At 50.1% G+C, this 71,215-nt stretch overlaps 1 protein-coding gene across 1 annotated transcript; it reads left to right on the forward strand.

The window, feature by feature from the left end:
* Positions 1-16,762: 16,762 nt before the first annotated feature.
* On the forward strand, positions 16,763-41,383 carry RAMP3 (receptor activity modifying protein 3). The gene is made up of 3 exons (XM_004438347.3): positions 16,763-16,919; positions 33,640-33,772; positions 39,088-41,383. Exons 1-3 carry the CDS (start codon positions 16,859-16,861, stop codon positions 39,341-39,343), a joined length of 450 nt encoding a protein of 149 aa, XP_004438404.2. The 5' UTR covers positions 16,763-16,858; the 3' UTR covers positions 39,344-41,383.
* The last annotated feature ends 29,832 nt before the right edge of the window (positions 41,384-71,215 follow it).

Below are 71,215 nucleotides of genomic sequence, written 5' to 3' on the forward strand. Positions count from 1 at the left end.
CCCAGCAGCTTGCGGGTGGGCCTCCCGCTGGAGTCCATGACATGGTTAGTAGGATCTGTGTCCTTCTGAGCTGCTGTTCTCCCAGCTGCTCCCACCTCCCAGCTGCTCCCACCCCCCTGCAGCTCACGACTCAGCACTCTGGGTGGGGTGAGAGAGAAATGCACCCTTTTGGCAGCATCCTGCATAGCTGGGGAACCTGGGTGCTCACTTACATGCTCTTGCTTCCCCCTACGGGAGAAGTCGCAGGTCAAGTGGGTCTGTCTTGCACTGAGCTTGCCGTCTTGGGGAGGTGACACCAGTAAAGTCAAACTGTTCCTCTTACCCTCTCCAGTGCATCCAACTTTTGACTTTTTTGCTCCAGTGGTGTCTGGAACTTCTCCGCTGGACTCCTGGACTTCACAAAGTCTCTCTCATCTGTGGTGATTGTCTAAGACAGTATTCTCCAGGGACCTCTGGACCACAATTGAGAGGGGCTGGAGCTGGTTTACCGGCCACTGCAGGGTCTGCAGCAGGGACCAAGGTCTGTCTGCCTAGGCCCCACCACATAGGTGGGCGTGATTCCTCCAGACTCTCTTGGTGTTTGGTGATGGTGCTGTAAAAAAGCCAAACAGGGCTGTAGGCAAGTCTTCAGCCTGCAGAGCTGTTTTGGGGTCTGCAGCTGGGACCACACTCAGTGGGTCAGAAGTCTGGGTGTGAGCCTGCCTTCTTAAAACGACTGTTCTCGCCCTTGAATTGCACTGGAGTTTCACAATCTCCCACGTGGATCCCACAGCTCCCACGGAGGCACTGTTGTCTGTGGATGGATGTCAGCTTGTTGTTGTCAAGGTGGGGATATGAGTGAGGGACGTCTTGTTTGGCCACATTTCCAACGTCACCTGCCTGTATTCTTTAATGTGGGATTAATATTCCTGCCTCCTGTTTCTAATGTTCAAGTAAACTTTCAAAAAGGGGCATGTTCCTCAACATGGCTTTCAGCTGGACACATCTTATCAGAGATTGGGATGGCTCCTCACTGCCTGTCATGTTGGATTCATGCTTTAGGTTGCACTAGCAGACCCTTCATAAGCCCACATCAGTGATGGGGGAGTTTATCACTGCAAGGCAGGGACAGCAGGATGCAGCAGCCCTTCACACAACAGCTCAACTTGTTTTCAGAATCTCCTTCCTACATACATTTTTGGGGTTTGAGGTTTGAAGGTGACTTAATTCTGTAGAAAACGTGCATATCTATAGGACTTCCCATGTGACTGATTACTGGTTACTGTGAAGACCGGTGTTATGACTGGAGCTGAATCTCCCACTAGTGGGACGGCTCTACTCTGAAGGATTGCTCACCTCGCATCTCTCCCTCCCTACAGTGCTCAGCAAATGCTGATCCCCAGCCGAGCTTCTGGGTTCATTCACTGTGACCAAGCTCTCTATCTTCCTGAAGCCCCCTTTCCTGTAGTTTCTCTTCCTCATCTGCATCTCATACCACCAAGTTTGTGCTTTATTATGCCTGGCCTCTCATTGCCTTCTGCTTGCTCACGTGTGTAAACCACGCTCATCAGAAGCATGGTGGCTGTGGCATGCTATACAAATGTTGGGCACAATGGTTACCAAGAGTCTTTGTAAAAACTTTGAGCAAAAAGGAAGAAGGCCAGTAGGGCTGAGTGCACTAGAAGATCAAGGTTGTCCTCTAAGTGGCGCCACAAGTGGTAATACCATACAGATACTTTAGAATTGCCACAGCAGTAGGTTTAGACCCCAATCTCACGGCCCAGAAATGTTATTTTGTGAGCAGAAAGCAGTGACTTCATTTCTCAGGGAAGGAGGTGCACCAGCCAAGAGGTGTAATAAATGCAGCAGACCAACGTCCCATGAGAGTAACGGTCATGGGAACAGATACAACACCAGAAGGGTCAGCATGGTTCCCCCTAGACGGAGCCCTGTGAGAAACCAAATGGCAATCAGAACTGTGCTTGGAGTGGGAAAGGAGAGTTAATCCAAGGTGTAATGGCCTCAGGCCGGCACGTTTGGATCTGGGCACGGGACAGGAACCCACTTACCCAAGGGGCTATGGGCTCCAAGCCCCCTCTCTCAGCAGACTCGCACAGATGTTGCCAACGCTCCTGGGAGCACATCGTCGTCTTCTTCCTCTCCCTCCTCCTCCTTCTTTTTATGCTCCTCCTCTTCCCCCTCCTCCTCTTCCTCCTCCTTCTTCCTTCTCCTCCTCCTTCTTCCTTCTTCTCCTTCCTCCTCCTCCTGCTCCTCTTCTTCTGGCTCCCTGGTTGATCACTTTCCCCTTGATAAACCCGTTCTTTTCCTTCCTTTCTTCAGATGATGCGCCTTCATCAGGTTGTGCTCTGGACTCTGCCCACCTGTCATCTGTGTGGGTGTGAGCCACGGCTCTGGCTTCATGCATGGTGAGGAACTGGGGCTGGGTGGGGCCCCTTGGCATTTGCCCTGTTTCACCATCTGCATCTCTCTGGAGCTGCCCAGCTCAACACTGTTGTCACCAGTGCACGTGGCAGTGCAGCACCTGCAAGGTGATAGCGGGGCTGAGGAACCGGCTTTTCATTGTATTGCGTTCAAGTGATTTAAATTAAAAAGTGGATAATTCAGTTATTGGAAGACTTTTAAGTATGTTTGTAGTGACCTGGATATGTGACTTTGCTTTTCAGTTGTAAATTTTGTAAAATTGATTGTGAGATCAAGGATTTCCATCTGAACTGAGGTGTGCCATAAGTGTAAAATACACACCAAATTTTGAAGACTCAGTACAAAAGAAAATGGAAGATATCTCATTAATAATTTTTAATATTGATTACATGTTGAAATAATACTTCAAGTGCAATGGGTTAAATAAGATGTCTTGTTAAAAACAAAATTTCACCTATTCATCTTACGTTTTTTTAGTTGGCCACAAGATTTACCATGACCTGTGTTGCCCACACTATAGGTCTACTGAACAGCCCTGCTCTGGACAGTGACCCCGCTTGGAGTGGGTGCCGAGGAGACAGAGACAAGCACAGGAGGCTGGCAGGAGCGCTGGCCATGCGCGTGTGTGTGGGGACACTGGGGACACTGGGGACACTGGGCTCTGGCCCTAGCACTGAAACACATTCCTATGGGACTAAAGGGGAAGCGGAGAACCTGGTGCAGCAAAGCACTGTTCAGCAAGTACCAAAGAGTTGCTTTTTGAAGGTAACTGAAACAGAAACACCCTGAAAAGAGGCAGTGACGTGATTGGAAAACAAGCAATAAAACAAAACATCGAGTACTGATTCTACCTGAGTGTTCCCCAAAGCCCCCTCGACCAGTCTCGCCCGAAAGACAGGGTCTCAAGGTGGCCACCATCACAGCTGGACAGCCTCTCCACCCTCCTGACTCCCCCTCCTGCTCTGAGGACACGTCCATGTCCTGGAAGGCCCACGCACCTGGAACCATAGGTGAGAAGGCATGCCCTCAGACCTCCCAGGCTGGCTTGTCACCTGTCCTCCATTTCCCCGACTGTGACTGCTCTCCCATCTGTATCTCACCTGACTGCTACACAGATGACTCCTGAGCCATCTGAGGAGCCGCTGTGGTCATGGGGAACACATGATCGGGGGAGTGTGGGAAAGGCTGTGTGTGGTAGGAAAAGGGCCTGGGCAGAGTCCACTCATCTGGACTCAACGCCTGTGTGGCCACGTGGGCTGTGTGGCCGGCGGTAGCAGGAGCGTGCGAACGCAGGGCCTCACTGAGCGCAGCTTCCACAGGAAGCCCGCCAACCGAACCACGTGTGCGGCTGCCTCCGTGCCTGCAGCCATCTTACGCTGGGAACGTACACGACGCTTATTAATTAACGTTACTGCACTTTATTCTAGGAATGTGTACAATACACAGGACTGTGCAAAGACCTCACTGCGATGACAGTAACGCCTTGTTGTTTACTACGGGGAAACTCTAACGGGGGTACTGATGAAAGCCAGCCCCACACAGAGAAATGCTGTTCAGCCATCAGAGATCATATCTTTGTTGTGGGAGAAATAGTACCACATAAAAAAAAAAAAAGAAAATGCACACCTTTGAGAAGTGGGACTGACTGAAAAGGAGAGCAGAAAAGAAGGCGCTCTTCCTCCTTCACCGCGTTGCAGAGGGTGTTCACCCCGTACAATGACTCCGTCTTCTTTGTTGCAATCACCAAGCATTATTTTAACTTCAAAAAGGGTTTTACATTTACCAAGTGGTAGAATAATCATAACAAATTAAGGAAAATATTTCAACATCTTCCCGATTATATTATTTCACATCAATTTAATTTTTTTAATTAAAAAATTCAAAAGCAGTTTGTGCAGCAAAAAGAGAAACGGTGTGTCACACAGAGGTCGGGCAGCATGCAGCCGGACCAGAGGGAGGACTGGCATTTGGGCTCCGTCTCCATGCAGGCGGGTGTTCTCCGCTGCTCACGCCACCTGGCAGTTTCATTAATTTCAGCAAAGACAGTTCTCTTCCAGGCACTCAATGTTCCAGTTCCCGAGCTGGGGAGTTGGGGGTCGGGGCCACCAGACGTGAGAGCAGAGAGCCTGGACCTAGGGAGGGCCCGAGCCAGGAATGGAGGAGTCGAGGAAGAGCTGGATCTTGGTGACTGAAGTCAGGGGCAGAGTCGGGTGGAGACAGAAGGAGCAGCGGCCAGGGGAGCAGACCTGGAGGAGGAGGGCCCCAGGGGCTAAGTGCGGAGGAGGTTGTGGATTCTAAGAAGAAGAAGTCGGTAGCGCTAAGTGCACAGAGCGGGCAGGAAGATGCCCGGACAGAGGAGCAGGGAATGCTGGGCTCTCCCCTCCAGGCTCAGCACAGGGAGGGCAGGCCTGGGCTGCCTTCAAATCTGCTCCTGCCAAGGTTCTGGTGACCTCTGTGGACACCCCCAGCCCTCATCCTCCTGTCCCCCATGGCGTGTGGCACCTGGGGACGCGATGTGCACCTGGGGGTGGCAGAAACTGAAGCCCCATTTCCCCTTGGTCCTAGCTAACCGAGAGAAGGAGCTAACGGCACCCACACTGTGGCATTGGGGCAGAGGAGGAAGACTCCCCGGGAGAGCGCTCCGAAGGGGAAATGACTGATGTTGTTTGACCGGCCAGGATCCCATTTGGACAGAGTGACAGCTCCTTTTTCTTGTGGGGGTTTTGACTTGGGGTTTCGTTGTGTGACTCCCTTGCAGCCAGAGGGCTTATAGCCTCTCTTTGGTTTGAAAGTTTTTTCACTGAAAGTCTGAGCTGCACAAGCTTTTGGGATTTGGTAATCACAGAGTGCGAGCCCCAACTCTGGCCAGCACCACTATCTTACTGCCTTCCCATCACCGAGGCTTCCACGCAGTTTGGGGGGACTCAGGCTCTTTGTGGGAAAAGCATGCTGCCGAGTGTTCTTCGGGAAGGACCCTGAAGGATGGCTGTTGTTGGGGGCTCAGGTGTGAGTGAGATGTAAATAGTGAAGATACGCATGTGAGGACGTGCGGACCCAGCACTACCGCACTGAGTGCTCGCGGGCGGCCCTCCTCTCTCTCAGCCTGTTTCTTTACCTGCTCCAGGTGGGAAGACCTGGGCCTAACGGATGGGTTACAAGGTTCAGAACACAGTGGGGAGTCCAGGCAACAGTTCCAACTCTGTTTCTATTTTTGAATGTCGATGTGCTCTTTTGAGATATATTCTAATCCAATTCCATCGTTCACTAGATGAAGCTATAGTGTGCACCTTTTTTTATTTTTTTATTTATTTATTTATTTATTTATTTATTTATTTTACATTTTTTGTTTATTGCAGTAACATTGGTTTATAACATTGTAAAAATTTCAGGTGTACATCATTGTACTTCTATTTCTGCATAGATTACATCATGTTCACCACCAAAATACTAATTACAACCCATCACCACACACATGTACCCAATTATCCCTTTCACCCTCCTCCCTCCCCCCTTCCCCTCTGGTAACCACCAATCCAATCTCTGTCCCTATGTGTTTGTTTATTGTTGTTATTATCTACTACTTAATGAAGGAAATCATACGGTATTTGACCTTCTCCCTCTGACTTATTTCACTTTGCATCATGCCCTCAATGTCCATCCATGTTGTCACAAATGGCTGGATTTCATCGTTTCTTATGGCTGAGTAGTATTCCATTGTGTATATATACCACAGCTTTTTTATCCATTCGTCCCTTGATGGGCACTTAGGTTGCTTCCAAGTCTTGGCTATCGTGAATAAGGCTGCAATGAACACAGGGGTGCATGTACCTTTGCAAATTGGTGTTTTCAAGTTCTTTGGATGCACCTTTAATCAGAACGTTTGAGATTCAGGAGGAAAACGTGAGTGTTTGAAGCGATCAGATGTTGAGACCAGTGATACCAGAGATACCAGAGGGTATCTCTGCTGTTCTAATAAGCGAATCAATGGTTTCAGAATGTCTCTTTTACAGTGGGAATGGCTGGCCCTGAAAGAGGTGATTGTAGGGGTGGAGCAGTCGGGGAAGGCCGGGACAGGCGGTGAGCGCGGCGTCCTTTCTGCTGGTTCCCGGGGCTGGGGCAGCACAGAGTCTCAGGGGCTGCCAGAGCTGCAGCCTCTGAGGACAGACAGCCACAGGAGGCACCAGGATGTTCTGATATGGGGACGAGGGAGACCAAGGGAGGGAGTGGTCCAGGGCACTCCTGCAGGGTGGGTTTGGGCCAAGGATGTGGCCACTGATGCCTTGGGTCCAGGAACGCACACACTCCTTCCTCAAGCCTGAGAAAGAAGGTTTGGGGAGACTGTCCCCTCCCCGCCCCCCAGGAAACATCAGGGGAACAAGAGGGCCATGGAAAAAGGGGAGCTTGTGGCTTGCTTTTGCCTTGTCCCAGATGTGTCACTTCCGGCTTCTCATGGATTGCCGCCCTTGTGATTCAGCAGCACTGTCCCCTGGAACTTCTGCAGTGAAGTGTGCCATCCAGTGTGTGGCCACATGTGGCTAGTGCAACTGAGGAACTGAATTTGTAATTTTATTTAACTGGATTAATTTAATTTAAAAAGCCACATACAGGTAGGGGTCTGAGAGCCACATTTCCCAGACTACGTCGCCAGCTGGCTTCCTGTTAGACTCTGCAGCAGGGGTCCTCAGCGGGAGACTCGAGGTGGAAGGAGAGGAAAAGACACGCGCTTCTGTCTTGTCCTGCTCCCGGTAGCATCGCTCCTGCAGGGGCAGCTGGCTCCCACATCCATCTTCTGGGACCTTGGAGCTGGCTTTGTGGGTTGGTGCTCAGAGGTCCCAGCAGCGGCGTCACCTCTCCAGCGGACTCCTCTTCAGAGGCCTGAGTGCTTGCTTGGCCGGGGGGCTCCTCTGCAGACCTCCAAAGTGCCAACGCCATGGGATGCGGCCCTCCTCAGAACCCCTCAGGCTCCCGGTTCTGACGGCCGCCCCCCTTCCGCAGAAGCAGACTTCCTCCTGAATCTGTGCCACAGTTTTCAATGGAGCCAGAGTGAAGGAGCTCTGCGGCCTGTCTGGGCTGTGGTGCAAGCTGAGCGTCTACCTCGGCCTGACCCTGCAGGTCCAACGGTGCTCGATGTGCCTGCAGCCACAGGGATGCTGTATAGGGCCTCTCGCAAGCATCGGTGGGAGAATCACAGCCCAGACCTCTCAAGTTTTGGAATAAACTCTTGTTCTCTTCTGCAGTAACTATTCTTCCTGTGGGAAGCATTGCCTAGCCTGCTACTGGGACCTGGTAGAGACTGCCTGATCAAGGCACGAGAAATGACCAAGTGACCCAAGTTTCTCATCATGAAGTGCATTTTATCTGACTCACCAACTCAGTGAGATTGTGTGCATGCAGTAGTGGTCTGTCATCAAATTAATATGTGTATGTGTATATACACATGTACATTCACACATATATGCACATGTACATACACACATTCAGACAATACACATATATACACACATACATGTAGAAATAGCCACATATGGACATACACGCACACACACACATTCAGGCTCCAGCACACCTGAAAGGCACAGGCACGTGGCACGTGCAGATGGCCCAGACTCTGCTTCCTGCCCCTGCTGCGTTGCCTCCGCTCCCTCACTGCACGCTTGTGGCCTCATGGCGGGCTCCTGATTGTCAGCTGACTGACGACCTGGTATACAAGTGGCACCGTCTGGAGCTTGACAGCTGCACACCACCCCCACCCTCAAGTTCCCATGCAGAGGGTGCGGGCATTCTTGCGACCAGCAGAACTTCAAGCAGTGCATTTGGTTGTCCGTTTTGCCTGTCCCAAGAGATGGCCGGAAGTGCAGGTCTGCATGACCCGTGGGCGGTGGCTGACAGCTGGGCTGGGAAGTCAGGAACGTGGGAAGAACCGGACTCATCACAGGACTGTGACAGAAGGGCTGGGAAGGGGGTGTTCAAGGACAGTTGTATCTGTGCGATTACGCTCCAAGGGGTGTCCCCTCCAGAACCAGGTGGACACACGATTCCTTCTGTGACATCAGGCACATCAGTATCACCAGAATTGAAAAGTCTTACTATCTGACCCATGATAGTGCTGTTTACCTCCACGTCTCTCTGAGCACTGGCAAGGTGACCACATTTTGGGTTTACTGCCCATTTCAATGCCTCATCTGTGACTTGCTGCTTCATAGTCTCGAGTCCACTTTTCTGTCAGGTTGATACTGATCGTGGGCATTTCTCTTACCGTTGGATTTCAAACCTGTGTGTCACCAATACTTTCTCTCATCAGGTGGCTTTTCTTTCCTCTCTATGGTATTTTTTTGGCCTGTGAAAGATGTAAAATTTTATGTGGTCAAAATGTCTGCTACTTTATGGCTTCTTGCTGTAACCTGGACTAACCTACCCCAGAATCATAAACACACTCTTCTATATTTATGGTAATACACTCATGGATTTTCTACATTCAGTTCTTTTGGCCCGTCTGAAATTCATACGTGACTGATGTGAGGTCAGGAGAAACTTCATTATTTTCCCCCAAAGGTAACAAACTGCCCAACCCCACTCTTTCCCCTCTGATGTGAAAGGCTGCCTGTTTATGGCCCTGTTCCTCTGCTCCATCCCCTCTGCCTTCCTCCTCTCACGCTCTGGTATCTCTGCTGTGTGGGGTGTGAAGGAAGAGGTGGAGGCTGTCTCATGGAGGCATCTCTGTAGCGCTGCACAGGCTCCCTTCCCTCCGTCTTCTAGGTCAAGTCCTGAAGTTCAGAGTTTCAGCGACTTGCTCACCTCACGGACCCTCAGCCCGAGGAGTCAAGCTGAGACTGCCGGCCCCAAAGACGATGCTTTCTCAGCAACATGAGTGAGGGGAGAGGTCACGGACAGGGGTCTGGGCGCTTCAGAAGTGGCGATCCAGGAACAAGTCAGCCACGTGGCCCTCAGTGTTGGAGCGTCCAGGCCTCTGTCTGGGTCATTTCTTTTCACTCCACTTTTCCTGGGAATCCCCCGTTTTCCTTTGGCTTCAAATACCTTCTGGCTGCCAAAGACCTGCAGGCCTGTTTCTCCACCCATCCTGCCTCTGGGGCTCCAGGCCCAGCTTGGACCTGCTGGGGACATCCCCCTCGGAGGGCTCACGCGCCCCCAGTGCAACCCGCTTCAAGCAGAACCCTTCCTGCAGGCCACACCTTTCCTCTCCCCGCTCAGTGAATGCCACCAGCACCCACCCAGGTGTTTGGTGGGCAGCCATCCTGGACTCCTCTCTCTCATGCTCCGTCCAGTCCTTTCTCGAGTCCTGTTGGCATCTGCCCACTGTGCCCTCCTGCAGCCAGAGGGACCCTCAGAAAGTGCCCGCCCTCATCAGCTCTGCAGAGCAGGCCTACTTCCCATGGCACAAAACCGACATTCCCTGCGCCGGCCCTCGGGGCTTCATCCTCTTGGGCCTGGCCCACACCCCTCTCGGGCTTGCTGCATTCTGCCATGGTCTTCCTCGCTACTCTTTCTATCGTGTGACCTCTCTCCCCCTCGCCTGCACCCCCCTTTCCCACCTCACTCCTTCCTGAAGCTCACCCCCCTTTCCTGCGCCTCCCCACAAACTACTTATGAGGATTCCACACCTATTCCTGGTGTCAGGGTCTGCTCCAGGGACTGGGCTGTACGAGTTGGGTTGGTTCTAGGGTATGTTAGTTTTCTTGGGCTGCCATAACATTTCACCACAAATGCAGCAGCTTAAAAACCACAGACTTATCGTTGTACAGTCCCACTCGGCTGGAAGGCCCACTCGGCTCCTGGGGCTAAAATCAGGTGTTTGTTTCCTTGCTCGTTTGGGTTTTTGGCAGAACCCACTTCCTTGAGGTTGTAGGACGGAGGTCCCCCTTTCCTCGCTGGCTGTCAGCTTCTGAGGCCCCCTACCTTCCCTGGCTCGAGGCCTCGTCCTCCATCTTCAAAGTTGGCCATGGCAGTTGAGTCTCTCTCGTGCCTTCTCGGGTCTCCTCCTCCTTCTGTCTCATCTCTCTGACCCAGTGGGAAGTGTTCTCTGATTTGAGGGACTCATGTGATAGTTGGTCCCCCACCAGACAATCCTGGATGATCTCCCCATCTCAAGGTCTGGACCTTAGTCACATCCGCAAAGTCCCTTCTGCCATGTAAGGTGACATATTCCTAGGTTCTGGGGATCAGGGCGACGACATCTTTGGGGGCCACTACCTGCTAACCACACTGGTTTTCCTCTTTCTCTCTCTCATCCCAGGTTCGTCTTCTCAGGGATTCATCACATAAAAACCAACCAGCAGGGAGCGTGTGGTGCTGCAGGCTCCCGGGCAAGTGTCTCCGTAGCCCTCCTCCCTAAGGTGGCCATCCTGGAGCAGAGCTGGGCACGTGGGGGCTCTGTGGTCTCCAAAGAACTGGTTCTTTCTTTGCAGGGTCGTGAGGGAGGGGGTTTCCTGCCTCTCCCCTCTGTCCCCACTGGTCTGTCTGCTGAGTGCCACATCCTCTTTCAGGTGATGGAAAGTGTGTCCCCCAAAAACATCCCTTCCGCTCGCACTGTGCCCCCCAGGTTCTAAAACGCCTGTGTTCCTCCAGCTCCGGGAGAGACAGGGCAGCCGCTTTCATTGTCCCACTTCCCTTTGAGCTCATGAGGATGGAAGGAGCAAAGAGCTGTGCCCCAAACTGGCCCCCGAGACCAGCTCCCACTCTTCGCACACGTCACCTGCAGGAGCAGGGCAGAGGTGGGAGCTGGGTCAGCTGGCTTAGGGTCAGTTGCGTGGAAGGAGGGAAGGTCAAGCTCCGGGAAATGACTGCGTTCACTGTGTCCACCTGGGGCGCACAGAGTTCTGCCTGAACACACACATGCATGCTCACACTCCACACACCACACTCACAGGTATACTCACAGCACATGCATATCACACAAGTTCACACACTGCACGGACACACACACGCTGCACACGCTCACTCGCATAGACATCCACAAGACCATTCCACACATGCACACACACAGATGCAGGCACATAACACACACACACACACGAGTGCACACACAAACTCTCACAACACACGTATTACATAAAATCCACCAGATGCCACATACAGCACTAAAGGAAAACGAGAAAACAGAGACAAGCAGAAAGGAACACAAATTAAAAATCACCCAAATCCCTCCAGATCCAGAAATGATCATGGATAACATTTTGGTGTATTTTCCCCAAAACATTTTCTAATAGATTTTACAAAAATGAAAGCAAATGAAAGTAAACTTGCTTTGATCACTTAAAAAGAAAGTGGATGATGATGAATAGATAAACAAAATGTGGTCTATATACGCAGAGGAATGTTATTCAGCCTGAAAAAGGAAGAAAGTTCTGACACATGCTACAACATGGAGGAACCTTGAGGACGTGATGCTCAGTGAAATAAGCCCGTCACAAAAGGACAAATACTGTATGACTCCACTTATAAGAGGTCCCTAGAGCAGTCAGATTCATAGAGACAGAAAGTAGAATGGTGGGTGCCAGGGGCCGGGGGAGGGAGGGACAGTTAGTGTGTAATGGGGACAGAGCTTCAGTTTGGGAAGATGAGAAAGTTCTGGAGACAGATGGTGGTAATGGTTGCAAACCAATGTAAATGTGCTTAATGCCACTGAATTGGACGCTGAAAAGTGGTCAAGATGATAAATTTTAGGTTATGTGTATTTTACAACAACAATAATAATATTAATAATAATAATAACAACAACAATAATAAAAAGGACACAGAGAGTTGAGTCCTGAGCCCTGGGGCAGCTGTGAAACAGCTGAGGGTCAGAGCCCCTCTCCCAGGCCCTGGGGGATCTCCCTGTCCCCCTTCAGAGACAGACCGCCATGTCACATGCAGGTGTCACAGGTCTGCACTTCCCAGGAGGATGGAGACACAATGGTTTACAGTCTGTTGGCAGGGGGCGCCAAGCTCCCAGGCACCTGCCCCCTCCTGTGCCTCCTAAGGCTTTGCAGGGAAACCTCCTAGAACAAGTCGGCTGCCTGACCTCAGCCCCTCCCATGCTGGCTCCCCACTGTGACACCTGCAGAGGCCCAGACGCTGCTGGTGTTTCTCCGACCCCATTTCTCTGAGCCCACGGACATGGAGATGTGGCTGGTGGACAATGTGCTGTGCTCACAAGCCCGCCCCTTAGAGGAGAGACTCCTTTAGTGTTGAGAAAACTTTGTCTTAAAACTATTTAAAAGTAAGAAAAATTACTGAATAAACATCATGATAACAGTGTGTCAGCCAGGGCTGGGTCACAAGTTTGGTATAGAGAACCGGGCACTGAGACAGGCTGGCCTAGGAAGGGGCAGACTGCAGCTGCAGGGGCGCCTGGGCAGCAGACCCCTACTGGAGGAGCTCCCTGGGGCCAGGTGCTAATAGCAGCATCAACTAGCACCACAGCCACGTGGGGGTGGGAACTGAGCATCCCCGAGTCACAGGTGAGATGACGCATGTGCAGGGGTAGCCCTCTCTGGGGTCTCAGACCCTGGGGTCTGGCAGCACAGAGGGTGCAGAGCAGCCCCTGTGGGCACCGGCAGTGGTCCCTGCTCCCTCCCCTCAGGGCTTGGGGTCTCTCCCCCTCCTCCCTCCTGTGACGCCCTCTGAGCTGGTCTCCAGGTAGCACCTGGCTGCCAGGCCACTCACAGGGGAGCAAGACCACTTGGGCTCACTCTCGAGGGCTTGGCTTACTCCATGGGGCCCAGGCCAACCCAGAAGGCGCTGGCCTTACCCAAGGGTCTCGTGCTCACCCAGCGCCCGTGTTTCCTGGAGGACCCGGCACAGGGTTACAGGAGCCCGATGAGGCCCCTCCTCAATGAGCACATCTGTACATTCTCCCATTTGGCACACTGTGGCCCAGGCAGGGGTGAGGAGGGGCCAGAGAGGACTTTCAGGGAGCTGCCAGCAGGCCCACTGGTGAAGGTAGGCTCTGACCTCGCTTTCCTGACATGGTAGCCACCTGCTCAGGGTGGTGGGGCTGCAAGGAAGAGCCCGAAAGGCGGCTGGGCATGACGGCTGCTCTGGCCCTGCTGGCTGTCTGGGTCCTCTCTGTCTCCACCTCCACCATCTCCTCCACCTCCACCATATCATACATCTCTACCTCATACATACATCTCCACCTCTATCATCTCCACCCCCATCCCCACCTCCATCATCTCCACCTCCATCTCCATCATCTCCACTGCCACCTCCATCACCTCCACCCCCACCCTCACCTCCATCACCTCCATCCCACCTCCATCACCTCCACCCCCACCCTCACCTCCATCACCTCCACCCCATGCTCCACCACCTCCACCCCCACCCTCACCTCCATCATCTCCACCTCCACCACCTCTACCTCCATCTCCATCATCTCCACTTCCATCACCTCTACCCCCAATTCCATCATCTCTACCTCCATCACCCCTTCCCCTACCCCCACCTCCATCACCTCCACCTCCATCATCTCTACCTCCATCTCCATCATCTCCACCTCCATCACCCCCACCTCCATCACCCCCACCCCCACCCCCACCTCCATCACCTCCATCCTTCCTCCATCACCTCTACCCCACGCTCCACCACCTCCACCCCCACCCTCACCTCCATCATCTCCACCTCCACCACCTCTACCTCCATCTCCATCATCTCCACTTCCATCACCTCCACCCCCAATTGCATCATCTCTACCTCCATCACCCCTTCCCTACCCCCACCTCCATCATCTCTACCTTCATCTCCATCATCTCCACCTCCATCACCCCCACCCCCACCCCCACCTCCATCACCTCCATCCCACCTCCATCACCTCCACCCCCACCCTCACCTCCATCACCTCCATCCCTCCTCCATCACCTCTACCCCATGCTCCACCACCTCCACCCCACGCTCCACCACCTCCATCATCTCCACCTCCATCACCTCTACCTCCATCTCCATCATCTCCACTTCCATCACCTCCACCCCCAATTCCATCATCTCTACCTCCATCACCCCTTCCCCCACCCCCACCTCCGTCACCTCCACCTCCATCATCTCTACCTCCATCTCCATCATCTCCACCTCCATCACCCCCACCCCCACCCCCACCCCCATCACCTCTATCACCCCACCCCACCTCTGCTTCCATCCTCCTCCTGTGCCTGGGGATCTCAGCAAGGAGCGGCTCCCTAGGCCTCAAACCTCACCTCTGACCTGGGAATGAGGCAGGACAGTTATTCTCTCCAGCATCAAATGGAAAATGTGAGGCACCTTGAGGGTTTTGTGCTTAGAAGATAATGGAGCTTGGCTGGACCTAAGTCTCTGTGTCTTCTACACTCCTCTATTCTGAAACCCAGATCAAAGCTGCTGATCCAGGTCTGCCGTGTGGAGAGGGAGCCAGGCCTGTGGGGTGGGTCTAATGGAGGAGCAGACACCAGGATGTGGACCAGATTTGCATGAGACTCCTGGGGGAGGAGTGGACATGCTATTTCCAGAGGTAGTGTTGGGAGCTTGGGGTGGGTTCCAGTAAAAGCTCATTGGAGCTATTCTCAAGGGTTTGTGGGCTGAAAGGAGGGCAGGTGGGGAGGCAAAAACTCACCCAAGCATGACATTCTCCTCCTTGGCGGCTGGGCTGCATTTGGGGGTTAGACTCCTGGGTGGGGCGGTGGGCGTCAGGGAGCAGAGGAAGGCTGGCTGGGAGATGGATGGATGGGTTCCGGGACCCGAGGGTTTACTGTTGGATTCCATGCTTGGAGTCCTTTCTCACTATCCTGGGGTTGACTGTTTCCGCTGGGAGGCTGTCCTAGTCAGGGCGGGCCCAGGTGCCCAGGTGCCAACTCAGCTGGGACCTCGGAGCTGCCAGGACCTTGAGGTGAGCTCCCATCTCAGGGTTGCCCACGTGGCTGCTCCTCACGTAGGAAGAAGCACCCAAACCAGCATGGAGCAAGAGCTGCCAATCTCTTAAGTCCCAGCCTTGGAGTTCCCAGAACGACCCTTCTGCCGTGATCCAGAGGCCACAGTGACCACTAATAGCCCAGATCCAAGGGCAGGGGCAGCCATGAGTCTCTGATGACCCTTGACCTGCCCTGCTCCCTCTAGGCTGGCTCCCCTCAAGCTGGCTTCTCCCTGATGCCTGCTCTGTCTCCCCAGTCTGAATGTCACTCCCAGCCATGTGTGACAGCCCCCAGTCCTGGCCCTGCCCCTGGCCCTGTGACGCCGTGGCGGCTCCCTGTAGACAGGGCAAAGGCAGTGCTGGTTCTGATTTGTCCCTTGGTCAGGGTCTGGGAAGGCTGGTCACGAGTGGGCCCCCCTTCTCCGGCACTCAGCACGGTCCAGCAGGCTCTGCTCTGAAGGGCTCCTGGCCCCCTGGGCAGAGCTCTGATGAGCCCCCTCAGGGGACTGCCAGGTCTGGCTGGCATCTGGGTTTTCTGCAGAGTGCCTGGGGGGAGCCATGGGCGGGGGAGACAGCTTTACACAGGGGACCTGGGGTGCCCAGTGGTGCCAGGACAGAGTAAGGCGGAGGCAGAAGGGTGGGAGCAGTGGGGTGGGCCAGCGTCTGTGCTAGGGGCCCGAGAGCGATAGAGATGACCAAACTGGCCCAGTGACCCATGGCTGGAGAAACCTGAGTCACTCGCTAACCCCCTTGGGGTACCCAGTCATTCTCCTGGCCCTCATTTTGTCCCTTGAGGCCTCCTAGAGGGCACAGGGCAGGGACCAGGGTGCGAGGACCTGGGCTTCCAGTCATGGGCAGTGCTGTGTGTGTTTGTGTGTGCGCGTGCTCAGAACTACCTACCCAGTATCTATTCTGGTCCAGAGGGGTGCAAAGGGTCCACGCACAAAGAAGCCCCCAGGAAGGTATCCTGGTTCACCCTGGTAGCCCCTCCCTGCACTGCACACAGAGACCCTCCCCCATCCCCCACCCCGACACGGCCAGCCCTCTCTTCAGGAAGGCTGTCCTCCTCTGCACGCCCGCCCTCTCCCCTCCCCAGTCTCTCACTCACGCACGGAGCCGCGCACAGCTTTCCCCCTCCAGACACTTTCCCGTCCCTCGGTGGTCCGCTCCCTAAGCGCCTCTGCTCAAAGGGCCCCTCGCCTCCGGAACTCATCCACTCCCTGCCAGGCCGCCCCCCATCCTCACCCCATCTGCCCCCAAGCCCGCACCTCGCCTGCCCAGCCGCACTCGCTGCGGGGCACACCCTGGAGCAGGAGGAATGGGGCTTGGCCTGAAGTAGCTTGTCTGGGTGGGGAAGGGCGTCCTGCCAGGGAGGGCGCGTCCTGGGGAGGAGTGAGTGCGGGACGTCCTCTGGGGGAGCCTGTCCTGGGGGAGGGGGCATGAAGGGGACGCGTCCTGAGGGCGGATTCTCCGTGGCCCCACCCCCGCCTGGGCTCCGTCCCCGGGCGCCCCCAGCGCACCCAGCCGGGATCCCGCCGAACAGCGCGCCCCAGGCGGCCAGCTATGGAGACGCGAGTGCTTTGGCGCCTGCAACTTCTCTCGCTGCTGCTGGTGCTGCTCTGGGGTAAGGGGACGCGGGGTCCTGCACCGGGGCGCCCAACCTCGTCAGGGGCCACGGGGACCCACGCGGCCCTCGCCTTCCCGCACCCGCTCCTGGCTGCACCTCCTGCCCTGCACTGACCCCGGCGAGCCCGGTGCGCCTCGCTCCGGAGGGGCGAGGGGTGACCCGGGTGCCGACCCCAGGCTCCGCGGGAGGGTCTTCGACCTGCTCTCTCCCCGGAGGAGCTGACGGCGACGGGAAGGGAGGAGCGGGGTCTCTTGCGGGCGCTGCCTGGCCAGCGGGCTCGGGCCGCGCCTGCCTCTCCCAGCTGCGATGTCCCCGGCTTCCCTGCCCCCGGGCTGGGGACACCCTGCCAGCGCGACACTCCGAGCGGGCGGAGGTGGGGCAGGTCTGGCTCTCTCCTCCCCGTGAGGTAGTGAGCTCCCAGTCCCGGGTCCCAGGGCTCGTGCGTGCGCACCACGCGCTGAGGTGTAGATGAGAGGAATCCAGAACCGGGTAGGGCTGGACCTTCCCTGCTGTGCTTGTCCTCCCGAGGACAGCCCTGCAGTGTGTGTATGTGAGTGTGTGTGCGCACAGGTGTGTGAGTGTGTGTGAGTTGTATGCACATGCGTGTGTGCATGTGTCTGGGGTGGCTGGCAGGAGGAGGCAGGGAGCAGCTCTCTGAGACTTCTCCTCCTAGACCTCTTCTCGAGCAAGAAAAGACAACTCCAGGGAAGACACATTGCTCACAAATTGGGAATGGATTGAATTAAAAGCTTGTTTTGAAAAATCTTACTAAAGAGAACATCCAAGAACAAGTAAGTGGGTGTGCGTGTTTGGGGAGGGCTCCGTGGGAGACTTGCTGAGGCTGGGAGTTGAGCCTGGCTGGCTCTGGGAGGGAAAGCTGGCCTGGGGGTCAGGGCGCTCAGGGCTGTGCTTGGGGGCTACCATCCCTGGGTCCTCTGGGATGCTCTCTTGCCCTTGCTGGCCCCAGTTTCCCTGGCTGTAAGATGCGAAGTTGGGCATGTGGGCAATATCTTTGTCAGCTTTGATGACTTGGAATTTGGTTATGGAGATGGGAAAAGGCTGGATCAGCCCATTGCTATCCCGAGCTCTGGGTTCCCCTTCTGTGGAGATGTCTAGGTGGAGAAAGCGGGGCTTTATTTCTTGGTCCAGAGTGGATGTTTGTGTGGCGTCCAGAAGTCAGGAGCGCGCTGATGTGGGATTTCAGCAAGCTTCAAATGCAGGGTCCCTGGGTTGGAGATTTTGGTCCTGTAATGGAAGGAGAAGCCTTTAATTTGTCCCGAGGGAGGCTGAGGCTTTCCTCACCTACCTCCAACGTGGAATTGAGAAGGACCAAAGGCAGACGCTGTGCAGAAATCTTTTGCATTAATAATCCTGGGCTCACATTGCAGTTCCGCAGGGCCACCTCGTCCTGTCTTGTTGGTCCCATTGCCCCCTCCCACAGAGCATAGGCTCAGGCTCCCCGGCCAGGGTGAGGCCAGGTCGGCCTCTCAGCAGAACCAGGCCAGTGCTGGCCCGTTCAGAGTGAAGGCCTCAGGAATTGGCTGCCGACTGAGTGAGGGAGATGCAGGGAGAGGCAAAACCTCCTCATGGTCACAGGCTGATTTGTCAGAGGTGGAACTGGGGCCGCATCAGCCTTGGAGGCTGCTGCATCTAGAAGGAGGGTCTCAGGGCTGCTGACTGTCTGTGTTCTGGATGCTGACACCCTGCCAACCCTGAGCTGCCTCTGGGCTGTGCAGAGAGGGGGGCCTGGCCACCCAAGGAGCAGGGCTAGCAGGGGGACTGGTTACTATTGACCACAGAGGCCCATCAAGGACTGGCTCCCCAGCAGGGAAGGTGCTGGCCTCGAGGGCTTCTTTGAAAATTCCAAACCCTAATTCAGAAGCAGTTGCCACTATGCAGGGCCCTGGGGTAGTGAGGTCCAGCAGAAGTCCACTCAGCCGGGCTCCACCTCTGTGCCCAGCTCTCGACTGGACCCTCAGGTCTGGGCACGAACCGTAGGCGCCTCCCTTTGCAAGTTCTTAACCTCAAGGTTGGAGGCACTTACTGGCCCCTAGCCTCAGTTTCCCCAATTGCAGTGTGGATGCAGGAATAGCAACACGTAAAGAACTGTTGTAACCGTCAGTTTGATTTTATCAGTTCAGTCTCCGTAACCCTATGCTGGGCGTGGGAGTGTGGCATGAAAGGCTGCACACTTAAACAAAGGGGTGTATGGGAAAGCACCCTCCAGTGCCTAACACACGTCCTGTGGGCATGTGAATCTGCCAGCAACTGGGCTCCTGGGGCTTACTTACAGCACCCCCAGATAGAGTGCCCGTGTGTGTGTGTGTATGTGAACGTGGCACTGCCACTGTTTTTATCAGTAGTAAGAGTAATATTGCTGTCCTGATGCTGAGCCACCTCCTGTCACATTGGATTCTATGGACTCAGGTGGGCCCAGGTGTGGCTGGATGTCAAATACCCCAGCGGCACAGTGACTGCAAGGAAGTGGCTGGCCAAGAGGTGGCTTGGAGGTCCTCTGACCCCACTCCTCATTTTATAGATATGGAAACTGAGGTCCAGAGTGGGGAGGGAACTGCCCAGACCACAGGGACTGGGGCAGAACCTTCTAGAAACCACAACCTCCAGAGGCTAGACTGGCCATGGCCCACTGCTGCAGAGCCTGGTGACTCTGCGGTCTGGTTGCTGCTCATTTCCGTCTAAGGAAGGTGAGAGCTGCTGTATTTCATTTCCAAATGACTGGCCATAAAAGGCCTTTCTCTCGGAAATGCATCTGTTTGACTGTTTATCATCTCCCGGAGTCTGGAAGTCCCCGAGACAAAAGAAACTCAGTCCTGCATTTTCTTTGTTTCCCTGATGGAACCAAGTAAAATAGTTTTCTATTTTGATTTAATTCCTGAGACCTTACTAATACAGCCTTAGCTTGAGTGGCAGTAATGCACTTTCTTGGTGTTGTCAGAAATCTGTGTCTTTACCCCACTGTTATAATGCTGGGTAGGTTGTTGGGTTTTGCTGGGAGCCCCTTAAGCTGAGTGTGCATTGGAAAAGGTGCTGGAACGGGCCCCCCACTCCAGGGCACTTGTGGTTGGTCCGACAGGTGTGCCATGGTGCCTGCCTAGTGCAGGCCCAGGGTTGGCACTGTCTCTGGGCATCCTTACAGCATCCCGTGGTCCTTGATGGCACATCCTCAGCCAGCCCTGGAAAAACCCCTGCTGCACTGGGAAGGTGGAGATTCTGGGGCACATGGAGATTCTGGTCCAGGAGGAACGAGGAGGAAGGGAGAGGGAAAAGGGGGTTCACGGGGAGGGAGAAGAGGAGGAAGCACTTGACTGGGTCTGAGTGATCTGACAGGTGGTGACTGGGCAGGCTGAAGGGGTCCAGGGGATTCAAGTCTAGGGCGTTCAGGTCCAGGAGGTCCAGGTCCAGGGGTCCAGGTGGTCTAGATAGGCCAGGTCCAGATGACCATGGCTGGGATTCATGGCAGCAGCTAGCAGGGGGTGACAGTGTGGGACTTGCCTGGCTCATGCTCGTGTGGGTGGTGGTGCTGCTCAGGAGACCCGCATAGGATGCTAAGACCGTCCTGTCAAGGAATGACAAGGCCAGGCCCAGGGAGGGACACAAAGGGATGGACATGGAGAGTGCTAGGTGGACTTTCAGAGCCCCTTGGTGAGCTGCAGGGAAAGATGCCTTTGGAACAGGGTAGCAATGGGAGAAAGGAGCATCGGCTGCCTTCCTCATCATCTGTCTCCCTGCACCCCCGAGAGCCTGTGCTCCCAGAGTCATTGATGCCAGGCCTGCATGGCCTTGGATGCAGGGCTACCTTTCTGCCAGCAGGCTGGGCAGATGCAGCTGGGCAGGGTGGTGGAGGGAGGATCACCTGCCCGGGGCACACCCCTGCTCATGCTGACTCCATGTTTGGCTGTGGGAAAGTTGTTTTTCCTTTGGGCCTTTACACTTTAAACTGAGGATGAGGGCAGAAGGCATGATACTTTTCCAGGGCTCCCCAGGATAGGTGCCGATCTGTACCCCAGACACGGTGCAGAGCCCAGCCTCCGATTTGCTCAGAAATGCCTGCTGGGAGAGAAAGAAGGGAATGGGGGTGGGGGGGCTCTTGCTGGGAGGGCCCACTGCAGGGAGGTAGGCCTGCACAAGGCTGAGTGATCTGCATGCAAACTGAGATGGGAGTGGGGTGATGTGTAACTGGGAGCAGCTCTGGGGTCATGTGGCCTGGGTGTGGTCCCCTACCGCGTTACTGAGCAGGTGGATGCCCCTCCCTGGCCACAGTGGTCCTGTCTTTTAAGTCCCTGTCCTGTCAGGCTGCCCTGGGGCTCGGTCTCACACAGGACAGGGCACTCAGTGGACGTTGGTCAGGACTGAAGGGGAAGGAAGTGGGGCAAGGAGCTGCCAGGCAGGGGTCAGGGTTCCATTTCCAATAGGGAAAGGGAGGCTGACTCCTGGTTTCGGCTCTTTCCTCCTCCGAGTGTGGTCACTGGGCCTTCACCACCTGGAGCTTGTCAGGGAGTAGCGTCTTGGTGCCCCAGGCCTGCATTGAACAAGATTTCCAAGTGACTTGTGTGCACATCATGTGGACAAGCGTTGCTTTCCAGCACTTTCTCTCAGTCTCTGCATCACATGGAATCACCCGGGGGTGGGGAGAGGGGGACGTGTTAAACAAATATGAATTCTGGGTCCCCACCCCGGAGACTCCCGTGCAATGGGCTGGGCAAGTGTGGTGTGCAGCCCAGTCGGCCCGTCATTCTACCTCACGTGGTTGGGCTGAGTCGGGGCTGGAATGGAGCCTTCTAGCTCCAGAGCTCCCTGGCTGGGTGAGACGGAGGGGTAGGCTCATTCACGGTGCTCCGCACCAGCCTCAGAGAGGAATGGCTTTGTTCTGCCTTCAAAAGGCTTTTATTACAATTATTGTTTCCTTCAAAGACTTCAGAGTTGAGAGCTATATTAAAATAGAACTGAATCAACAGCCTGGGGAGCGCAGAAGCTGGAGCTGCTGCAGCCTGGAAAGAGGGCTGTGGTGACGAGGGACAGTCTGATCTGTGGAGGAGGGTGGGCAGCCAGAGGGTCCTGGCAGAGCAGTGTGTGGGTGGGGCAACAGCCGGCTGTGGGCAGCAGTGGCTCGATTAGGTGGTTGGGGCCACATGGTGACAAGTTGAAAGAGATTTCACAGGTGCATGACTACTAGTGAAAACACCCAGAATCAGAATCATTCCTCTTTATTAACGGAGAGACAAAGGCCCAGAAAGGTGAAGGGGCCTGCCCAGAGCCACACAGCAAATCAGGGAGCTGGGCCAGGCATCTGGTGGCTGATGTGGTTCAACTTTGGAATGATGTTGCCCTTCCTTCCTGCAGAGATAGCAAGGCTTCTCTTGAAAGGGTGTCGGCTTCTGTCTTGGCTGCTGCTTGCCTGGGATCCCATGATTTGAAATCTCTGAGGCCTAGTTTAGGCCCAGGGAGTGCTGAGGTTGAAAACTCACCTCTGCCTGCTATTAGCCTTTAAATAAACTCAGAAGGCCTGTGCACCTGCACCAGTCTGGCTCTGGGTCCACCTTCCAACATCAATTTTTCCCATTTTCCCCCAACTATACATGTCCACCCTGGCTCCACTGGTCTCCTGTCTGTACCCTGTACACCTCCACTGTTCAAGTTTTCTATAATCTTATTGATTTTTTGTCTATTGTTCTGTAAATTATTGACAGAGGAGTATTGGCTTCTCCAACTATAATTTTGCATCTGTCATTTTCTCCCTGCAGTGCTATCCATTTTTGCTTTGTGTATTATGATGCTCTGTTATCAGCTGCATACATGTTTAGTGTTGCTATGTCCTCTTGATGAATTGAGCCCTTTATTGTTATGAAAAGACCCTCTTTATTTCTGGTAATATTCTTTGCTCTGAAATATACTTTGTCCAGTATTAATATACGGGACACCTTTCTTTTGATTAGTGGTAGCATGGTATATCTTTTCCCTTTTACTTTGAATCTATTTGAGTCTTTTTAAAGTAGGATTCTTCTAAGCAGCCTCTGATTGGGTCTTGCTTTTCGATCTCATCTAACAATCTTTGCTTCTTAATTGGGGTTCTTAGACCATTTACTTTCAATCTGATTATTAATTGATATGGTTAGGTTTAAATCTGTCATCATACCATCACTTTTTTTCCCCTTTCCTCTCGTTTTCTGCCTTCTTTTGGACTTAGTATTTTTTTCTTATTGTTCCATTTTAGCTGTGTCTTTTTTTTTGAGCTAATTGGCTGTAATTCCTCTTTTTTTTGGCTACTTTAGTGGTTGATTTAGGGTTTGTGGTATATATCTTTAACTTATCACAGTGTATCTTTAAGTGATATTATAACAATTCATGTGTAGCATAAGAACCTTCCATTTCTGACATTTATGCTATTTCTGTCATACATTTTACTTAAACTTAAGTTATAAATACATTATTATTTTTGTTATAAATACATTATTATTTTTGTTTTCACAGTTGGTTATCTTTTAAAGATATTTAGATATTGAGAAACAAATTTTATGTATTTACTCACATAGTTACAATTTCTAGTGCTCTTCATTCCTTTGTGAAGATCTGTATTTACTTCTGATATTATTTTCCTTCTCCCAGAAGGACACCCTTAAATATTACTTGAAGTTTGAGCGTACTAGTGATACTTTCTTTCAACTTTTGAATGTTTGAAAAGTTTTTATTTTTTAATAAAGCTTTTTGAGATAAAATTCGCATACCACACATTCACTCAGTTAAAGTACACAGTTCAGTGTTCTTTAGTATATTCACAGAGTTTTGAAACTGTTGGGGAAGAGGGAGAATCCCCCTCTGCCCCTTCCCTTAAGGTTCTTATGGCTGGCCAAATAATTAACAAGACAGGTTAGCAGGAGAAAATAATACCAAGTTTAATAACATGTATACATGGGAGAAACCAGGGACACTGCGTTTCTCAACACAATAGCAGAAATTCTTGTCTTAAATACCATGTTCAGCTAACGACAAAGGAGGATGTTGGGGGTGGGGGGAGTCAGTCACAGGAGACTACCGCTAAAGCACTGTAAACAACAGTAAGGTTATTATGCAGATTTAAGGCCTCACCTTCCACATTGATAAGTTTCTAGAAATGAGGTCATCTCCCCTCTTCCCAATACAGAGGGGGAGATACCTTTACAAATGGAGATTTCCTTTATAAATGTAAATGTTTGTCTGGCAACTCCTCACAGGGCCATCCAGAGAATGTGGCCAGAGAGACGGAACTTCTGATAAGATGAGCTTGTTGGTGCCTTTCCTATTGTAACATCTATTTTACATTATATTACAGCCATCAGATAGAAGATCTGTTCCAGGAAGGAGTTACTATGTCAAATTCCTGAGGCAGTTAGTGGGGGAGGTCAAATGTCTGTCAGAGAAAGCAATCAAGGTAAAGAGATATATTTCAGGGTGGCCAAATCTTGATCTCCCACACAACCATCACCACAATCAATTTGAGAACATTTTCATCACCCCAAAATAAATTCCCTACCCATTAGCAGTCATGCCCCATTCCCCCAGCCTCCTTCGCCTTAAGCAACCACTAGTCTGTGCTCTGCCTATAAGTTTTGCCTATTCTGTAGATTTCATGTAAATGGAATCATACAATATGTGTTATTTTGTGACTGGTATCTTTCACTTAACATGTTGTTTACTGTAGCATGTATCAGTACTTCTTTTTTTACTGAAAAACAATATTCTATTATAAGGATATACTACATTTTGTTTATTCATTTACCACTTGATGGACATTTGAGTTGCTTCCATCTTTGGCTATTATGGATAACGCTGCTATGAATATCGTTGTACAAGTTTTTGTCTGAACATATGTGGTCTATATCTAGGAGTGGAATTGTGGGGTCATTTGGTAATTCTGTTTAACATTTTGAGAAACTGCAAAGCTATTTTCCAACGTGACTGCATCATTTTACATTCTCACCAGCAATGTATGAGGGTTCCAGTTTCTCCACATCCTCACCAACACTTCTAGTATTTGATGATAGCCATTCTGGTGGACGTGAAGTGATGTCTAATTGTGGTTTTGACTTGCATTTCCCTGATGGCTAATGATGTTAATTACTTCTCATGTGCTTATTGGCCATTTGTGTATATCTTTGGATAAATATCTATTCAGATCCTTTGCCTATTTTTAAATGGGTTATTTCTCTCTTTTTATGGAGTTGTAAAAGTTCTTTTTAATCTAGATGCAAGTCTTTTATCAGAAGTATGATTTTTGTACATTTTCTCCAATTCTGGGGATTGTCTTTTCACTCTCTTGATGGTATCTTTTGAAGCACAAAAGTTTAGAAAATTTGATGCAGTCCAATTTGTGTATTTTTTCTTTTGTTGCTAGTATTTTTTTCTAAGAGTTTGATAGTTCAGCTCCTACATTTAGATCTACTATACATTTTGAGTTAATTTTTGTTTATAGTGTGAGGAAGGGGTCTAACTATTCTCTTGTGTGTGTATATCCAGTTGTTCCATTACCATCTGTTGAAAACAGTGTTCTTTTCCTAGTGAATTATCTTGGTGCACTTGTAGAAAATAATTTTATTCTAAATAAAAAGGTTTATTCTTGAACTCTCAACTTTATTCCATTGATCTACGTGTCTACCTTTTTAACAGTGCCACACTGTCTTAATTGCTGCAGCTTTATTGTAAGTTGTGAAATTATAGTGTGTGAGTCCCACAAATTTGTTCTTTTTTTTCAGATTGTTTTGGCTATTTTGGAGCATTTCTATATAAATTTTAGGGCCAGCATATCAGTTACTGCAAGGGGCCAACTGTGATTTTGGTAGGGATCAAGCTGAATCTGTAGATCACTTTAGGTAGCATTGACATCTTAACAATATTAAATGTTCCCATGCATGAACATGGGATGTCTTTCCATTTATTTAGATCCTCTTTAATTTCCTTATATAATTTTCTTTTAGTTTTTAGAGTACAAGTTTTACACTGTTGGGTCAAATTTATTACTGAGAATTTTATTCTTTTTGATTGTATTATAATTGGAATTGTCTTCGTAATATTTTTACATTACTCATTGCTGGTATATAAAAATGCAACTTATTTTTTTGTGTTGATTTTGTATCTGAAACTTTTCTAAATTTGTTTATTAGCTCTAATAGTTTTTTTGGTAGATTCCTTAGGGTTTTCTACGTATAAGATAATGTTATCTGTAAATAGAGATAGTTTACTTCTTCCTTTCCAATTTGGATACCTTTTATTTCTTTTTCTTGCCTGATTTCTCTGGATCGAACTTCTAGTACTAAGCTGAATAGAAGTGGTAAAAGCAGGCATCATTGTCTTTTTCCTGATCTTAGGCAAAAATCTTTCAGTCTTTCACTATTGAGTATATTGTTAGCTGTGGGTTTATCATAAAAGTCCTTATCATGCTTAGGAAATTTCATTCTTTTTCTATTTTATTGAGTGTTTTTTAATCATGAAAGGGCATTGGATTTTGTCAGATGCTTTTTCTGCATCAACTGAGATGATATTCTGGTTTCCCCTCTTTATTCTATTGATGTAGTGTATTGCATTGATTGATTTTTGTATGTTGAACCACTTGGACAAATCCCACTTGGTTATGGTGTATAATCCTTTTTATTTGTTGCTGAATTCAGTTTGCTAGTATTTATTCAAGATTTTTGCATCTCTGTTCATTAGAGATATCGCTGTGTAGTTTTCTTTCCCTGTGATTTCTTTGTCTGGTTTTGGTATCAGGGTTTCGTACCAGTGTGATAATGGCCTCATAGAATGAATTGGAAAGTGGGAAGTGTTGCCTACTCTTCTATTTTCTGGAAGAGTTTGTGAGTTATTTCTATTAATTCTTCTTTAAATGTTTGTAGGATTCACCAGTGAAACCATCTGGGCCTGGGACTCTCTTTGTGGGAAGTTTTAAAATTGCTAATTCAATATCTTTACTTATTATATGTCTATTTAGATTTTCTGTTTCTTCGTGAGTCAGTTTTAGTAGTTTGTATCTTTAATAGTTTCCTAGGGCTGTCATAACAAAGAACCACAAACTGGGAAGCTTAAAATGACAGAAATTTATTCTGTCACTGTTCTGGAATGAAGTCCAAAATCAAAGTGTTTGCAGTGCTGTGTACCTTTTCTGACCTCTTCCTAGTTTCTGGTGGTCCCAGGCATTCTTTGACTATGGCACTGTAATTCTAGCCTCTGCCTCCATCTTCACATGGTCATATTCTCCCTGTGTGTATTCAATTGTCTTCCCTCTGTGTGTGTCTGTATGTGTCCAAATTTCCTCTTGTATAAGGACACAAGTCATATTGGATTAGGGCCCATCCTAATGACCTCATTGTAACTTGATTACCTCTGTAAAGAAACTATCTCCAAATGAGGTTACACTCTGGAGTACACACTTTTCGGGGGACACAATTCAACCCTTAATAAGTGTCTTACTAGGAATTTGTCCATTTCATCTACATGACCTAATTGGTTGGCATAAAGTTGTTCGTAGTACTCACTTATAATCTTGCTTTTTTATTTCTGTAAGGTCAGTGGTGATGTCCCCTCTTTCATTCCTGATTTAGTAATGTGAATCTTCTCTTTTTTTTTCCTAGTCAGGTTAGCTAAGTGTTTGTCAATTCTTGTTTATCTTTTAAAAGATCCAACCTTTGGATTTGTTGACTTTCGCTATTATTTTTCTACTCTCTATTTCATTAATTTCTCCTCCAATCTTTATTTTTTACTTCCTTCTGTTCTATTTAGGCTTAGTTTGCTCTTCTTTTTCCAGTGTCTTCAGGTGGAAGATGAGGTAACTGATTTGAGATCTTCTTTTTTGATATAGGTGTTCACACTATAAATTTTTCTCTAAGCACTGCTTTAGCTGCGTCACTTAGGTTTTGGTATGTTGTGTCTTCGTTTTCCTTCATCTCAAAGTATTATCTAATTGCCCTTGTGAAATCTTCTTTGGCCCATTGGTTATTTAGGAATGTATTGTTTGTTTTTACATACCTGTGAATTTCCCAAAGTTCTGTCTGTTTTTGATTTCTTATTTTATTCTCTTGTGGCCGGAGGACATGCTTAAAGGATTTAAATCCTTTTAAATCCACTAAGACTTTAAAAAAAAAGTCTCATGTCCTTTTTGTTTTTTTTGTTCCTCTTTTGCTGCTTTTTCCTTAAGTGAGTATCTTGTAGTGGAACATTTTAATTCCTTTAATGATTTTTTTTTCACTGTGTTTTCTGATTTCTTTTATTAGCGGTTGCTCTACAGCTTTCTGTATACATTTACCTATCAGAATCTTCTTCAGGTTTATGCTAACGTAACTGCTGTGAGATACAGACATGTTATTCCTGTGTCTCTCTATTCCTCCCTCGTCTTTTTGTGCCATCATTGTTATACATATTACATCTATATGTTTGTACATGTCACAAACCCAACAACACATTGTTAAAATTATTACTTTATACCATTTTATGTTTTTAAAATAAGCTGACAAAAGAAAGGAGAGCAAGTATATATTTATAGTGTTTGTTAGAGTAACCTTCTTATTTTCTGTTTCTGGTTGTCTTCACTCATCTTGTGTATTGAAGTTATAACCTCACTTCAGTACATCTTCCCTCCCACCCATCTCTTTTGTGCTGTTATTGTAAAGAAAGTATTACATTTACATGTGTTGGTGTAGTACCAACCATGCTATCATTTACATATTGTTTTATAAAATACTTTTAAAATCAGTTGAGAAAAGAAATGAAGGGGCCGGCCCCGTGGCTTAGCAGTTAAGTGCGTGTGCTCCGCTACTGGTGGCCCGGGTTCGGATCCTGGGTGTGCACCGACGCACCACTTCTCCGGCCATGCTGAGGCCACGTCCCACATACAGCAACTAGAAGGATGTGCAACTATGACATACAACTATCTACTGGGGCTTTGGGGGACAAAAAAAAGGAGGAGGATTGGCAATAGATGTTATCTTAGAGCCGGTCTTCCTCAGCAAAAAGAGGAGGATTAGCATGGATGTTACTTCAGGGCTGATCTTCCTCACAGAAAAAAACAAAAAGAAAAGAAATGAGAAGAAGTTTGTCTTTAATCTGTGTTTCATAATTGCATAAGTACCCTGACTGGCACTCTGTTTTTTTCACGTGCATTCAAATTACTGTCTGGTGTCACTTCCTATCAACCCAAAGAACTCCCTTTACTATTTCTTATAAGGTTGGTCTGCTAGCAATGGTATTGCTTTGTTTATCTGGGAATATATTTATTTCACCTTCATTTTTGAAAGATAATTTTGCTGGATAGAAGATTGTTGATTGACGATAGTTTTTTCCAGCACTTTGAGTATATCATCCCACTCCTTCTGGCCTCCATTGTTTCTTATGAGAAGTCAGCTCTCAATCACATTGGGGTCTCCTCATATGAATCTTTTTTCTCTTGCTGTTTTCAAGGTTTTTTTGGTCTTTCAACATTTTTAGGATGGTGCATGTCGGTGTGGGTCTCTTTCTGTTTATCCTTCTTGGGTTTATAGAGCTTCTTGGAGGTGTAGATTAAAGTTTTTCATCAAATTAGGGGTGTTTTCAGCCATTATTATTATTTTTTGGTTATTTTTTCTGCTCCTTTTTCTCTCTCCTCTCTTTCTGGTACTCTCATTACATGTACGTTGGCACATTTAATGATGTCCTACACATTTCTGAGGTTCTGTTGTTAATTTTTCTTTATTCTTTTTTTCTTTCTGTTCTTCCTATCACATAATCTCTATTGATATATCTTCAAGCTTGCTGATTTTTTCTTCTGCCAACTCAAATCTACTCTTGGGTTCCTCTAGTGAATTTTTAATTTCAATTATTGTACTTTCAATTCCAGAATTTCCATTTGGTTCTTTTTTTAATAATTTGTATCTGTTTATTGATGTTCTTTATTTGATTAGACATTGTCATCATACCTTCCTTTACCTCTTTAGATGTGGTTTCTCTTGGTTTTTGAACATATTTATATTAAGTACTCTGAAGTTGTTTACTGTGAAGGCCATCATTTGGACCTCCTCAAAGGCAGCTTTTGTCCCCTTATATGGGTCACACTTTCCTGTTTCTTTCCATGTCTCATAATTTTTTTTTGTTGAAACTGGACATTTTAGATAAGATATTGTAGAAACCCTGGGCACTGGTTCTCTGTGGTACTTGTCATTGTTTTGTTTGTTTGTTTGTTTGTTAAGTGTCTAAATCTGTAAGTCTGTTTCTCCCACAATGTGAAGTTTATGAGATCCTGGCTCAGATTTTTTTCCCTTAAAAAAAAGTCTTTTAGTTTGACTCCTAGGTTGGCACACACCACTTCGTGGTTAAAGGTTGTGCTCCACTCTCCCCTTGGCCAGTTAGATGTCACCTGTTATAGTTAGTTATATGTATAGTTTGGAGACTGATTTCATAGTTCAGGGAGTTTACCATTTTGCTCCAAGTTTTGCCAGGGACTGGTAGCTTGGAAGTTCCCTCTTCAGCCACTCGAGGGGCACAGCCTTGGGCATATGCACAGTCTCACAGGCCTGGGATAATTGTCACTTTATTTTTGTGCCAGGCTTCCTAGGATTCTGCCCTGGATCAGAGTAGACCTGGCTCAGTCAGTGCTCATGCACAAGTTGTGCTGAAGCGCCCAGAGCTAGGCAGCCTTCCCCCCTTTGCTGGTGGAGCTGAGTTTGGCATGGGGAGTGCTTTCGCCTCTTCCTCATGCCCTGCTCTGAGTGCTTCTGAGTGAATGCAGGCTGGTGTCTGCACACAGCCCTCAGGACCTCCAGGGACAAATGTGACCCCAAGAGGGATCTTCTTGGTTGTCTCTTTTCCTGGCTCTCTCTGTTCAACCTCTGCTTGGTCTATCCTGCTCTGTTCCAAGTAAAGCCAGTCTCCTCTGCCAGAGCTGTGGAGATATTTGTTTGTCCTGATGGCCCACCTCTCCACCGGCAGGAACCCTGTGCCGCTGTAGTGGACCTGGGGGTGGGACAGTGGCCTACTTCCAGCAGAGTGACCCCCCCACCCTATGAGTGGGCTCTGTCGGATTGTAATTCCTGGTGTTCTTGGCTTGCTTCTCCCAGCGTGGAGCCTCTGCCCTATCAGTGAGCTGGGGTGGGGTGATCGGGGCCCCAGAATTCTTGGTCTGAGGTAGAGGATCCACCTGGAAGTGGGGCTGGGTAGGGAAAGGAGCCCCACTTCTCCTGCCTCCCCAGTTGTAGAGCTCCTGCAACCCAGAGCTTGGGGAATGAGAAATGCTGGAGGCCTGTCCCTCCAGGTGAAATGTGGCCCTAGACTGGGAGCTGGGGCAGAGAGGACCACCCCCTCTTGAGGTTGCATCCACCTGGAGTAGCGCTCCATGACTGGAGGTGGGGGGATGGCAGCAGGTCGTGGCTCAAATGTCACAGACTCTCACTGTTCTTATGAGATGGAGTAGATTTTCTTGAATAATGGTGTCTATTTGATGTTCCCTTTGGGACGAGCTCCTCTCACTGCCATTCCAGAAGGTCTTTCTGTTGAGGTTATACTTAGTTGGTTTTTGGCTGTGAGCTGCTCTTCTTCCTTGGAAAGTTGATTATGGCAGTTTCCTGAGGGCTGCAATGGTGGTGTCATGTGGAGACCTTCAGGGAGGCCCATGCTGCAGCCACAGAAATGAGCACCTGGTTGTTCTGTGGAGAGAGGCAAGTGCCCCCAGGGCTCAGACAGAGGGGCTGTGGCCCAGAGTGGGACAGAGCCTGTCTCCAGGGTGGAATCAGGCTTTGTGGGCTTTCAGACAAGCCAGCCTGCAGGTGTGCTGATGGAACAGGTGAACATGAGGGTGAGGGGCATTCCAAGTGCAAGAAACCATGGAGGGCGATCGGAGGCTGGAAAGTGGCTGTTCTGGGAGAGACAGGACGCTGGCCTTGACCTACAGTAACAACACCATGATTATGGGAGCCTCTGTGGGCACATGACTAATTCTAGTCAGCACAACCCCCTTGTGAGGCCTGGTCTGTTTCCCCTATTTTTCAGATCAAGCTGGAAACTGAGGTCCAGCCGGTGAACAATGAAGCTTGGGTATGAGCCCAGGTGTGCCCAGTTCTGGGGCTTGGGCCTTGCTCCTGTTTGCGTCCCTGTGGTTTCTTTTATATCCCAGCACCATCTGCCAGGACACACATGGCAGAGCAGGGTACACATACACACACATAGACATTGATGCACACATACATATCATGTATAACGCACACATACACACATTGGGACAGATACAGCAGGACAGTGTACACATACACACACATGGACATTGATGTACACATACATATCATGTATAATGCACACATACACACATCAGGACAGACACAGCAGGGCAGGGTACACATACACACACATAGACATTGATGCACACATACATATCATGTATAATGCACACATACACACATGAGGACAGACACGATAGGGCACTGTACACATGCACACACATAGACATTGATGTACACATACATATCATGTATAATGCACACATACACACATCAAGACAGACACTACAGGGTAGCGTACACATGCACACACATAGACATTGATGCACACATACATATCATGTATAATGCACACATACACACATCAGGACAGACACAGCAGGGCAGGGTGCACATGCACACACATAGACATTGATGCACACATACATATCACGTATAACACACACATACACACATCAGGACAGACACAGCAGGGCAGTACACACATACACAAACATAGCTATGCATACACTCATACATACACACATACACCACGATATACATGGCAGGGCAGATACACACATGCACGTCACAAACAGACACATCCACACACATAGATGTACATACTCACATAACACACACATGCACACATACACATAGACGTGCATATACACATACACATACACCAGGACACATAGCAGGACAGTCACAGCAGGGCTTTCTCTTGATTATATGACGGGAGCCAAAGCCAAGGGTCAAGGGAGGGGTTTACCAGCCGGTGGTCATGACCGGAAATCAGGTGTCCAGGGAGGGTGGGTGGACAGGTCCTGAGGGACAGACAGGTGGGCGTTCCTGGTGGTGGAGCAGACAGGTTGTTGGTGGCAGAGGTCAGGAGGGGTGATGGGAAATCCTGGGGAAGGGGCCCCACCAGACCCCAAGAGCGTCCAAAGGACTGGCCCCCATTGCTGGAACACGGGTCCCTACAGTACCTCAGCCTCAGACTTCCTGGAGTCTGAGGGGCAGCTTTGACAGGGCAGGTGGTCCTCACCACCACAGGGCCTCTGCTGCTGCCCCTGAGGCCTTGGACTGTCACCAGACTCAGAAACTTCTTGGGACACACTGCAGGCACCCTCAGCCCTTGAGTAGCAGTGGAGCCTCTGCCCTGATTGCCCAGGACCCCTCTGCCTCCCCCACCCACATTGCAGCCTGTCTGCCCTCGCCCCCCCCCCACCCCCAGGGACACGTGTCTCCCTGCCCACTGCCCTCCCCTTGCCTTCTTCCTTGTACATCCCACGGGGAGGCCATGGCCCCTCTGGGTCCTGTCTCAGTGGGACACTCCCATGTGGGTCTCCCTTTCTGCGTTGGCGTCAACCTCCCAGGTCACACGGAGGCCAGGATGAGGGAGGAAGACCCCAGCTGCATGTAGGGGAACGTCAGCAGGAGGGCCTTCAAGGGTCACGCCTGTAAACCAAGCCTTCCCAGCAGTGGAGTGCTCATGGCTGTCCCCTCTCCAGGGGGGTGTGCCCCAGTGGACAGCTGCAACGAGACTCGCATGCTGGAGATGCTGCCCCGGTGCGAGAAGGCCTTCGCAGACATGATGCACAAGGTGGACGCCTGGAAGTGGTGCAACCTGTCAGAGTTCATTGTGTGAGTGTCACTGCTCAGGCACTGGGCCTGCCCACCTATGCCCTGCCCACAGCCTGCCCACAACCTGCCCACGCCCTGCTCGTGCCCTGCCCACACCTTGCCCACCCCCTGCCCACACCCTTCCCTCAGTGTCTGTGCTCCCCATGCTCTGAAGCTGCCTTCTAGCCTATATCCCCCCATCCCCCTCACTGAATAGTCTAGCAATTCCGTACTGAATGCCCCAGGCTGTCTGCCCTCCTCTGAGTGTGGTTGTTTCTCTGGGAAACCCCTGATACCCACTCCCCTTATTGAATGGGGTTGGTGCCCTGCCCTGGGGTGCCTGTCTTTCTTCACGGTCCCATGCTGGGTGGAAATTGTCATTTTGGGGTCTTTCTTACAGCACCATCAAAGACTGGGTCTGTGGTCAGGGCCAGTGGACCCCAGAGAAAGTGAATTCCACTGGTTTCTACCTGGTGCTGGCAATGCCTCACTGTAGAGGGCTCCATGTTCTAGAAGCTTCTAAGGTTTTTATCTCCTGTGATCACACTTTGCATCAAGCCTCGACATGTCCTTTTGCCTCCTTGGAAATCACTGATGGGCTGCACCACCTTCCCCCCACCTCCTGTCTCACCCTGGTGCTCTGCTGGTGGGTCCCATGCACCGTGCCTGCCTGGAGTCCCCATCCTCCCAGGAAGCCCTGGGCCTGCTCAGCCACTTCAGCCCTTTCCCCTCTGAGTCCCTGTGCTCTCTGTCCCCAGTGGCCGTCCTAGAGCTTTGTATGCCCATTTCCCCAGTGGACAGTGGCTCCTTGGGGGCAGAGTCCATGTCCACAGCCCCTGTGTGTACCTGGCATGTAGTCGGTGTGGGGGAACCATTTGCTGAACCAAATGGAGCATAATTCCTGCGTCTGCTAGGAATGGGTGCTGGGGGCTCAGGCTTGACTAGGCTCCTTCTTGTCCTCAGTGAGCTGTGAGGAAGCTTCTGGAGAAGGGGGCCCGACCCCATGCCCAGAGTGGACACACAGGTGTGGGGGCCAGGGAGGATGAGGTGGGAGCTTCCTGTCCTCTGTCATCCGCTAAAGTCTTGGAGAGGAGATTGAACAGACACGCGGCCCCAGGGCCGGAGGACAGGAGTGGGAGGCCAGGAGGGGCGTCTGGGAGTCGGAGAGCAGATGGGCACTGACCTCACACACCTGGGGAAAGGGCAGCCAGGAGCAGCCGATTTATACCACACAGGCCTCCAAGACCTGGGCTGGAAGAACGGGCACCTGGGGAGCCGTCTGAGAAGCAGCTGGGGTCTGGGGCCCCTTTGAAGCCCAGCCCGACACTGAGGTTTGCTGCTGAGACTGAGGGTTGGGGCCTCACCACCCACGTGAGTGTGGGCCCCGTACCCCAGAGTGGAGACGTGGAGAAAGCAGTTGGTGCCTGCTTGCTCCTTCCACTGGCTCCAGGAGGGTGGTCTTCAGGGTGGGGGCCTGAGCCGTCCTTCCTAAGGAAATGAGGTGTGGCTATGGGCTCCCTGCAGAGGGCCCAGCAGATGCCCGGGAAGCTCTGGGACAGGCCTTTCCCCCAGGCCCTGAGCGTCCACCAGCCGTGATTCCCTCCCAGCCATGAACATCCAAGAAGGGACATCTGAGTAAGGGCTCTGACACGAGGGCCAAGACAGAGTCAGGCAACCTGAGACCGTGTAGCAGGAGGGAAACCCCGAACGTCACCATCAGTACTTTAGAGAGGCAGGTGCTCGCCTGTGGAGGAGGAGATGAAGCTCCAGAACCAAGGAAGAACCCTCAGAAGTGAGGCAATGAGACGCGAAACAGGAGTCGGGAGATGAATGCTGAGGAGATCTCCCAGGAAGCAGAAAGACAGAGAGCTGGGAGCAGGAGGAGGGCAGAGCCAGACAACAGGTCTGACACCCAGGTGGCAGGAGTTCTAGTGGGACCAGGGAGGTGGAGGGGGAAATTCAGGGACATTTCGTGGGTGGGGGTGAGAATTTGCAGACTGAGAGGGCTCACCTGGTGCCTGGCATGGGCTGGGAAGTAGCCGAGCTGTGAAAGCGAAATGTGTCTACATGTCCAGAGAAACAAAAGTGGGCTCTACACAGGAGATGAGGAATTGGGGCCTCGGGTGTCCCCACAGCAGCCCTGGAAACCAGGACATGGGGAGGACTTCAGAATCCTAGATTGCTCTTTCCTGCCATCTCCACCTTTTGTTTCCTGGGCACCCTTTCTTAGGGAGCAGTGCTGGCTGTGCTCCAAGGCGAGGGAGAAAACCACGGAAAAGGACAACATGAGACACACAGCCAAAGCGGGAGGGGGAAGGCGTCCCTGGGGCAGCGAGCACCAGGGGTGGAAGGCAGCCTGTCCCCAAAGCAGTTGGGGAGCGGCAATCGATGTTCTGGGCGCCTGATGCTTTCTGAGGTTGTAGCTCTTGTCCCCGCCTTGCGGCCAGCTGGGGTTAAGGGCTGGCTGCCAGCGGGATTTCCAAATGCAGCGCTGCATCACCTGGGAGCAATTGCAAGTGGAGGGACTAGAAGGAAGGTGAGGGGCCCATGACCACCCCCGTCGAGTTGGAAAAGCTTTTTCCTGGTGGGAGAGGGAGTCCGATGGGGGAGATTTGGATGTCTTCCAGGCTCTGTGCCTCCCTCTCCCATCTGGGCTGCGGCTGCATCTTTAAGCCTGTGTGCAGCAACCCAAGAGCTGCAGGGAGAGTGGTCTTGGAGCCAGATCGAAGTGGCGGCGTGGGGAGGCCTGGGCGACCAGGGATGTTTGGGAAGAACAGACCCTGCTGTGACCCTGGTTCTGTGATGCCATGCAGACAGCAGCTTCCTTGTGAAGAACACCTTGGTTTTGTCTCCAGCCTGAGTCAGTGCTGGGGAGTTAACAGGTGGGGGCTGTGTGTGGAAACATGTGCATTCCTGCCTTGTCTACCTCCTAGCCCCGGGAATGGCAGGATGCCAGATGTGCGAGTCAGCCTGCAGCTCCTGTCAGGTGCCCAACCTTCGATGACTTTCATCCTGAAAACATTTGTTATTATAATACGGAGCCAGTTCCCAGCATTCTTGAGAAGCACCAGGCGTGGGCATTTTGCGTGTCGCCCCCATGAGTCCATCCACATAGGCGGGTGCTGTGCTCAGCTCTGCCCACTCCTAGCAGTCGGGAGGCTCGCCCTGAGACCTCACTGAGCGCCTACCATGTGCTAGGCACTTGCCAGGGGTGCACACACACCACCTCACTTCATCCTCTTAGCCACCTTATTGGATGAGTATTATGAACCCCATTTACAGGTGGAGAAACTGAGGCTCAGGGAGGCTAAGTAACGTGGCTAAAGTCAGGAAGATGGTCAGTGCCAAGCTGGGGTTGGAGGAAGCCTTTCAGGTCAGCCCTAAGCTATGCCGTGCTGCCTTTTGTGTGTGTGGGTCACATGGGTCACATGCCACTCGCTGGCCCCCGAGGGCTTGCTGTCTGCAGCAGGGCTTCCCCGGCCCCCTCTGCCTGGCCTCAGCCCCAGGAGCCCTGGTGTGCGTCACGGTGGCATTCTTGGGAACGCTGGGAGGCCTCGGGAGATATGGAGTGGGAGCACCGGGCTCTCATCAAACTCCCAGGATGGGAGCTCCCTGGGGTGAAGGCTTTGGCGGGGTGTCAGGTTAGACGGTTCCTGGGTAGCAGGTCATTGAGTCCAGGGCCCTGTGGGAGGGGTGGGTCTGAGGAGGTGATGGGTTTGCCTATGGACCTGGCTGGTGAGGTGCCCTGGGATGTGACATGTCCCAGGGGCCGCATCACAGCTCTGGACTCAGGTACCAGGCTGTTCCCTTTGCTTCCGGCTCTCTTCTGCTTTGTGTGGGCTCTTCCTTGCCACGTTACCTGACAGGGGCAGGGAGGAACAGGTGTGTGCCTGACCTGCATCCCAGCATCTGGACTGGGAAGCTGCTTGGCACTGCCAGGAGGGGTGGGCCACAAGAGGGCCATCCCAGGTAGACTGAGTGGATGAGCGGCCCTGTTTCCCAGCTGGTGTCCTGGCATAGATGGCATTCTGTGCAGGAAGCTCCTTGCAGGAAGCAGTTCCTTCCTGTTGATGGCTCAGGCCAGGCTGCTCTTCCAGGGACAGCACTGGAGGGAGGAGGTGGGCTGCAGAGCCACCGGCCGGCCTCACCCCAGGCCCCTGTTCCCAGGGGGAGCGGAGGCAGGAGCCCCTCCCCTTCCTGCACCTGTCCTTCATGCAGCACTCGGCCGGGTGTGGGGAAGCACGGGCAGTGGACGGGCCTGGTGCACCTTGGCAGGTGTCGTCCAGTCCTCCCCTCAGAGCATCTTGGAAAGTGACTGCCAGCCTAAGCCACCCCCTCCAGAGACCGCTCATCGCATCCTGGGCCTGCCTGCTGTTGGGCTGAACTTGGGTCCTGGTAGCTGTCTGTTGGTCAGTTTTGAGGAGCGTCCAGAGCCCTCCTGCTGGACAGACGTAGTACCTCTGGGGTGGTTTTCTGAGTGCCCTTCCCAGGTTTGACTGACACGGACAGAGAGACCCTGGAGGAGGGGCGCTTGCAAGTGTCCTGTCCAGCGGGGGCCGGGGCTGGGCTCACAGGGGACCCCTCCACCACTTGGTCAGTGAGGGTAGGCTGACTTGACTGGGAGGCAGCTGGCCCTTGGCCTCAGAGAGACCTCCTCCCCTGGGGCCCAGAGAGGGGCCCTAGATGACAAGGGTCTTGCAGGTCCCAGCGGCCGTGACCCCACACCCCCCTTGGCCTTGGAGAAGCCAGGCCTGATGTGTCCTCCAGGCACAAGTGCTGAGAGCCTGGGGGCTGGGCCCAGACCTGGGCGCTGGGGGCTCACGGCCTCACAGGAAGCCTGTCACGGGTGTGGATGACCCAGGTGTGGGCATGAGGTATAGATGGGGAGCTCGTGGTCTTAGAGTTTCCTTGCTGGGCTCAGTTTCCTCTTCCTTAAGATGGGAGTGCCAGGGGTTGGGCTCGATGATACCAGGATCTGTGCAGAGGTCATTGTCTGCTGGGGCAGGGGCACGGGAGGAATTGAGGATTCGTGATGAGGGGTCCTGCAAAGTGGGGTAGAACATGGTTGTGTGCGTTGGGGAGGTGGCTCAGGTGCAGGTGACAGTGGGGCTGAGACCCAGAGGTAGGAAGTGCTAGGGTACAGGGGACAGGGTCATCACACCCGGAGACCCTCAGGGCAAGGAGGCCAGAGGATGGACCCCTGCCCAGCAGGCCCCATGGGGGTCACGGCAGGAGGGTGCACTCTTCCCACATGGGAGAGAGCAGGTGGCCAAGCAGGACTGGGCCCCGTCCCCCTTCCCTCAGGGGGCTGGGCAGTCACGGCTCTGCCTTTGCAGGTACTATGACAGCTTCACCAACTGCACCGAGGAGGAGAGCACAAAGGTGGGCTGCTACTGGCCCAACCCGCTGGCCCAGGGCCTCATCACTGGCATCCACAGGCAGTTCTTCTCCAACTGCACGGTGGACAGGCCCCACTGGCAGGATCCCCCGGACGAGGTTCTCATCCCACTCATCGCTGTGCCCGTCCTGTTGACTGTCGCCATGGCTGGCCTGGTGGTGTGGCGCAGCAAACGCACTGACCAGCTGCTGTGAGGGCCTGGCTAGGCGGAGAGAGAAGACAGGTCCTGGGGGCCGGGAGAGCCTGTGGACACAGCTTTGGCCACCGCCACTCAGCCATCAGTTCTGAGCAGATGCCACCGACCCGTGCTGCTCACCCAAGCTCTTCGCTCTTCCTTGGGCTGGTGGAAGAAAATGTCCCGAGGCTGGAGCTTACGTGCTGGGCACAAGTCGCTGCTGCTGGGCCTGTGCTGCCAGGCTGGGCTGAGGCTGTGGGGGTTTCTAGGCCATTCTTTAGCAGAGAGTCCCTCCTGGCCCCAGCCCAGGCCTGGCCCTGACCCCACCTTTTGCCCTGACCCCACCCCAGGCCCTGACCCCACCTCCCAACCTGATCCTACCGCCCACCCTAGCCCCACTTCTGGCCTGGTCAGCCCACTCCCACCTGAGCTGGGGGTGGGGGAAGACAGGGCTGAGGGCATTTGTGGGTCCCTGCTGTGCAGTCCCTGAGACCTCCTGGCCGACCGAGTCCTCCATGCACATCCCTGGATGAGAGAAGCTGGGATACTGAGGGTTGGGCTGTGCACAGCCTGCAGATCTGCTATCTGTGTCTACAACCAGGGGCTGGAGTGAGGGTGGGCCAGAGCTCCTCTGGGGGCGCGGGGTGCCCAGCATGAGGCCGGCTGTGCGGTGGGTACAGGCCTCCTTCCTAACCAGCCTCCCTGTGAGCAAGGTGCCCTTCCAGTGGGGTCCTGTGTGCTCACATGCTGGCTGAGCTCTGTCTACACCGTCTGTGCTTTCTCAGAGTAAAGAGTAATGCAGCTTCTGCAGTTTCCTGTTTTATTTCAGGGTGTTCAGAGAGACTGCAGTCTCTTGGGACTGGCAAGTCCCTCATACCCATTTTATAGATAGGGAGTGACTGAGGCCCCAGAATCCCAGAATGTCAGAGCTCCGAGTGGCTCAGAGAGCTTCACGCCAGGAGAATGTGGGCGGGTGGGAGGGGGACCTGTCCATCCAGCTCTCAGATGTTCTCCCCCCGAGGATATCCTCGCCCACCCACTCCCGGTAGTGTCCTCACCTGCCCCCCGCTGTAGTGTCCTCACCTACGTCCCACTGTAGTGTCCTCACTGCCCCCCACTGTAGTGTCCTCACTGCTCCCCGCGGTAGTGTCCTCACCCACCCCCTCCCCATAGTGTCCTCGCCCACCCCCTCCTGGTAGTGTCCTCACTGCCCCCCACTGTAGTGTCCCTTGGGTAAAGTCTCTTTGTTGGAGCCACATAGTGTGAGCTGTTTCCCTGTGGGACGCCGGGTGGCATGGGAACTTTGCTATTTGGGACTGGTGCACCTGCACGGTTCCTGACCCCCAGTGTGCAACTGTCAGATGGACCATCTGGGTGGCTCTGTTGGCCCGTGGGTGGTGCCCATCCTGCCTCCGAGATCCTGCCTCACCTGGACACCCCCTCCTGGCCACCTTCAGAAGTGATGCCCCTTCCCTTGGACACCTCTGGCTGCTAGAACATTCCTTTGTGCTTATTGACCTGGAATTTTTCTCCCTGGGACTCCCCCCTTCCCACCTTAGTTCTGCCTCCTGGAGTTACATGGGACATCTCTGTTCCCCCTTCTGCTTATTCACGTTATTTTCCCTCAGATGTTGGCCAGAAGCTCCTGATGCAGGGACCTGATGCCACCTTGGGGGCGGCTTGGGGTCTGGTGCTGCCTTTTTCTGTGAAATTGCTGAGGCCTGTGAGACCCTGCTCCTGCATGAGGTCCCCCCCACCCATGCTTTTCTGGTGCAGATTCTCCTTCAGCAGAGCAGGAAATGGGGAGGCTTTGTTGTTTCTGAGGCCTGTGGCTCTCTGCAATGCTCAAGATACAGTGTAATATATAGCATGGAAGGTCATCAATAATATTGTAATAACCTTGTATGGTGATGCATGGTTACCAGACTTGTCCTGGTGATCTTTTCCGTATATATATAAATGTCAAATCACTACGTTGTACACCTGAAACTAATATAATATTGTATGTCAAGTATATTTCAATAATAATAATAATAATAAAAGATACAGTGTAATTCCATCTGAGTTCCTAAAGAAAGCCAATTCAGAGCCGACTGGAGACCATAGGAGAGGTGGGGAGAGGAGCCTGAGGCTAAGCCACAGGAATGCAAGGTCGGCTGCCTGTGCTTCCCTCCTTGGCCCTGAGCCCAGAAGGCACTGAGGCAGCTGATCTTGTCCACCTGCCCAGCCAGAGCTCACAGGGCTCTGCGGCCCAAGCGGACGCTGCTGCCTTGAAGTTCTCCATCTGTCTAACTGATCTGACTCAGTTAAAGCCAGAAATATCATCCCCCTCCCCAGTGCCTAGGAGAGATGCCCTCCTGAGTCAGCCTCACTCATAGTGCCAGGGCCAGGCGGTGCACCTGGACGGTTCGGGGCAGCCTGCCTCCCAGGGTGCCTGCGGTGGGCTCAGGCTGCCCATCTGCCCACAGGTGTGGGCTGTCCCAGAGCAGCACGCCTGGAGAAAAACCCACCTGGTGTGGACAGAGCTGCCCCACGTGGCAGTCACTGCCCACTGATAAGGTCAAAGGTCCAGGCTGCCCAACCTTGGGGCCCAGTACAAGCAGGACTCGATTCTGCATGTCACAAGTGATGGATGCTGCCGGGAACCCATGTGCAGGGGTCCACATCATCTGGTTCTGCTCCCAGCCCAAATGAGTCCCCCTGAAAGGAGCTTGCCCCTTTCCGCAGTAGCCCCACAGTGGCAGAGGTGGCTGATGGGCTTGTGGCTGCAGCGGGCAGCAATCCCATAGAAGGGGAGGACGGGGCTCCTCTCCTTCACCCGCGGTATGTTGGGTCACTCCCCCAGGGGCAAGGGAGGAAAGGGCTGAGATGCCTGAGTGTCACAAGAAGCTATTCTTTCCCCATGTTGTCCTGACCCCAGGGGTGGAGACCGCACAGTTTGCCATCCCTGCCTCTCCCCAGACTCGGCGTCCTCACTACCAATGCCTGGTCCTGTCTGCCTTTCTCACCCCCCACTCCTTCCTCCCCTCCCTTCTGCTCCCCACGCTTAGTCAGTGTCTTTCTAAAGCACAGATCAGGTCAGGTTGCTGCCCTGCTGCAGTGCTCTTGGCTCTCAGCAGAATGACTGAGCCCTCAGCTCTGACTTCACACATGCACACACGCGCACACTCTCACCTTGACCCTCCCCGGTCATGCAGACCCTCCCCGGCCCACCCCTCGCCCACTTACCCCAACACGTCCCAGCTACACAGGGGCCATGGATTAGTGACAGCACCAGCTCCTCCAATTCCAGGCCTACACGCACCAGCCGTTCCTGATACCGGGAACCCCTGCCCTCTCCAAGCTCTGCCTGGACACTGACGACACACCTTCAGGTCTCAGCCAAGACACTGCTTCCTCTGGGGGCTGCCTGAGCCCTGGATCGGGGCGAGACCCCTTTCCCCGCTCGCAGGGCATCCACATAGGGCCCTACACGGCCCTCTCCTCTCCCACACCTGGTGTGCAGGTCTTCTCTGCCTGGGAGTCAGTTGTCAGTAGGCCTTGTCATTTTTGGGAATAACTGTGTGTGTGAGTATCTGCGAGTGTATGTGAGCCAAGGTGAGAGTGTGTGAGTGTGTGATTGTGTATGTGTGTGTGAAGTCAGGAAATATGCATGTGATTTTAGGATGGTTGTTATTCTGAGCTGAGTGTGTCCCGCAAATTCACCTGTTGAAGCCCTAACCCCCAGGACCTCAAAATGTGTCTCTCTTTGCAGATTGACCTTTAAAGAGGTGAATAAGGTTAAACGAGGTTGTATGGCTGGACCCTAATCCCGCATGACTGATGTCTTTGTAAGGGGAGATGAGGACACAGACACGCACAGAGGGAAGACCATGTGAGGACATAGGGAGGTGATGGCCGTGTACAGCCAAGGAGAGAGGCCTCCGGAGAAACCAGCCCTGCCCATACCTTGGTCTTAGACTTCCAGCCTCCAGAGCTGTGAGGGAATACATTTGTATTATGTAAGCCGCCCAGTCTGTGGCACTTTGTGGTGGCACCTGACCTGTCCCTTTTCACGTTGGTGACCGTTAGGAGCGCTGGACAAGCCAGGGAGGGAGCTCTCTGCAGTCAAGCACTGTGCACAGTGTCTGCTTATAGGAGTCTGACCAGAATGGGGCCGGCAACAGTGTCAGTTCCCGTGGGTCCTTTTCTGAGATGCTCTGATCACTGCCAGAAGGATCTCCGCAGTGATCTGGCCGACGAGAGCCTGTCTGCACACCTTTACTTCCGGGCCGTCCAGACTCTGTCCAACTTCCCAGGGCTGAGTCTCCATGCCTGGATCTGCCCCTTTGGCGGGCTCTCATCTGTTTGTTCCCCTCTGCTCTGAAAATCATCTTTCTGGCTGGAGGTGTGATACGAGTATCCTCCATTCAGCCGTGTGAGGGCAACAGGTCACCGAGCAGTCAGCAGAATTCTCATAACCCCCTATCCACAGAATGTGATGGCAGGAGAGCACCATCTCTCCTGCCAGCTCCTGGATGGGAGCTGAGGCGTGGAGACAAGGTGATTTGTCAAGGCCGCACAGATGACTGAGGAGGGGCATGACCATGATGGCTGCACGTCCTTCCTCCGAGGACTGAGGCTTCCTCTTGCATACTGACGCAATTGTGTGTCTTGCTTTTGGTACTGCCAACTCAGGTGGCCCAGAATATTCCTTTGGGTTTCCTTAGCTAATGTCACATGTCCCCATTCCAGTTTATTTCTACTAACATCTACCAAGCCCCACTAAGAGCCAGGCACTTCCAGGCATCTTACCTGTTTGTAAACTGACATTCACATCAAGCTACTTGCAACCTGGGACTGTATTGGGTTGTGCTCTGCATCCACTCCCAGGCTCAGCCTCTCTCAGCCCTGCTCTCCCTGCCCGCCATGGGGTTCTGTCACATCAGACGTTAGTACATGTTGAATGGATGCAACTGGAGAAAGGGATAGACTATGGCTGCAGAAGACGGTTCCTTCTGCTTAAGCTTCTATGCTTCACATGTTTTGTTTCTAAGCATTTTGGTTGTTTAGAAGGACGTTGTCTTAGTCTGTTTGGGCTGCTATAACAAAATGCCACAGACCGGGTGGCTTATAAACAACAGAAATTTATTTCTCACGGTTCTGGAGGCTGGGAGGTCCAAGATCGTGGGGCTGGCAGATTCTGTGAGGTGTCTGGTGAGGACTCGCTTCCTGGTTCACAGATGGCATGTTCTTGCTGTGTCCTCACATGGCGGAAGGGGCTGAGGATTTCTCTGGGGTCTCTTTTCTAGGAGCACTGATCCCATGTATGAGAGTTCCACCCTCATGACCTAATCACCTCCAAAGGCCCCATCTACGAATACCATCACATAGGGCATTAGGATTTCAACATACAAATTTTGGGAGGACACACACATTCAGACCATATGAGATGTGGAAGGGACTCTGTTCCACAGGGGCACCAATTCATGGCAGGCGGTAATCAAGACAAGACACAATAGTAATGTCATCGCTCTGGCAGTGCAGTCAGTTGCTGTGCTCACAATACGAGGCATTTGTGGAAGTCTCTTTGTTACATGGCTTTGCTTTGCTATCAGAGCACTATTTTAATTTTACAATTGGAGGATTGAGTTCTCAATCAAGAGATCAGCATCAAATAGGTATTAGTTACGAGCAGTAAGATATCTGGGAAGAACAGACACTCTTCCAGTCACCTAGCATTGATTAAATAGGAGCTTGACATTGTGAGGGGGGTGGGGTCCATAAAGACACCACTTTTGCTCTCAAGGGCTCCCTGTCTCAGAGTCTTGGAGGGGAGGCATGGCTACAGAGAACTCTCCTAGGGGGCAGAATGAGGTCAGTTTGCCAGAGAGATGGGTGGAAAGGGATGTCCAGGGAGGGCTAGGTCAGGCTCAGCTCTGTGTACCTGAGGAGCTCACAGAAGAGTGGTGTTTAAGCCAGGCTCTGAATGATGGATAAGACAGGGATATGCAGAGAAGCAGCAGCATACAGCATCGAAGCTTCAGAGGATACAGAGCAAGAATTGTTAGAGGTGCAAGGCGAGACTGAGGAGTTCATAATTGTTATGGGAGATTTGAACAGATCTCTTTCAGAAATCAAGAGGTCAAATAAACACACACAAAAAGGTAGGGATGTATAGGTTTTGAATAATAATTAATGAGCTTGATATAATGTATATCTAATATTTGTCAAAATATCTATATATCTTCCATAAATAGAAGTAGTCATTCTTTTTTGAATACCCATGGGAAATGGAGAAAAATTGAAGTGATATTCACCATATTATTGGACTAAAAGGACTAAAAGGCAAAAGAAAAAAAGCTTTTCACTTGGAAAATACAAAAAAAACTTTCTATATAATTTTGGATTCAAGAGGAAATAAAAATGGAAATCACAAACTATTAAAAAATTAATAATAATAAAAGCACCATCCGTACACCAAAATACATGACATGTGTTTATGCACATCAGTGAGGGAGGGTATGCAAAGTGCCTGGCACCCAGCACGACCTGAACAAGGAAGGGCATTGACCAGTCAGCATGAGGAGATAGACACCCCTCCTACCAGTGGCCAACTGCCAAGCACACTGCCTTAAGTGAAGAAAGGGCTGGGAATGTTGATGGGGCCAAAATCCCTGCATGGCCATCGCAGTGTAACCTTAGATGTATTTTTCAGAAAATATGAAAGATCAAAATAAAATTAACTAAGCATTCAACTCAATACATTAATGAAAAATAGCAAAGAAAACCCAAGAAGAATAGAAGGAAGAAATAAATAATGATAAAAGCAGAGTAATGAAAGAGAAAAGCCAGAGAAGATTTGATCAATACAATGATAAGTTTACTTTGGAGATCAAAAATGATGTAGAAAACCTGAACAGAATAATATCCACAGAAGAAATTGGAAAGTTACTCAGATATTAACTTCTAAAATATGACAACAGACCCTGTGGGTTTGTGAGTAGGTTCCATCATCTATTCCTATATCGTAGATAAACTGTTCCAGATTATAGACAAAGATGGAAAGTTCCCCAAATAATTCTACAAGGCTGATATCACCTTGACTCATTAGGACTCATTCTGCTGAAGGTAACAGCCAGCCTGATAGTGACCAAGAAGTGGTTTAAACAAGTTTGCAGTTGTGCTGTGTATATTTTTAATTTTCTGTATATTATGATCTGGCATCCTTTCTGTCCATCTAATCCTTTCTGTCTGGGGAGAGACTGCCCCTCCTGGGCTAGCTAGTCCTTAGAGACAGCAAGGGGCCCAATGGGAGCACACCTGTGAAGTGCAAACTGACCAACCCAGAGCCAGACCTCCTCTCTCTGGTCTGTGCCCCCAGGAGGCAATATTCCTCAGCCTTAGTCACCCCAGGGCAGGTACCACGCATTGAGGGACCATCCCTATACCTTAGACCCCTCCAGAAATATTACAACTAGCCAATCCTAAGCTCTTCACACTGCCCTGCCTTTTCCATGGAAACCCGAATAAATGCTGTGGCCTTGGCTCTCCCTTCACTCCTGCTTCTGCCTTCTGATCACCCTGGTGCTCCCCTTGCGGCCCTGCATGGCATGCCATGCCTCCTGTCTCCAGGACCTGGGAGTATAATAGCCTTTGTTTTCTTGAGCCTCTCTCATGTCTCCCCTTGTGGCCACACTCGACTAATCATCTCATAAAAGAACACAGACAGTGGTTTATTTTTTCATGAGACAAGAACGCTGGAGCAGCGATCCAAGGATGTCACGAAGGAACTCAGCTGACTCTACCTCCCTTTTCCATCTTGCCCAGCTGCTGCACCTCAAAGCATTCCATCTGCATCCAGTAATGTAGAAAAGGGGATGGCGAAGGGCAAAGGCATTTTCTTGTTGAAATTCCTTCTCTTATTCAGGAAATCTAGCCTTTCCCACCACCTTCTCCCTTCTACTCTTGGCCCTACTTGTGTCACATGACCACCTTTAGCTGCAAGAGAGGCTGGGAATAAAGTCTTCCACGTCTCAGCTTCCAGAGGAGAAGTCTGAGATAAAAGAGTGGGAATAAGTTGGGATGAGGCAGCCCACGTTTGCCACACTAAACAGAGCAAGACTGGGTGAGCACAGATGCACACTTCCTTAACTCAAAATCGAGCAGCCTCCAGGAGTCATAACACATGTGAAGAAACATAACAAAACATAACAAGCATCCATCTTAAAGTCAGGAATAAGACAAAGATGCTCACGCTCACAGCTGTCATCAGTCTTATGGAATGGACCCTAGTCAGTGTAGTGAGAACCAGAAAATAAATGACATGTATTGTCAAAACTGTCATTATTTGCAGATATATGATGCTCTATTTAGAAAATCCAGGAAAACCATAAAAATAATTAGAACCAATGAGATTTTACTGGTGGCTTGAAGCAAAATCTGCATACAAAATTAATAATCTATATAAGAGCAATATTCAAATGTAAATTATTGTGGGAAATAGCCTATTCACAATAGCCACAAAACTGTAAGATACCTAAGAATAAACCAAATAGGACAGCTATTAAGATCTAGTCTATATAGGTATACAAAGAGTTTCTATACATTAATTTAAAAAAGACCAACAACCCAATTTTTAAATGGGAAAATGATAGTAACGGAACTACAAACAGATATATAAATAGCCTGTAAGGAGCTGAAAAGGAGATAAGTCTCAGGGGAATCAAATTAAAACTGAGATATTAATTTTCAGTGTGAAAATGACAGTGTTAATATCAAGCGTTGGTAGGCTGTGTTGAAAGGGTCCTAGATGGACTATACATAAATGTGTCTTTCTTGGTGGACAATTTAGTAGTCTCCATGGAAAAATAGAGGCATTCCTTCCAATCCAGCAGCAGTCCCGGAGAAATTCTTCTACCCTCAAGTGTAAGAGGCACCAATGAGGATGTCCTGCAGCACTGTTTGCAGCAGCCACAGATGGGGAGCGATATGAATGTCCTTCAACTAGGAATGACTAAGTAATGGAATGGATTGCATTCATACCGTGGCATCTCTGCTGAATTTGGAAGAGGTAAGATGGAAGATGCAGTGAGAGACTAAAGCTGATCTCTCCCACTGATTACAACAAACTCTGGACAGCTCCAAAAAGTGGTGACCTGAGGGCTCTGAGAAGACAATGCAGGCCACCAGGGGACTGAAGTGAAAACTACCTGTAACAGGAGTGAGGTCTGTGGTTTTGTTTTCATCCTTCACCTCTGGCTTTGACCTGAGGTCTAGCTGAATCCTGGAACTCTGCCAAATCTCCAGGAGAAACTCCTCCTTTCTTGACAGAAGATCAGACAAAGCGCCCCCGCCCCCACGTGAGACAGTGTGTGGGGTCCCTATTCTTTATTTTGCCTAGACTTTGATTTCCAGCCCTGCCCCAAGGCCAGCCTCATTTGCAGAGCAGTGCTGTGTGGCACACCTCAACCCCTAAAAAAGACAAATCTGCATTTGTCACCTATTGTTGCAGAACAGTTTGTGCCAGCAACTTAGCAGAGTGAAACAACAAACCTCTATTCTCTCACAGGGTTGTGAAAGTCGGGAACCCGGGAGTGGCTCAGCTGGGTGGTTCTGGCTCCCTGTCTCTCTGAGGTCACAGTCAAGCTGTCAGCTGGGTCTGCGTCATCTGAAGTCTTGCCTGGGGTATCGCACATGTGGCACTATGATTCCTCGCCATGTGGGCCTGTCCATGGCAGCTGGCCTCTCCTGGAGTTAGCAATCCAAGGGAAAGAGGGCATAAGAACAAACCCCAGATGGAAGTGACAAAAGAGAATTCTGCCATGTTCTATTGGTTACTGAGGCTGACCCTGGTACAATGTGGGATGGGCGGACACGAGGGATGTGGGATAGTTAGTGGCCATCTTGGAGGCTGGCTCCCACACCATCCTTCTGGTCAGAGGAATGGAGAAAAGGGGCCCGTTTTGTTCTAAGATTATGGGGGTCCCTGTTATCTTTTCTTTGTTTCTCTTCCCACTTTGTCCAAAAGGTCATTTCAGTTGTGTGGGACTGTAATATAGCACGAATTCAATAAATGGTGCTGGGAAAACTGGATCTCCACATGCAAAGAATGAAGTTGGGTCCTTACCTCACACCATATACAAACATTAACTCAAAATGGATCAAAGACCTAAACGTAAGAGCTAAAACTAGGAAACTCTTAGAAGAAAACATGAAGGGAAAAGCTTCATGATGTGACACTTGGTGATGATTTCTTGGATATGGCACCAAAAGCACAGGCAACAAAAAAAGAAAAACAGATAAAGTGGACTACGTCAAATTTAAAACTCTGCGCATCAAAGGACACAATTGACAGACTGGTCCACCCATGGAACGGGAAACTCTGGTAAGAGCTGGAGCCAACTGGAGTTGGAGGCAGTGCCGTCAGCAGAAATGAATCTTTGAGATGAGCGAGGCTTCACAGCAGATGCTAATCTGGTCTTGATGCTTGCTGAGGAGTTTGCCAGGTGGAGACGGGAAGGTTACTCTAGGCAGAGGGCACAGCCCAGCTGAAGGCATGTGGCCCTGAGCAGTGGGGAGAGGGGCCGCAGCAGGCCCCACCTGGGGGAAGGAGACTAGTGAGAGGCGAGCAGGGGCTTCTTGGGTCGACTTCTAGGCTGCTCTGCAGAAGCCAGATGGCAGCAAGGACAAGACTTAAAATCCACCAACCCGCTTCCAGCAAAGCTGTGTGCCCAGTTCCATCATCTGGCAGCAACATGGCAGCATCCAGCTTGCAGGCATGAGGGAGTAAATCAGGAAGCAGGACCATGGCCAGGGCCCAGGAGACCCTCCATGGGCAGAGGGAGCCCTGGCTGTCCTTGTCCAGACGTGGCCTTGGGAAGCTGCGGCTCTAGGAAGGTGCTCATCTTCAGAGCAGGTGGGTGGAGGTCATCGGGGAACTGCGCTAGCACGAGCGTTGTGGAGAAATGAGAGGCGGGAGTGTAAAAAGGTGGAGGAAGAAAGAGGGGCTGCCCCAGTGTGTGCCTGGCTCCACTCTGATGCTGGGTACATGGTTATCATCGTGGAGGCCTGGCTTCCAGTCTCACCCAAATATGATGAGACCCAAAGGAGAGTGAGATCTGGGGGGGGATGGGGTGTTGGGACGGCTGGGGAGGCAGTGGTACAGAGCCAAATGCTCCTCCTTCACAGGGACAAGTGTGCACATGCTGCAAGAGAAGCAGCCCGCTGCTCGGCATGGTTGTCAGTGAGAGGGAGGTGAGGTCAGCCGCAAGAAAGGAGGACATTTGTGATAATGTGGGTGGACCTGGAGGGCATCATGCAAAGTGATGTCAGACAGAGAAAGACAAATACTGTGTGATCTCACTTATGTGTGGAATCTAAAAACCTGAACTCATGGAAACAGAGAGTCGAGTGGAGGTTACCAGGGGCTGGGAGGTGGGGAAATGGGGAGACGTAGGTCAAAGGGCACAAACTTCCGGTTGTAAGATGAGTAAGTTCTGAGGCTCTAGTGTATAGCATGGTGACTATAGTTAACAATATCTATTGTATACTTGAAAGTTGCTAAGAGAGTTGGTCTTGCCATACACAAAAACTCGTAACTACATGAGGTAATGGGTCATTGTGCAACATATACATATATCAAATCATCATGTTGTGCACCTTCAACTTTCACAGTGTTATCTGTCAATTATATCTCAATAAGGCTGGAAAAAAATACCAAAATAACTGGCTGCAAGAGATCAAAGTGGTTACCACTGAGGAGGAGGACATGGGGGTGTGGGTAAGGTTGTTGTTTTATGCATAAACCTCATTATGAGGTTGAAACTGGGGCGTGTATACCTTTGCTATAACAAAACTGAGGGGAAAGGCCGTGTGTTCGTGCTGGACTTCTGTGATGGTGAGTAGATGAGGCTTGTGAGGTGCCTGGCCTGAGACCCCTGCTGGGGCGGCCAGGGGATGGTTGTCAGTGTTGTCCTGACGGTCACCATGCCTGTTATACCTGCCCCACAGGGACAGGCTGAGCTCCAGGCCGCAGCTGCCCAGGAGCTGTCTGGAGAAAACCCGCAGTTTTGCCCCACGGGTGGTTGGGCCAGGGCTGTGTCCTTGGTGGAGCCTTGAGGGTGCCTGGCCAGGCCTGGAGGGGATGATGGATGGAGGGCCAGGCACCTGCCCTCCCTGCCTTCTACCTGGGCACACCCCAGTTTTGGCACACCACAGTTTTGGCACACCTGGGCCCGAAGTCCAGAGGGGGCCTTGTTTTAGAGTCAAATCTATAAAAAGATTTCTGGGAAAAACCACATTTGTTGGCAAGTTCCCATCATTTGGGGAAAAGCTGGCTGCAGTGGGAGCCAATGACGTGGATTTAAAATGACACATTTGTGAAATGTCTCAAATACTAGATCCTGCTGATCCGAAAATCTAAACCTTCTGGAAGGCCCACTGCCAATGCAGTTGAATGGCATTCATCCCTGCTCTTTGTCACGTCCAGATTTCTTGTTAAACTCTGCACGAGGTGTATTGTAGAAAGGAAGAAACAACCCTGCCTGGTCACAGGTTTGCACCTGTGCTCACGGCTGCTACCTGACCAGCTCCCTGGACAGGTGGCCCCTGGGGCAGTGAGCAGAAAGCTGACTGCTTGGCTCTGTCCGCCCGGGGGGACCCACTGTGAGCTTCGGGCAGCCCTGCCCCAGAGCAGGATTTGGGGGAGGGTATCAAAGCTGCTCAGGGTCTGAGTTCCTGCAGTTGTCTCCGTGGCCTCAGGTGACCACCCCCTCTACCTGCTCAGAGAAAGTGCAAGCTCTTGAGCTCCATTCAGGGGCAGGAACGTTTCTCAGAGATCGAGGCTTGTCTGTATCCCTGGGCTGCAGTCTTGGAGCAGGAATCTTACTGGCATCGATGTGGAGCGGTGGGAGAGGTGAGGTCTGAGAGGTCAGTGGGCTCTCTGGGGAGAGGGTGGATGGCAGGAAGATGGAGGCACAGGGGCTCTGGGGCCCCCGGGCATGACTCTGCGCCTTGGAGTCAGGGCAACAGCTGGGTTTTGTTTCTGTCAATTAGGGCACAGCAGGGTAACAGGGGGCCTCAGAGCTGGTGCTGGGAAATCAGGCCCAGGGGGTCTGGTGCAGGGGAGGACACAGAGCTCGAAAACCATGACAATACGGTAGAGGCTCCCAGAGCGCCGTGGGGGGCCTGCCATCTCCTGGGGCTGAAGCAGAGGAGGGATGCCCAAGCCAGGTATGAAGGCGTTCTGGTTTACTATGTGGACACAGTAGGCGGAGCCAGGAAGGGCGTTTGAGCGGAGGGTCTGCATGTACAACGGTCCTGGAGCAAGGCAGAGGCAGTCTGATCCCAATTAAGACGTTGTACGTGGCTGAGACGGGATGAGGGAGGTGGGCTGGGGGTCCTGGGTGGGCCTCTGAGGGCACACGGGCTCCCCTGTGGCCAGGGTGGGGGTGTGGTGCTGGCAGATACTCCTGAGAGAGTGACTGGAAGCCCTCCTGATTTTCATGTCTGTTCAGTGATGGCTCATTTGTGGGCAACAGACCCCCTGGTGGTGTCCCATCCCCCAGGATGGGCAGTGCAGGGTGGCACAGATGCTGAACCTTCATCTGTAAGGCTGAGTTCACAGGAGCCCTTTAAAAAGGGTGCGTGGGTTGGGGTCACTCTCTCACGGCACCTGAGAACCACACTGCAGGCCAGCTCCTGCTTGCCCCTCCCCCACCCCCACCCCACCACTGTGAGCTCTGCCTGCACCAGACCCTTGGTGCATAGCCTCCGAAAAAGGCTTTAACAGCACATAAAATGTATGTCTACACGGAAGAGGAATGATAAGACACAAAGCCAGGTGCACTGGGTTAAGAAATCGAGTTACCAGCTCCTGGGAATCTGTGTGTCCCTCCCTGCACACTCCTCCCTACTCCAGAAGTAATCCTGTCCTGGCTGGTGCCTTCCTGGTCTCACCTGTTTCACGTGGTCTCACTTGTGCTGGGTAGGGCGGTAGGAACCTGCACCCCCTCACCCCTCCTCCCCATGGCCCTCCTGCTCTAGACTCTGCCTCCTCCTGTGCCCTTGAAATTGCTGAAAATAGGATCATTGAAATAGAACAGGTGATAGAGGGAAGATGGGGTGTGGGGGCTGCTCTAGCCGAGGTGGCCGGGTCTGTCTGAGAAGGTCAAGTTAGAGCTGACGCCTCAGTGCGAAGTCTGGGCAGCGGTCCCCAAAGTACAGTCCAAGGACCAACATCACTGGGGGGCTTGTTAGCAATGCAGATTATTGGCCCATTCAGATCTCCTCACCAAAAATTGTGGATGGGCCAACCCCCTGGGGGCTCTGCAGTTCGAGTTTGAGAACCGCTGGCCCAGGGCAGTGGGTTCTCAGCCTGGCGGCATGTTAGGGTCCCCTGGAAGTCTGCAAAATTCCAGTTTGGGACCCCACCCCCAACCAACAGAGTCATGATCTCAGAGATGGCGCTGGGGCATGAGCAGGTGACTTCAATGCCCAACCAGGGCCGAGGACTCTCGGAGCAGGGGTTACACTGGGGCGTCAGGCCCAGCTGGATGTCTAGGTTCCACTCGCCAGGTGTCCACTTGATAGGAAACAGGCGGAGCCCAGAAGTTGGTGTTTTACAAGCTCCCCGTGATTGTAAAGTCTGAGAACCGCTGCTCTCTAACCTGCAGCTCTCACCCCTGCCTGAACATCCCCACAATGGGGGGAGTGGTGCCAGGCGGGGCTCCTTTCCCACGTGAGGGGAACATTTGAAAGTTTTCAGCCTCTGGTGGGGGGCACGGTGTGATCTGCTCTTTTAGGGGACCACACAGGCAGGGGTCGAGGCCGTGGGGAGGCATGATCAGGGCTGGAGATGGGCATTTAAAGCTGTGGGCAGCAGAGCTCATCTGGAGAGGAGGGGAGGAGGTGTGGCTGGCGGGGCAGGAGGTGGGATGAATGCAGGGGTTCAGCTTAGGGGGAAAACAGGCCATACAATTTCTCAGAGGTTGATTCTTGCTGGAGTCCTTCAGTGGGCTGCCATTTTGCACTGAATGCTTAGCTGCAGGGGCCAGAGGCAGCCCCATGGGGCCCTTGCTCTGTGTCCACAGAGCACCCACCAGCCTCCACCAGCCTCCCCTCACGTCGACTCTGCTCTTGAGAAAAGGTGGGAGACCCACCATGGGGTCACAGGGGCCAGGAGCTGATGACCTCTAGCTGGGGACTGTAGACAGGCAGGGGCATGCCATCCTTCTGCCAGGACCTGCAGAATTACAGGGCACCCCCTGCTGGAAGGCAGACGAGGACACTGGGACCCCGAGGTGTAGTGGGGAGGAGCACATAGCAGTGTCGCTGTGGGACCTGGGCTTGACCCGAGTCCTGAGGCCGCCTGGGCTTGTGGCTCACACCACTCTAACTCTGCAACAATAAAAATGAGATGCCAAGACAGACCCCACATCAAGCATCGGTATTTTGGACATTTACCTGTATCTCTAAAATGAATATGGGTCCTCTGGCTGGTGCTATTTAGTGCTATTTAGGGGAACATGCTTGGATGCTGTTCCAGGGTTAATTAAAACTATCTGCTATGGGGGAAGTTCTGTACCATTTTTGGAACCATAATTAAAGTCCTAAGGGCTTCGTCTTGAAGCCTCCAAGAGTCATTTATGTGTTATAGGCTCTTGAGAATTTTCGCAATGGGTTTTATTACATTGAACTCTTTCAGAAATAATTTTTCCCGGGGCAGAACTTAGTTTAGGAATCACGTTCCAGCACGTTCTACACAACAGTAGCCATGGACTTAAGGTACTATTTCTTGCAAGAATTGCTCAAGTAAATAAGAGGCACAAAGTCTTGAAAAAAGGAGGTTGTCCAAGGTTATTCTCTGAAATCAGAAGGAAGACATCTTCTTGGCTGCTGGGTGAGCATGGCCAGACAGGGGCTTACAACTGTTTCTAACTCTCGGGCCACACTGAACTTGGTGAGATCATGCAGCATTTGTGGGGTTTTGCTGGGAAAGTGCTTCCCCGGAACAAAGATGCTTTGTAAATTGCTCCAAATGCTGCACCACGACATGAAGGTCAAGGTGGCAGTCTATCACACGCCAGCTGGTGCCAGATGGCCCTGTTAATGTTTCGCTCCATGAACTTCTGCTCTTTTGTATCTCAGATATGTAGGTAAATGTGCCATACTGTGAACATCTTTCCACATGGTAAATCAACCTTATGACATCATCTTTAATGGTGACATGACATTCCATCATACGAGTGTGCCTTCATTTATTTGCGATTTTCTGTCAGTCGAGTTGTGTTTAAGTCATTAGTGCACCAGCAGGACGTTTCTTCGGTTATCGACACTGACTTCTGAGGAGTCCCGTGTGTACCTGCTTCACGTTCTCTGATGTTTTTAGGGCTGTCAGCTGGTGGACTTCCATCCACCTGTGCTGTGAAGCCTCAGGCCACAGGCCTAGGGGGCTCTGAGGTATTGGCCAGCCACTGCCTACCCAGGCCAGGCTCCTGGTCTGGTGGGAAACTCAAAATGTACACTGCCAATGGGAACCCGGGGTGGTGGGTGCTATGGGCTGAATCGTGTCCCCTTAAATCCGCATGTTGAAGTCCTAACCCCCAGGACCTCTGAATATGACTGTATTTGGAGACAGAATCTTTAAAGAGGTGATTAAGGTTAAATGAGATCACTAGGGTGGGCCCTGATCCAATATGTGTGGTGTCCTTATGAGAAGAGGAGATGAGGACACAGACACACCCAGAGGAAAGACCATGTGAGGACACACGGAGAAGACGGCCATCTATCGCCAAGGAGAGAGGCCTCAGGAGGAACTAACCCTGCTGACACCTCGATCTTGGACTTTCAGCCTCCAGGACGGAGAAAATAAATTTCTGTTGTTTGAGCTGCCCGGTCTGTGGTACTTTCTTTTGGCAGCCCGAGCAGACCGGGGCAGTGGGGCTGGCTTAGGGCAGAGTAGGGCCCACCTGGGTTCTGGTCCTCCTCACCCCTAACTTGTAGGGTCCCCGATTTTACTTCTTCAACAACACAACGGGACGCATATGCTCTACGGCAGGACCGCAGCTCTTCTCCACAAGAGAAGTGGGGTCCCATTCAGAGACCCCTTCACAAGATGGTCCCCGCCCTTCTGTGGCCTGCAACTTCATGGAAGATGTAAGGAACTGCACATGAATAGATGGAGATCAACGGTGGAAGCTTCGTGAAGGAAGGCGCCCAATAATGCTTTTTTGAAAGAAAGAGAAAATGAATAAAACACCAAGTGTTACTGCAGGCCAAAGTGAACAGAAGTGGATTGTTTCTGAGACCCAAGCACCTGCAGCAGAGATGAAGAACCCAGTCAGAGAGGGGTGGGAGGCTCCCTAATCCCAGTCACTCATCACTCAGGACCAGCCTCAGGGGCAGCCGGGAGAACCCCACCTGGTTCAGGACGACCTCAGAAAGGGGCTCAGGAAGCAGGACAAAGATGACAAAGATGAAGGGGGTCTGAAGGATGCCGAACTCTGCATTTCTCTCTTCCTTACTTGTTTCTTAAAAGTGAATTCTTCTAGTTATAGGATGTGTTTGGGGGACAACAGAAGTGCGAGTTGGGGAGATGGCTTTCTGTTCCAATGAGAGGGAGAGAGTGAGGTGACCCAGGGACAGAAGCAATCTGGTCCCCTGGCCTGCGGGAAGGGAGAGAGGGACTTGGAAAGGGCTGGGGGAGGCAACTGTTTTGGAAGCTCCTTTAGTCAGAAATTAAAAGATTTCTGGACAAAAAGCCAGGAGAGGAGGAACATGGGGCCTGGGCTTCCTGGAACAACAATAGCACATCCTTCCTGTATGTTCGCTGTGTTCTGGGAACCATGCATAAGTGCCCTGTATCCTGTGATCCCACCAAGCCCCTCAAGGCAGATTCTATTTTTATTGCTGTTTTGCTTATGAGGAAACTGGGGCCTCAGCATGGTTAGGTAACGTTCCTCAGGCCACGCAGCTGGTTAACGGCGAGAAAACATTGAACCCTGGTTCTATCTGATCCCAAGTGCCTGCACGTCTAACAACCCCTACATGGACTTGGGGGCGAGAGAATCGCCAGTGACTCTTAACGCAGACAAGCAGAGCTCCCCTCTGCTCCACTGGGCCTCAGGCGCTCTCCGCTTGCCTCCCCTCCCCACAGGACCCCGGGGAGTGCGGTGACATCTTTAGCTGGGGAGTGTCCTGGGGTTGCCAGAGGCTCCTTGGAGTGTAGGCTCTTCCACTCCTTCTAACCTGGTCATCGAGGATTAAAGTGGGAGACTCAGGGGATGGTCCCATCCAGAGTCTCCCTCCCACCATTTATCAGCAGGGAAACTGAGGCACAGAGAGAAGACCCGTCCATGCTGCACAGGGACAGCAGTGGGGCTCTGTGCCTGATGCTGTCTTTACTTAGGCACATTCCCCTCCCCCCGTCGGACAGGCCCATGGGGTAAGTCCTTGGGCATCAATCTGTCTGCAGGTGTCTCTGCATGAGGAGGGCCAGGGCTCTCATGGAGCAGCACCACCCACATCCCACGGTGGCTGGAAGACAGGCTTGGCCTGGACAGGGCTCCTTGATATGCACAGAGAGATTAAACACGTCAGTTTCTACATCCTTAACCTCCATAGGGACTCTCCTAAAACCCATTGCCTGGGCAGTTTCGTTAAGGGTTAATGGGTTTCTTCATTTCTCTTTTACAAACATCGTTCTCCCACTTCACTCGCATCTCTTGTCCATCCTACACGTCACTAGGGGCAGGATGAGGGGAGTCTATGGGATGCTAGAGGGTCACCTCCAAATCTGGTGTCAAGTTGGGAAGGTGATGGCACTAGTGGCTGGGAAGCACGTGCTTTCGCGAGTCGCTGATTTTAAGTGTTTGCTTTCAACTCGAGAGAAGGAGGAACTAACTGAGGTGGCCCAGGAAGGGCTGATGGGTGAAGGATTCCCTACATTCTTGTGTGTTGAAATGTGTTTTTCTACAGCCTTGATACCTGAAGGACAGCTTGGCTGGATTTAGATCCTCGTTTACACTTTCGTGTATTGGGTTTTCGAAAAATGCTGTTCCACTGTCTTCTTGCTTTGTTTGTGTGTTTTGAAAGGTCTGCGGTTAATCTAATTCTTTCGTCTTTTTAAGTTATTTGTTCTTTGTGCCCAGTGGCCTTGAGGATTTTATCGTCATCTTTGATGTCTAATAGTTTTACCAAAACACGTCTTGACACTCTGGGTTAATTTTCTCAGGTTCCCGCTGGGCCCTTTATGACGTACAGATTCAAGTCTTTCCCTATTTCTGGAATGTTTTCTTGGATTACACTTTTGAATATTGGTTGTACTCCATTGTTTTGGTTTTCTCCCGCAGGGACTTCAGGAACACGAACATGGTTTCTTCTTTGTCTATCTCCTGTCTTCATTTCCGCTCCCTTCTCTCTGGCCTGTTTTACTTCTTTATTTGTGTCATTTTTATTCTCACGGTTGTTTTGCTGCCTTTTCTGGTTACGTTTCTTTGTATTCAATTTGCATTTGAGTCTATTCTTTCTTGGGCACCTTGTGACTTATTCTTCAATTCCAAGAGAATTTTGTCTTTTTCTTCCATTTCTTTTCTGAGTTCAATTGACTCTTTTTTTCTTTTCTCTCTGTTGTGGTCCATTTCTGTTCCTGAGATTGCATTTCTGATTCAAGGTGGTTTCTCATATCCTCAAATGCTTGTTTGACTATATCTAATTCTATTTGGAGTGTACACTTAACAGTTTTCTTCTTGTTCTTCATGTTGTCTCTGGAGGAAGAGTAGATTTTTCTCCCTTGATTTGTGTGTAAATTTATTTCCTGATGTTGGCAGCAGTTCTCTATGGATTTTATTTCCCCTTGTTTATTTTATGAACAGGATTCCTAGTTAATGTTGCCCTTTCCTGTCAGTCTGGTAACTGTGGTCCTTGGCACTAGAGGTTTGCTTTGGGGGAGGAGGTTTGAATCCTCTGATTTTGTTGGTTTCTGTCATGCACGATGCTACACCTGTTCCTTCTTCTTGGCTTCCCTCTCCTTACCAATTTCCAAAGGACCCTCTTTCTTACGGTTCAGCTTTTTTAGGAGGACAGTTCCTTTAAATCGTGACTGCCCCTTAATGCACTGCCTGGCCCTGAAATTGTGCTTTGGAATCTGAGGAATGTTTTTCAGGGCTGGGTGGGTCTCATCTTCCTGGGGGTCACTTCTCCTGGCCCCTGCAGCCCCCTCCTCTGTGGTCTTTCTGTGGCAGCCTGTGTAGGGCTGGGGTGCAGTGGGTGGGACCTGGAGCGGGAGTTTGTTGCTTTTTCTCTTTTAATTGACAGTTATTTTGCAGTCTTGACATTCTTTTTTTTCAAGTAATGTTGAGGGTATGGTTTTGCATAGAAATTTCATAGTTCAGTTATTTGTATCATTTGAGGAGGAGATTTTTGAGTTCTGTGGTTGGAGATTTTAACACCCTGCTTTCATTTATGGACAAAACAATTACGCCAACAAATCAGTAATACTATAGAAGATTCGAACAGTACCATCAATCAACATGACCTAATTGATACTTATAGAACACTACACCCAGCAATTGCAGAAACATAATTTTTGCAAGGACATATGGCATCTTCATAAAGATAGACTATCCACCTAAGCTTAAAAAACAAATCTCAATAAATTTCAAAAGTTTAGAATCATCCATAGTGTATTCTTTGCCCACAATGAAATTAAATTAGAAATCAATAACAATGAGATATCTAAAAAATCCCCATGATATTTGGAAATTAAGCAAAGCTCTTTTAAAGAATCCGCGGGTCAAAGAAAAATCACAGAGTAATTCTTAGAAGATGTCTTAACCTTAATGAAAATGAAAACACGACATATCAGAGTTTGTGCAATGCACCAAAGAAGTGTTTAGTGGAAATTTATAGCTTTGAGTGCTTATAGCAGAAAAGAAGCACAATTTTAAATTAATGATATGATTCCTTAAGAAGCTAGGGAAAAACAGCAAATTAAACCCAAAATAACTAGAAAGAAAGAAATATTAAAGATAAGAGTAGAAATCAGTGAAATGGAAAGCAGATATCCAATAGAAGAATCAATAAAACCAAAAGTTAAACTCTTGGAAGAGATTAATAAAATTAACAAAAACCTAGCAAGACTGATGAAAAAGGAAAAAAAATCCAAAATTATTGATATCAAAAAGGAGAGAGGGACCATCATAATAGATCCTACAGACATTAGAAGGATAATAAAGAAATATTATGAGCACATTTATGCCAATAAGTTTGGCAACTTAGATGCAGTGAAAAAATTCTTTGAAAAATAGTTTATCAAAACAGAGACAAGATGTAATAGCAGATCTGAATAGCCCTGTAGCTATTAAAGAAATTGAATTCTTAATAAAAAACCTTCCTAGAAAGAAAACTCCAGAGCCAGATGGCTTCATTGGTAAATTTTGTTAAACATTTAAGGAAGAAACAACACCAGTCTTAAACTAATAGAATAGAAGAGGAAAGAATGCTTTCTAGCTCATTTTATGGGTCTAGCATAACTTTGATACATGGCAAGGAAATTACAAGAAAGGAAAATTACAGACCAATATCTCTCATAAATATAGATGCAAAAGTCTTTAACAAAATGTTAGCAAGTTGAATCCAGCTTTATAGAGCAAGGATAATGCACCTTAACCAAGCGGGTTTGATCCCAGGAATGCAGGGTTGGTTTTACATTAAAAAATAAATGTAAATCACCACATTCACAGAACAAAGGAGAGAATTCACCTAGATTGGAAAATAAAATTCAACAGCCATTCATGATAAAAACTCTTGGCAAACTAGAAAGAGGAGGGAACTTCCTCATGGTGCAAAGCAAATGGAGTGGTCTCCACAGGTTCACAGGGCGAGAGGTCTGAGAGTGCACTCGAAGACACTGTCCGCTGAGCAGGCCTGTCCCTGGGCCAGCTGCTCACGGACACCGGCCTTGACCATGGCCCTTCCCCATCAACTTGAAGAGCACAGTGCTGACTTTCTACCTAGACCTTCCCCTGGGGATGGAATGTGCGGACCTTCAGATAGGAAAATCTGCGTTGTTGAGCAGTCCTTCACTTCCTTTCTCATTGTGAATAAACCCACTGGCTTTCAGGCCACCTGCCACTGTGGGCTGGCTGGCATGACCTAACAGCCACAGCCTCTGGACAGAAGGTTCCAGGTCTGGGGACCCCTCCGAGGCCCTGCTCCCTCACCAGCTGGCCTTTCCCTCCATTGAGGCCAGCCTGGCTTTTCCTTGACAACGTGTACCCTGGATGCCCTGAATCTTTTCTGAGCAGATGAGGTGACCCAGTTGGCAACAGCAAAACTCCCCTTGGAGGTCTCAATTACTGACGACAGATGATGATGCGCAGGCTCCATGGGGAGTTTGAGGTTCTCCAGGAGTCGGGCTGGTGGTGTTGAGTATCAAGGATTGCTTTTGTTTTTGTCTTTGTTTGTTCCTCATAAGGACATACTTACCTGTAAAGCAAAGAGGAAGCTGGCTTCCTCTGGCACTTGACTTTCTTTTATCAGCACGTTTGCTGTGTAATTGAGTACTGAGTGCTGAGTAATTGAGCATTGTGTAATTGAGAACTTTTTCTATCAACAATTTATATGCCTTTATTTTTGGAAATACAATTCTTTAGGATTATGATGATAAAATTGTCGAGTGATATCAGTGAATATTCTACAAACCCACCTAACCGCAGTCAGAAACAAGCTGACTGACTTTTCAGGAACGCCCCACAACCAATCACAGTGTCTGGGAGCTTCGTAGGGTGCGCCTGGCTGATGTAACTTGGTGATGGGTGATGGGTGATGGGTGATGGGTGATGGTGGAGGGTAACTTGATGATCCTTGCCCCAACGTCTGCCGCATCTCCCATGTATCCTCTGCTCACAGCTGAAGCCGTCTTCCTAAAACACAAGTCCCATGATGCCACACTCTCTGCTAAGAGAATCCCTCTGGTGCCCCACTGCCTACAAAACAGGGTCCATACCCTGGATGTGGCATCCGGAGTCCTCCAGAACTGGGCCACCTTCCTCTCCATACCACTGGTGCCCGACTGCAGCCTTGAGGCGCTTCTCACTTCCCGCACCACGTGTTCTCTCAGGCGTGGTTTCCAGTCTTCCCTCTGCACGTGGTCTCCACTGCCCTCTCTGTCTTCTCTCTCTCGTCCCTTCAGATCCAGTCCCAGTGACCCGTCCCCAAAGTCTCCCTGCTCCCTCCACGGAAACGCCCTTGTGGGCCTCAGGTACTGCTTTGGGTGTGTTGTGTATTTCAACTCATTAAATCCTCATAAAAAACCTTACAAGATGGGTTTGTACCTTACATCCACTTATAGATGAGGCACAGATGTAACTTGCCCAAGGTCATGCAACTATTAAGGGCAAAGCCAGAACACACTAGGTTATGGGCTTCTGGAAGGAAGGGATTCACTTTTGATTTCCAGGAACTAGGATATGACACAGAGTGGTCAACAAACGCTGTGTCCACGTTTGTTGGCAGAATGCTGGATGAGTTTTCCTGTTTGTGATTTCCTTATCCCTGACAGGGTTCTCTCCACTTCAGAGATAAGAAGACTGAGACCTGGACGGATTTGAGTTTTGCTCCTGGTGCCCTATCTCCCAGGCAGGAGTCTTTCCAGAAAGAGACAAATCATCTTGTTTAAGGTCTTCTGGGATAGCTATTCCCCACATCTGCACTTCTGGTGTTTAGGTCAGAGCAGAATATTCATGCCTGTTGCCAGTTCAAGGGTGGACGTCTGCGCTTCTGCTGTGGCTGCTGCCCCCTCATTGCTGCTGCCTGGGGAGGCTGGCCCTGTGTGAGGAGGGCCCCTCTGTCTCCCAGAGGGATGGTGCAACTACACCCTGAGGACAGAGGCCCCAGGGCCTCACCAGCTGCCCTTGGTTCCCCCAGCTCATCTAGGGCCCACTGCTTCTTATCCTTTAATCTCCAACCAGATCTCCTAGGTTGTCTAAGAAGACAAGACCAGCTGGGATCCACCTGAAAATGCAGCCTGCTGCTTTTCCAAGGTCAATCACAGAACCCAAAATTGTCAGGGCTGGATAGGCATTTTGGTGATTACTGGTTGCTTCAACTCCACCTCACAAACCGCAGATGGGGAGACGGAAACTGGGGTCCAGGCAAGGCCAGAGATTTGCCAATGCCACTCTTTATAGCCATCATATTTTTAAAAACAGTCCTGCCTGTGGGGTGGGAAAATCACGGTCTGAATTAGCTCTCAAGGAAAAGCCATTGTAGAACATTTGCCTCTTAGGACATTGGCTTCCAGGTGGCTCAGAGGAGCTGGGTGTGTGGGCTCCAGGCTCTGCTGGACGAGCCGGTGCCCACGCTTCCTCCTCTGCGAGAGGTAAGGTCTGTCCCTGGTTCATGGGACATTGTAACGCCTTAGATGCCAACATCCAAGGAGGTGCTGTGAGCTTGTGGTGTCACGGGGTGCAGGGGGCAGTGCTCAGGCTGTGGTCACCCAGTGGGCAGAAACAGCAAACAGCTTTCCTAAAGAAGGATGTGACAGCGGTGGTGTAAGGAGTCCTCCATCCCCGCAGGATGGAGGCTGGGCTCCTTGCCTGCCCTGTGCTCATCTACCATGTCATGGGGTAGCTAGGATGTTGCTGAGCCTGGGTGTCCCGGGTTTCTTCTGCCAACTGGACGAAGTGAAGACCACTCCGCCTTCTCACCAAGCTCTGTCCAGCCCTTAGTCCTCCCTCTATTCCTTCTGCCTGGGGCTTCTGGTTGACCAGGCTCTGCCGGCTCTTGGCTCTCTTCCCCCTCTGGGCCTTTGCTGAGGCACTTCCCTCTCCTTCCATTTCCTCCTTGCCACCTCTGGGCACACCTTCCAGTGAACCTCCCACCACCATGTGGACCCCCTTCCCTGAGCCCCCCCAAGCTCCAGCTGGGCGAGGACACCCGCCCACATCTGTCATGGCTCTTTCAGGTGTCAGCTCCATGCCAGAGCTGCAAGGAACACAGGTGGGGACTTTATCCAATTTGTCTCTGAACTCCTGAAGGGCCCTCAATGCCCTGGCACACAGGCCTTCAATGAGCAGCTAAGGAGAAAATGAAAACGATTTTCAGAGGGCAGTGGAAGAGTCCCTGTCTGCTCCTATCTCTTCCTCTTTTAAAATAGTTTTTTAAAATTATAAAGCAATATAGAGCCATGGAAAATGAAAAGGAAGTTGTTTTCCTCCCTTAAACAGAGTAGAAATTTTGCCCTTTCCGTCACCATAGGCCACCCCTGGGGGCTGAGTAACCAGCAGAGGGCCTCAGCAGAAAGCAGCTTCTTAGATGTCTATGGATCAGGAGCTCCCTGAGAGAGAACTTGGGGCAGCTGCAGATGTAAACACTCCGAGTTGCCTGCAGACAGCATTATCTGGTTGAGAGAGAACCAACACAGCACAGACAAGCAGGGGAAAGAATGTTCAAGAACAAGAGAGGCCAGAGGAGGAGTTCAGATGGAATGGGACGCACTAGCCCAGTTTCAGTAGCTCTGATAGGGAAGGAATCTCATTCCTCGTATCCTATGGTTTTTGAAAATAATCTTGTTTATGTTAACTGCGTGGTAAACTGCACAGAGCTCAGTTCACAGTGTCAATTCATACTGGGGACATCTTTGTTTTCATAACAAGCAAAGCTAAAGAGCTCTTCCAGGAAGAGGCCAGAAGCTTGGTCAAGCCGAGTGGGCCTATCTGATGGCTGCAGGCAAGATTCTGGTGCCAGACTGGGTGGGCAAGGTCAACATCTCCCCATGCTTTACTGAATGGGACTCATAAGCTTGATCCGGAATGATTGCTGGCCAGTCTGTGCCTCTCAGGCTTGGCTGCCATCACCACCAGGGTCTGGGTGGTCTGCACATGTAGGGCCATGTGCCTGCACCCAAAGTGCTCCCAAATCCTCTGTCCAGGGAGCAGCAGTCCACTCATGGATCAGAGGTTGGTACAGGCCCAGGAGGAGCTGTAAGCCTTGGCCAGGGGCCCTAGCCTGAGGGCCTTCCCCAAAGAGGCAGAGGAGAACATCAGTGCATCCTGTCCCTATGGGTCCCAGCTCTTGTCCAGGCCTGGGTCTACACACGGGTGAGAACTCCATGGGTGCTGTTGAGTGGTCACAGCTGTTGCTAGGAATCTGCATCCAACATTGGGCTTGAGAGAGGAGGAAGCTTGGAAACAGTGGTACTCACAAAGAATGGAAATGAATCTCCAAGCCGTGGGTCTTTCCTGACTGAGGATAAGACTTCAGGGGTTGCACTGGCAGACCTTCCAGCTCAGGCTGAGTGTACTTGAAGGCAGGAACAACGTGAGGAAACTAAAGACTCAATGCTCTGTGGGCTTCTGCCCAAGAGCAATAAAGACCGAGAGCAGCATACTACACAGTATAATGAAGGCGAGACATCCACATGGAGACTGATCCAGGCCTGAATGTCAGGAAGCTTCAGGGCCAGCCTGGTGTGGTGCCAAGCTCCTCGGGGCTCAGGGAGCTTAAAATAGACCATATCTGACCCGGGGCTCCCCGTTCTTCCTTCCGCATGTTGCTATTGCCATGATTGGACTCACGTCTGCATTTATGCTCTACGTTTTCTGTCTCACAACTACTTCCTCTGTTCCTCCTTTGCTACATCCTTCTGTCTTAAATGGATCTTTTCTAGTATAACATGTTAATTCCTTTAATGGTGTTTTAAAGTATATTTTTGAGCTATTTTCTTAGTGGTTTGTCTAGGGCTCATATATACCCCTTAACATATCAGATCCAGTTCACATTTATACTAGCCTAATTCCAGCCAGATATAGAAATTTGCTCCTATATAGCCGTCTCCTCTCACTCCCCCTCATTTTTGTGCTATTATTCTTATTGATATCACATCAAGAGATGTTACAAACCCAATATCACATTGGCGTAATTATTGCTTTATATAATCCCATGTCTTTTAAAGAAGCTAAGGGACAAAAGGAGAAAACAAATGTATTCATAGAGTTTTTTTTAATAGTAACATTATTGTTTACCATTTGTGGCTTTTTTCATTTCCTCCTGTGGATTCAAGCTATCAGTGCTCATTTCCCGTACACCATTGTAGCTTCATCCCCACCCCTTCCTTTGTGTTCTTATCAAATATATTACATTTCTTTTGCTGCAGGCCCAACAATACAATTTTATAGATTTTGTTTTATGCAATTTCTTTTTACATTAGCTAAGAGAAGAAATAAAAAATATTTAATATTGCTGAGGAACTTTCTTTCATATTTCTTGAAGGATTACAAGTAAGGCTGGTCTGCTAGCAACAAATTTCCTCAGCTTTGTTTATCTTGGAATGTCTATTTTTTCTTTCTTTTTTCTCCCCAAAGCCCCAGAACATAGTTGTGTATCACAGTTGTAGAGCTGTAGCTCTTCTATATGGGATGCTGCCTCAGCATGGCTTGATGAGTGGTGAGTAGGTCCACGCCCAGGATCTGAACTGGTGTACCCCAGGCCACCAAAGCATAACATGCAAATGTAACCGCTAGCTACACCAGCAGGCTGGCCCCTATCTTGGAATGTCTTTATTTCACCTTCATTTTTGAAAGATGACTTTGCTTGTTATAAGATTCTTGGTTAACAGTGTTTTCCCCCCAGTACTTTGAACGTATCATCCCACTGCCTTCTGGCCTCCATTGTTTCTGATGAGAAGTTAGCCGTTGACATTATTTGGCTCCCTTGTATGTGACAAGTCAGTTTTCTCTTGCTGTTTTCAAAATTTTCACTTTGTCTTTCAATATTTGCCTATGATTTGTCTAAGTGTGGGTTTCTTAGCTTTTATCCTACGTGGAGTCCACAGAACTTCTTACATGTGTAGATGAATATTTTTCATCAAATTTTGGAAGTTTTCAGCCATTATTTCTTCCAATAATTTTTATGCAAATTTACCTCTCCTTCTGGAGTTCCAATTTCATGTATGTTGATGTGCTTAATGACGTCCCACACGTCTCTGAGGCCCTCTTCATTTCCCTTCATTCTTTTTCTTTCTCTTCCTCAGATTGCATAAACTGTACTGATCTGTTTTCAAATTCACTGAGTTTTTCTCTGTGGCTCAAATATACTGTTGAGTCTCTCTGTTGAATTTTTCATTTCAGTTATTATACTTTACAACTCCAGAGTTTCCAATTGGCTCTTTTAAATAATTTCTATCTCTTCATTAACATTCTCTATTTGATGAGTCATTGTTATCATACCTTCTTTTAATTCTTTAAATATAATTCCTTTTGGATTTTGAATATATTTATAATCATTGCTTTGAAGTCTTAGTCTGTTAACCCCAATATCTGGGACTCCTCAAAGGTAAAGGCAGTTTCTGTTGCTTGCTTAAAAAAATACAACACTGAGTATATGTCGTACTTTCCTGTTTCTTTACATGACTCATATTTCTTTTATGAAAAATTGGACATTTTAGATAATATATTGCAGCAACTCTGGATAGTGATCTCCTCTTTTCAGGAATTTTTGTTGCTGTTTTCTTGTCTGCTTGCTCATTTGTTTAGTGACTTGCATGGACTATTTTGGTGAAGTCCGTATCCCCTAAAGTGTGCATCCTCTGATTTCACACCTCAGAAGGCACAGCCTTGGGCATCACCCCAATCTCTCCTCCTCTAGGGCTGACAAGGATTTTAACTGGGCTGACTGTTTCCCTGATATCCCTGTTGAACTCTATTGGTATCATGCCCAGCTGGTATCCTCCACTAATTGCTAACTGATTGTTCTGTCTTTATTGACAAGCCCCGAAGCATACATTGCTCCACAGTCTGATCCAATTAATGTCCTGCTGCTTAGCCAGTCTTGGAAGTTTGTTCCAACCCTAGGAGGGCTCCTCTCAGCTGTCTGATTCTCTATGTTAAATTTCTAGCTGGTTCCATTTCAGTTGTTGCTCTCCTGGAGCTGCAAGCTTCTTAATTGCTGACCACCAAAATCTCCATTGTCCTTGGCAGTGCCCTTAGGCTTAAACTTTCCCATTTTCTGTTCTACGTGTAGTCAGTTCCCTCAGGGAGAACCATAGAGCAGTCTGTTCTCTTTGCTTGTCTCTCTGTCTCTCTGAGAACTTCTTTTTTTTTTTTTTCTTTTTTCTTTTTTTTTTTATAATCTTATTTATTTATTTTTTCCCCCAAAGCCCAGTAGATAGTTGTATGTCATAGCTGCACATCCTTCTAGTTGCTGTATGTGGGACACAGCCTCAGCGTGGCCGGAGAAGCAGTGCGTCGGTGGGCGCCCGGGATCCGAACCTGGGCCGCTAGCACCGGAGTGCACGCACTTAACCTCTAAGCCACAGGGCCGGCCCTCTCTGAGAACTTCTGTGCCACTGTTTTGGGTTGAGGGTCAGGACAGTGGCCTGTTTCTTTTGGAGTGATACCCCTATTCTACACTTGGTGTGGTAGGCATATGCATTAGCCTCTAGTCTTCTTGGTTTGCCTCTCCTGGCATTGAACCCCTGCCCTATGAGCAATCTGGGTTGAGGATGATTCGGTTCAGTATTCTCAGCCTGCTGCACCTGGGTAGAGCTTCTAGGGGTTGAGTGGAAAAAGGGATCCCCAGAGCTCTCAGCCACATTTGCCTGGATTAGAGCTTCTGCAACACAGAGGTGGGGGAAGTGAGAAATCCTGGTGGCCTGCCCCTCCTGGGGAATAAGTGTAGCCCTCAACTGGGAGGTGAGGGGAGAGGGAGCCCCATCTTCTTGACTGCATCTGCCCAGAACATAGGTTCCATCACATTGAGCTCTGGGGAGGGGTGAGCTCTGGGTGGTGAAAGAGGGGATCAATACTCAAATTCCATAGTAGCTCACTGTTTTCGCTGAGATTTAGTAGATTTTCTTGAATAAATGTTTCTCCATTTGCTCTATGTTCTTAGGACAATTTCCAGAGACTTTAAATGATTGTCTTTGAAAAATTAATTTTCACCAGTTATTGTTTTGCTGAGGTGAGAGTCTGTGGAGTTCCTCATGCCCTTCATTCCAGAAGTGCTTGCCTTTGTTTTTGAAAGATATTTTCATTGAGTATAGAAGTCAAAGTTTACAGCGCTTTTTTGGTAAGCTTACAGCTTTTTTTTGGTATGCTGAAGATTTTGCTTTTCTATCTTCTTGCTTGCCTTATATCTTGCTGTCATCTTTGCCTTTCTTCCTTTCTATGTTTCATGTCATGTTTCTATGGCTACTTTAACAATTTTTAGTTGTGAATACTTTGGTTATAATATGCCTTTGTATACTTTTCTTCATGTTTCTTGTGCTTGGGGTGTGTTGAGTTTCTTGGATCTGTGGGTTTATCATTTTCATTAACTTTGGAAAAGATCTGACCATTATTTCTTCAAAAAATTTTTTTTTGTGAGGAAGATTGGCCCTGAGCTAACATCTGTACCCATCTTCCTCTATTTTGTATGTGGGATGCTGCCAAAGCATGGCTTGATGAGCGGTGCATAGGTCCACGCCCGGGATCCGAACTCATGAACCCTGGGCTGCTGAAACGGAGTGGGAGAACTTAACCACCTTGCTATCAGGCTGGCCCCTTCAAAATTTTTTTTGTTCTCCCCTCTACATCCTCTTGTTTGGAGGACTCCAATTCCACATCAATTAGCCCACCTGAAGTTGTTCCCCAGATCACTCATGCTTTGTTAATTTTTTTGAGTGTTTTTCTCTGTGTTTCATTTTGAGTAGTTTCTATTGCTATGTCTTCCAGTTCACTACTCTTTCCTACTTTGATATATAACCTGCTTTAATCCCATCCAGTGTGTTTTTCATTTCAGACATTGTAGTTTTCATCTCTAGAAATTTGAGTTGGGTCTTTTTAATACTTCCATGTTTCTACTTAACACGTTCAACTTTTCCTCTAGCTTTTGAACATAACTATAATAATTGTTTATATGTTTTGGTGTCATTGTCTGCTAATTCTAGTATCTGTGTCAGTTCTGGGTCAATCTGGTTGATTGATTGATTTTAATCCTCATTATGAGCTGTGTTATCCTGCTTCTTTGCCTGCCTGGTAAGTTTTGTTTAAATGCCAGATATTGTGAATTTTATCTTGTTGGTGCTGGGCATTTTTGCATTCATATAAATATTCTTGAGCTTTGTTCTTGGATGCAGTTATCTTCACAGAAACTGATTTTTTCAGGTCCTATTTCAAAAGTTTGTTAGGCTGGACAGAGCAGTGTGTTGTCTGGGGCTAATTATTCCCCACAATTGAAGTCAGGCTCTTCTGAATACTTCACTCAGTGAACTGTGAATTATAAGGCTTTCCCATATGGCTGGTGGGAACAGGCGCTATTATCAGCTCTGTACAAATGCTGGGTACTATTTTCTCTGATCCTTTGAGATGATTCTTTCCTCGGCCTCAGCTTGTTTCTTCATGCATGCACTGATCATTCTTAACTGAAGACTCAAGGGGGACCTCTGCAGACCTTCAGAGCTCTCTCTCTGTGCAGCTTGTATCCTCTCTGCTACTCTGTCCTGAACATTCTAACCACCTGAGTCTCTCAGCTCCAACTGCTCAGCTTTCCCTCCCTGTGCCACACCCGGAAATTATCCTAAGGCAGTAAGCTGGGGCCATCACAGGGCTCGTGTTGTTTGTTTCCCAGCTCTCAGGGATCAGTGGCCTTCATTGTCAGATGTCCAATATTTTGAAAACTGTTATTTTATGTATTTTGTCTTTTTTTTCTCTTTCTAGACTTTTTTTTCAGGCAGGAAGGTGCCTACAGTTCCTGTTACTCCGTCTTTACCAGAAGCATACATCTTGATCTCACAATCTTTTCTTCTTGAATTTCTTGTTGTCTCTCTCTTCTCAGAAAATGGATCCATCTTTCAGTCAACTCTTTAACCCAGAACCTGAGAATCATCTAAGACTCCACCCTCTCCCACAGTCTGCTTCCATTCAGTCCTCAG

The sequence above is a fragment of the Ceratotherium simum genome, chromosome 1, assembly GCF_057802395.1.
Source record: "Ceratotherium simum simum isolate JZ-2026a chromosome 1, ASM5780239v1, whole genome shotgun sequence".
Lineage (NCBI taxonomy): Eukaryota > Metazoa > Chordata > Mammalia > Perissodactyla > Rhinocerotidae > Ceratotherium > Ceratotherium simum.

Excerpts from the sequence above, each read along its gene's own strand:
- RAMP3 (XM_004438347.3), top strand. The coding sequence starts at position 16,859 with ATGGAGACGCGAGTGCTTTGGCGCCTGCAACTTCTCTCGCTGCTGCTG. Across the intron at positions 16,920-33,639 it reads GCTGCTGGTGCTGCTCTGGG|GGGGGTGTGCCCCAGTGGAC; the intron begins GTAAGGGGACGC and ends TCCCCTCTCCAG. Across the intron at positions 33,773-39,087 it reads AACCTGTCAGAGTTCATTGT|GTACTATGACAGCTTCACCA; the intron begins GTGAGTGTCACT and ends CTGCCTTTGCAG.